We start from the raw sequence: 61,568 nt of genomic DNA, 5'->3' as shown, positions 1-61,568 counted from the left end.
TTATCTAAAAGTTTGTTTCAGGTTTAACATTTAGGTCTATGATCCATGTGAGTTAGTCTGTATAAAATGTGGGGTCAAGGGCCAATTTTTTGGCATGGAAACATCCAGTTAACTATCCTTTTAACATCAAATTGCTGTTGTACCTTTGTGGAAAATCTGTAGATCATACATGTGTGGGTCTTTTTCTGGCCTCTCTTTGGTTCCATCAATCTATATGTCTGTCATTTTGCCAATATGTAGCTTTATACACTAAGTCTTGAGATGAGATAGTATGAGTCTTCAACTCTATTCTTTTTCAGAATATTTTGGCTATTTTTTTTTAAGTTTAAATTGCCTTTTTTTTTTTTTTTTTTTTTTTTTTAGTTTATTTAATTTTGAGACAGAGAGAGAGAGAGTGTGTGTAAGCAGAGGAGAGAGGCAGAGAGAGAAGGAAAGAGAATCCCAAGTGGGCTCTGCATTGTCCGTACAGGCTTAAACTCACGAACCATGAGATCATGACCTGAGCTGAAATTAAGAGTTGGAATCTTAACCAACCGAGCCACCCTGGCACCCCCTATTTTGGCTATTTTGTCTGCTTTTCCATAATTTTTAGAATAAGCTTTGTGACTAAGCTTTGTGAAATTAAGCTCATTACGGGGCATTTCAATTTTATTGAAATTGCATTGAATATATATAGGTGAGTTTAGGGAGACTTAGCATCTTATCAATATTGGATATTCTCTCTCTTTTTTTTTTTTAGCAATATTTAATATTCTAAACCACAGGCACCACATATCTGCCTATTTGTTTAGGACTCCTTTAATTTCTTTTATCAGTAATTTGTAGTTTTCAGTACATAGATCCTGCACATATTTTATTAGATTTATACTTAAGTACTCTGGTTTTTGGTATTAAACTAAATGGTACTATTTTTCAAATTTCACCTTCCAGCTGTTCATTGCTAGTATATAGAAATGCAATTGTTCTATGTTAACCTTGTAGCCTACAATCTTGTCAAACTTGTATATTAAAGTAGCTCTTCTATATAGATTTCCTGGGATTTTCTGTAATCAGATAATGTCATCCACAAAAAGATTAATCTTTCCATGCCAGTTGATGTGCATGTTACAGCAACTTCACTGCGACGTAAGGAAGCTTCCCCACCAACATTAGGTTTGGGTCACAAAACTCATGACAGACACCCTTTGGGATGATCAAAGAGAACACTTGTCCAGGAGAAGGTCCAGAGCAGAAAGAATAGTCAATGTTCAGGTATTTTATCGAGTAGAAGTCCTCTCAAAGTTAAGTTTAAAAAATGAGTGGTGCCTGGGTGGCTCAGTTGCTTAAGTGTCCGACTTCGGCTCAGGTCATGATCTCGCGGTTCGTGAGTTTGAGCCCCGCGTCGGGCTCTGTGCTGACGGCTCGGAGCCTGGAGCCTGCTTCAGATTCTATGTCTCCCTCTCTCTCTGCCCCTCCCCCATTCATGCTCTGTCTCTCTCACTCTCAAAAATAAATAAATGTTAAAAAAATTTTTTTTTTTAATGGTTGGAGGTTGCTTGTACTATGTGAGTGAACCTTACCCCAGAACCTTACCAGAGTTGTGAAGGAGGCAGAGGACATGGGCAGGAGATGAAGCTTATAAGTTGCTGACACAAAATCAGATGTCTGTGTTTCTTTCCGATGGCCTTCACAATTGACTCCTTTTTTTGTTTGTTTGTTTGTTTATTTATTTTGAGAGAGAGAGAGAGAGAGCATGTTCGTGCACATGCGCGTGGGTAGGGGAGGGGGCAGAGAGGGGAAGAGACAGAATCCCAAGCAGGCTCCACACTGTCAGCAGGCAGCCTGGTATGGGGCTCGATTTAGTGAACCATGAGATATTTGATATGACTTCAGTATTAAAATGTTTAGACTTCTTTTGTGATATAACATATGATCTTTCTTGGAGAATGTTCTCTGTGAGCTTCAGAAGAATATTCTGGTGCTGTTGGATGGAATGTTCTATGTTGGGTCCCTTTGGTCTAATGTAGTTCATGTTCAATCTTTCCTTATTGATTTTCTTAAGTTTTTTAAATGTTTATTTATTTTTGAGAGAGAGAGACACACACACACACACACACACACACACACACACACACACAGAGTGCAAGTGGGGGAGGGTAGGGAGAGGGAGACACAGAATTCGGAAGCAGGCTCCAGGCTCCGAGCCGTCAGCACAGAATCCGCAGCAGGGCTCAAACTCATGAACTGTGAGATTGTGACCTGAGCCAAAGTCAGACAGTTAACCGACTGAGCCACCCAGATGCCCCTCCTTATTATTGATTTTCTATCTGGATGATCTATCCATTGTTAAAAGTAGGGTACTGAGGTCCCCTTCTAGTATTGCATTTTTGTTTCTCTCTTCAGATCTGTTAATATTTGCTTAATATATTTAGTTTCAATGTTGGGCACACATTTACACTCATTTTATCTCAATAAATTTACCCCTTTAACACTGTATGATTACTTTCTCTGTCTCTTGTTACGGTTTTTGACTTAAAGTCTGTTTTGTCTGATATAAGTATAGCTGCTTGTGCTTTCGTCAGTTCCCATTTGCGTGAATTATTTTGTATTCGTTTCTTCATTTTCAACCTATGTGGGTCCTTAAAGCTGAAGTGAGTCTCTTGTACGCAGCATGTAATTGGTTCTTCTTTTTTGGTCCATTCAGCCAAGACTCTGTGTCTTTTGGCTGGAGAATTCAATCCATTTGCATTTAAAGTAATACTGATAGCTAAGGACTTAATAATGCCACCTTGTTAATTATTTTCTGACTGTTCTGTAGTTCCTTTGTTCCTCTCTCCCTCTCTTGCTGTGTACTTAGGTTATCTGAGGATTTTCCATAGTGCCGTATTTTGATTCCTTTCCCTTTCTCTTTTGTGTATCTACTACAGGTTTTGTTTCGTGGTTTCCATGAGCTTGCATAAAACATAACCATTATACCTTTGATCACATATAAAACTTTGTGCTTTTCTCCTTAGACTTTATGTTTTTGATGTCACAATTTATATATTTTTATATTATGGATCCACTAATAAATTTTTGTTACTACGTATTTTTTCAAGTTTTTATTTAAATTCCAGTTAACATACCTTGTAATATTAGTTTCAGTTGTAGAATTTAGGGATTCATCACTTACTTACGACCCCTGGTGCTTTTCCCACGTACCCGCCTTAATCTCCATCACCTATTTAACCATCCCTCCCTCAACCTCCACTCTGGTGACCATCAGTTTGTTCTCTAAAGTTGAGAGTCTATTTTTTGGTTTTCCTCTCCCCATCCCTCCTCCCCACGTTCATTTGTTTTGTTTCTTGAAGCCCACATATGAGTGAAATCATTTGTCTTTGTCTGAGCGACTTATTTCACGTAATACTTGCTAGCTCTATCCATGTCATTGCAAATGACAAGACTTCATTCTTTTTATGGCTGATTTGTATTCCATGGTGTGTATATACTACATCTTCTTTATCTGTTCATCACTTGATGGACACTTGGGCTCTTTCCATAATTTGCCTATTGTTGAATCAAATGCTGCTATAAACATCTGGGTGCATATATCCCTTCCAATCTGTATTTTTGTATCCTTTGAGTAAATACCTTGTGGTGCATTTGTTGGATCGTAGCGTAGTTCTATTTTTGACTTTTTGAGGAACCTATAGTTGTTTTAAATGCTTTTCTTTTTTAACCCTAGAATTAAGGAATTGATCACAACTAGGAGAATTTGACAATATACTTCCCTTTCTTTACCAGTGAGGTTTATACTTACATGTTCATTTTACTAATTCGTATCCTTTCATTTCAGCTTGAAGAACTCCCTTTAGCAGTTTCTGTAGAGCAGGTCTAGGGATGATCAACTCCTTCGACTTTTGTTTGTCCGGAAAAGTCTTTATTTCTGCGGCACAGCTTTGCTGAGTAGCATTGGTTGCCATTTTTTTTGTTTTTTGTTTTTTTCCCTTTCGGCACTTGGAATACATCATCTCTCTCCTAGCCTACGAGGTCTTTGATGGCATATCCTGTGGTGATGAGTTTCTTTTCCTGTGCTGCTTTCAAAAGTCTCTCTTTAATTTTTTAATAGGTGTATTATAATGTGTGTCAGTGAAGTCCTCTTTCAATGGAAAATGTTCCAGGACCTATGAAGTTCATGTACCTGGGTGTGCATATCACTCCCCAGATTTGGGGATTTTTCAGCCATTAGGTAATTTTTTAAACATTTTTATTTATTTTTGAGAGACAGAGCGTGAGTGGGGGAGGGACAGAGAGAGAGGGAGACACAGAATCCAAAGCAGGCTCCAGGCTTTGAGCTGTTAGCACAGAGCCCTACAAGAGGCTTGAACCCATGAACCATGAGATCGTGACCTGAGCTGAAGTCAGACACTTTACTGACTGAGCCACCCAGGCACCCCGTCAGCCATTATATAATTTTTTTAAATAAGCTTTCTTTCCCTTTCTTCTTCTGGGACTCCCATGATGTGTATATTGTTTATCTGTATTCGATCCCATAATTCAATAGGCTTTCTTCACTCTTTTTCATTTTCTTTTCTTTTCTTTTTTTTTTTTTTTAATGTTTGTTTATTTTTGAGAGAGAGAGGGAGACACAGAATCCAAAGCAGGCTCCAGGCTCCAAGCTGTCAGCACAGAGCCCAACAGGGCGTGAACCCACGAACCGTGAGATCATGACCTGAGCCAAAGGCAGATACTTAACCGGCTGAGCCAACCAGGCACCCCTCACTCTTTTTCATTTTCTTCTCCTCTGACTGAAAATTTCTAATGACCCCTCTTTGAATTAACAGATTTTTTTATTCTGCTTGATCAACCCTTAGGTTCGTGCTCTCTGTCGTACTTTTCATTTCATTTATTGTATTTTGGGGCTCCAGACTTTAACTTTGCTTCTTTTTTTCCAACTTGTATCTCTCCATTGAACCTGCTGTTTTGTTCATGTATTCTTTTCCTAATTTTGTTGGGTTGTCTATCAGTGTTCTGTAGCTCACTGAGCTTCCTTAAAAGTTATCTTGAATTCTTTGTCAGGCAATGCGTCTCTCTCCATTTCTTTGAAGGTACTTCCTGGAAAAGGATCGTGTTCCTTTGGTAATGCCAGTTTCCTTGATTTCTTATATCCCTTGAACTGTGTTGCTGTCTTCTCGTTTGAAGAAGCAGTTACCTCCTCCAGGCTCTACCGACTGGCTTCAGGGGAGAAATGCTATCATTATCAGCTGGCTGGGGATTCTGAGTCTTTCTCAGAACTTTTCTATCGGTGTATCCACTCCACACTCGTGTTCCCTCTTGGTGGGAGAACTTATAAGATTGTATGCTTTTTCCCAGCAAAGCCAGGCTTGGTGTTGAGAGCGTCCCTTTTTCTCCCCCTTCGAGTGTTGTCCTGAAGTGCTTACATTTGTGTCCCTTTTCCCAATCCTGCAGAATTGGGATGACCGTCTGTGTGTGCCAGAGGTGTGCAAAGGCTCATGCTTATCATCTTCTGGGGTGGGTGCAGGCAGCTAGCCACAAAGTAGAGGAAATGAGGCATGTGGCGTGTTGGGGTGCTAATGGGCAGTTTGGGGAGCCTGCAGGAGAGGTATCCCCAGCACTTGTGGGCAGGCTTCCTGGCAGTCTGTGATGCACTTAGTAGAATCTGTGTACCTGTGATGAGTTCCAAGCCCTGGTTGCTGTGCTCCCAGCCTCTCCCAACCCTTCGGCCATACAGATCACCTCGGTATTGTGGGTAGAGCAGGAAAGAAGTGGGCCTTTTGAGTAGCAGCTCACACAGCTGGGGAAGCCTAGCACTTGACTCACATGATCTTACTTCCCCACCCACATGGGAGAAATTGCAGGCCAATGGGATCTGCCTTCACGGTGAGCTCTGCTGTCGTGGAGGAGAGGTGACACAGGGAAAGAGAAACTCTTCTCCCCCTTCACGGCATCTGTTCTCAGATTTGTTGCTGCTCCACCAGTGCTGGAACTTTTCTGTTGGAATATGGAATGCCTACAAATGTCCTCGTATCCAGGAGTGATTGCCCTCAACCCCCTGAATTTTGCAAAGTCGTCCTTGCTGCTAGAAGCAGCCATTCCGCTACTGCCTGAGGAAAATGACCCCTTTTGTCCCCGAAGAGCATGTAATGGCTTCCTCTGAGATAGAGACCTTGAAAGACAGGGGTGCCTGGGTGGCTCAGTCGGTTAAGCATCCGACTTCGGCTCAGGTCATGATCTCAGAGCCCGTGAGTTCAATTCCCACGTCGGGCTTTGTGCCGACAGCTCAGAGCCTGGAGCCTGCTTCAGATTCTGTGTCTCCCTCTCTCTCTCTCTGCCCCTCCCTCTGCTCGTGCTCTGTCTTTCTCTCTGTCTCTCAAGAGTAAATAAACATTAAAAAATTTAAAAAAAGAAAGACATTGCTGATTCTCCTCAGGACTGAATCCTGCCACACCTCTTTGCTTCCACAACTACACGTAGATTCAAGTCACACCTGATACCAAAGCCTTAGGTACAAATGACACTGAAGTGGTACTCTGCACATTGAAAGAATTTCATGATTTTTCAGCTTAGGTAGATAAATCTGGGAACATGTCTGGGGGTGGATCTTTGGGATATGGGGTTGTGACACAAGGAGTATAAAATTGGATGAGATGAATATATTGAAATAGGCTCATTAAACAGATTCTGAATTCAATATTTCAGCTCCATTGGTTAGAAAGGTGTGAGTTTTTTGTTTCTGTTTTTTGCTTTGTTGTTGGTGGTTGGTTGGTAGGTTGAAAAATGGATGGAAATGTAGCTTCACTAAATTGAGTTGAAATTCCAGAATTTCGGGACACCTGGGTGGCTCAGTCGGTTGAGCGTCCGACTTCGGCTCAAGTCATGATCTCGCCGTTTGTGAGCTCGAGCCCCGCGTGGGGCTCTGTGTTGACAGCTCAGAGCCTGGAGCCTGTTTCAGATTCTGTGTCTCCCTCTCTCTCTGACCCTCCCTAGTTCATGCTCTGTCTCTCTCTGTCTCAAAAATAAGTAAACATTAAGAGAAAAAAAAATTAAAAAAAAAAAAGAAATTCCAGAATTTCTTTGGTACGATGTAGAGGGAAATGTTCAGAGTCTTGCGGAGATTTGAATGTTAGAGCAGATTTATCATGTAGACATGTCACCCGCCCCTGGAGGAATAGAGAAATCATAATTCATCATGACCTTGAGAAATAATTTGAGAGGAACTTCAGCATCTTTGAAGAGCTGAAGGTTTTTTGTGCTCTGTAGAGGAGGATCTCGAAATGAAATGATGAGATCCTAGTGTGGTATTGGTCAAGTGGTGGCATTTAATCCCAAAGGCAAGTTGGATAGGGATACCATAATGGACAGCAGAGCCAACATCATACTCAGAATAGTCTGATATGTGACATTGGCTATTGACTTTGATGTCCCTGAAACATAAATAGACGTGAAGTATACGTGATACGTACAAGTGGAATTGTTCTAGGTCATGTGAACAGAAGTCTACCTTCATCCTAAAAACAGAGATTGACTACCTCTTAAACAGTATCCAGACATGAGCCAGTTTTCACACCCAGAATTTAGTGGATTAAGAAAAGGCTGGGGGCGCCTGGGTGGCTCAGTCGGTTAAGCGTCCAACTTGGGCTCAGGTCATGATCTCGCGGTTTGTGGGTTCGAGCCCTGCGTCGGGCTCTGTGCTGACAGTTCGGAGCCTGGAGCCTGCTTCCGATTCTGTGTCTCCTGTCTCTGCCCCTCTCCCACTTGTGCTCTCTCTCTATCAAAAATAAATAAACATTAAAAAAGAAAGAAAGAAAGAAAAGGCTTCATCTTCCTAAGTACCCTGCTACCCTGCCAAACATTGCAATGTTAATCTTTCTCCTGGGCTTCCCTCAAGGGGACCATTTGGCTGGGATTACTGGATCATGGCTCTGAACTGGCCCATTGATTGATGCTGATTGGCCCTGGCGAGTGGGAAGTCAAAGTTCTCCTAGGCATATTGATAAGACTATGCCAGCGGATGGGAAATAAATTCCCTAAAAATCTAGGTGCCTTCTACTTAAGTTTCTAAGGGGTCATTGGTGTTGGCATGTTGAAATGCCACTTCTTTTTTTAAAAAAAAATTTTTTTTAACATTTATTTATTTTTGAGACAGAGACAGAGCATGAACGGGGGAGGGGCAGAGAGAGAGGGAGACACAGAATTGGAAGCAGGCTCCAGGCTCTGGGCCATCAGCCCAGAGCCTGACCCGGGGCTCGAACTCACGGACCGCAAGATCGTGACCTGAGCTGAAGTCGGACGCCCAACCGACTGAGCCACCCAGGCGCCCCTAGAAATGCCACTTCTAAAGTAAAGGACGTGTTGCATCCTTCCTACAACCAAAAGAGAGTCACCATGCCTAGTGTGCTCCTTCAGATTTTTGAACACGCATATTTCTCATTGGGGTGTTCTACTATGCCCTTTTATGTGTGACCTGAAAACCTTCTGCCTGGAGCCCAGAGGAGAATAAGGCTCTCAGGTCCAGGCTTCCATGGAAGCTCTCTACCACTTGGGCCATATGACCCAGCAGATTAAAAGGTTCTTGAAATGTCAGTGGCAGACAGAAATGGTGTTTGGAATGTCTGGCTAGCTCCTAAAGATAATTCACAGCACAGACCCTTAGAATTTTGGCATCAAGCCCTGAATCCTCTATAGACACCCACCTCTCTTTAAGGAATAATTTTGGGGGGCACCTGGGTGGCTCAATCAGTGAAGCGTCCCAATTCTTGATTTCAGCTCAGTCATGATCTCAGGTTCGTGAGTTCAAGCCCTTCATCAGGCTCTGCGCTGCTAGCGTGGAGCCTGCTTGGGATTCTCTCCCTCTTTCTCTCCCCCTCCCCCACTCATGCTCTCACTCTCTCTCAAATAAATAAACTTTAAAAAAGTTATATTTATATTTATTATATTATATTATACATAAAGAAACCACTTTGGTTTTGTCATTGCACTTTACTAGACTGAAGAGTTAACCATGGGCTCCCAAATTACCACACACTCTGACTCTCCTTCATGGACTAGGTGTCAGCTCACCAATGTAGGCTTGGATTTGACAACAGAAGCACTCTGTTGTCAAATGGAAGAGATTTACATGAGGAGTAAATGGAAGTATATTTATATGAAGCATTGGAAGCATCAGTAAATGGCCCAAATGCCCACGGTCCATACTTGTATTATGTTACTTTCTCCCAGTGTGCCCCTATAGCTTCGTGGAAAGTTCCTTATGACCAGTTGGGCGAGGAAGGGAAAGTTCACTCCTGGCCAATTTGCAGATGGTTCTGCGTGGTAGGTAGACAGGCACCGACCTGAAATTGTTCAACTAAAATATAACAGCTTCTTTCTGGGATGTCCGTAAAGGGCAATTGTGAGAGGAAAACCTCTTAACGGGCAGAACTTTGACCGGTGTGCCTTCGTTGCTCATTTGGCCTAAAAGAACAAATGGCTAGAATTAAGAGTCTGTATAGTTTTTTTTTTTTATTTTTTTTATTTTTTTTTAAATTTTTTTTTTTTTAACATTTATTTATTTTTGAGACAGAGAGAGACAGAGCATGAACAGGGGAGGGGCAGAGAGAGGGAGACACAGAATCTGAAACAGGCTCCAGGCTCTGAGCTGTCAGCACAGAGCCTGATGCGGGGCTCGAACTCACAGACCGTGAGATCATGACCTGAGCCGAAGTCGGGCGCTTAACCGACCAAGCCACCCAGGCGCCCCAAGAGTCTGTATAGTTTTACAGGCTGTGGTCAAAGGTTTGGCTGGATTTTCAGGTTCTTCAAAGATACGTGATTGGAAAATTAATTGCAAGGTATCCTAAGGGAGAGGAATTTTGGATAGACCACTCTGAGTGGGGAAAGAATGTGAAGATAAGTGTGCTCCACGTAAACAACCACCGTATGGTACTTTCAGTAGAGGAGGGTTTCAATAAACAAGTAGTTTGATCCAATGTGTCTCTCTTTTAGCTTCTGTCAACAGCCACTTCTGTCATTGCCCAGTGAACTCATGAGCCAAGTGGCCATAATGGCAGGAATGGAGGTCATCCATGGTTTTAGCAATGTAAACTCCATGTACCAAGGCCATCCTCGCTATAGCTATTGCTGAGTGCCATGTGCCAGCATCAGAGACCAACATTGGTTCCTTGATATAGTCCCTTTCCCCAGGATGATTGGTTCCGTTAGACCATTTCCATCATGGAAGGGGCAGTACCTTGTTTTTAATTGAATAGGCAACTCTGGATATGGATTCACCTTCCATACCTGCAGTGCTTTTGCCAAAACTACCCACTAGGTACTCTAACAGTCCTTTTCCACTATTTTTGTGGTATTCCACGCAGCATTCGTTCTCTTTTTTTTTTAAACTTATTTTCATTTCAATTCCAGTGTAGTTAACATACGGTGTTATATTTATTCAGATGTACAATATGGTGATTCAGCAATCCCGTATATTACTCAATGCTCATCAAGATAAGAGATAAGTGTACTAGGGGCACCTGGGTGGCTCAGTGGGATGAGCATTTGACTCTTGATTTCAGCTTAGGTCGTGATCCCAGGGTTCTGGGATTGAGTCCCATGTTGGACTCTGCGCTGAGTCTGGAGCCTGCTTAAACTTTCTCTCTTTCTCTCTCTCCCTCCCTCCCTGCCCCTGTGCCCCTCTCCCCCACTTGTGCCCCCTTGCTCTCTAAAGTTAAAAAAGGGAAGAAAAAAAAAAAGACAAGTGTACTCTTAATCTCCTTTACCTATTTCAACCACCCCCCCCACCCCACCCTCCAATGGTAACCATCAGTTTGTTCTCTGTAGTTAAGAGTGTTTTTTTGCTTGTCTCCTTTTTCCCCTTTGTTCATTTGTTTCTTAACTTCCACATGTGAGTAAAATCATATGGTATTTGACTTCCTCTGAGTGGCTTATTTCATTTCGTATTGTACTCTCTAGATCCAGCCCTGTTGTTGCAAATAGCAAGATTTAACTTTTTTTAAATGGCTGAATTTAAAAAAAAAATCACATCTCCTTTATCTCTTCATCTATCAATGGACACTTGGGCTATTTCCATAATTTGGCTATTGTAAATAATGCTGCAGTATATATAGGAGTGCATATATCCCCTCGAATTAGTGTTTTCATGTTCTTAGTATAAGTACGCAGTACTGCAATTACTGGATCATATGATGGTTATATTTTTAATTTTTCGAGGAACCTGCACAAAGCATTGCTTCTGATAAGGAATTCACTTCATAGCAAATGAAGTGTGGCAGTGAGCCCATCCTTGCGGAGTGCATTGTTTCGATCCTGTTCCCCATTACCTTGAAATATTTGGATTGATAGAAAGTGGACTAGCCCTTTGAAAATTCAGTTACATTACCTGGCAGGTGGCAGTATCTTGTTGAGCTGTGGCATTGTTCTCATAGGTACTGTATATGATTTAGATCCGTGCTCAGAATATGGTGTCCATAACCAAGCTTCCCAAGATCAGGAATCCAGGGGTAGAAATTTGAGTGGCTCCACTTACTACTACTTCTAGTGTTCCAGTAGCAAATATTTTGCTTCCTGTCTCCATGAGCAGGCTCTAAAGAGATCTTAATTCCAAGGGGATGAATGATTTCATCAGAAAACACAACAATGATTCCATTGTTCATTGTTCATTCCGTTGAACTTGATATTTCAGACTGGGCACTTGATGTCTCCTACTTCTGAATGAATAGTCAAAGAAGGGGGTTATTTTACTGGTTGGGGTAATTGATTCCAATAACAAACAATTGACAGCACAGTGGAGGTAAGCAAGAGTACGTCTGGAATGCAAGAGATCACTTAGGGGTCTCTTAAAAGCACCGTGTCTAATGATCAAAAACCAGTGGAAAAATACAACACAGTTCAGGGAGGACTGTTAATGTCTCAACCTTGAAGAATGAAAATTTGGTTCATCCTGCTAGGAAAAGAACCACAGTGAACTGAGGTGTTTGCTGAGGGCAAGGGGAATATGGAATGGGTAGTGAATGATGATAGCTGTAGATCATTACATCAGTTCCAGAAATGATGACTGTAATACTTATAAATATTCATTGTTTTGTTATATTTTCACATACTCACAAAATATTTATTTTCTTTTTATCCCCATTTTTACTGAGAAATGATTGACATACATCACTGTGTAAGGTTAAGTCATACAATATGATGGTATGATTTACATATATTGTGAAATGATTACCACGGTAGGTTTGGCTAACGTCCATATTCTCATGTAAATAAAAAAGAAGGGGAGCCTGGGTGGCTCAGTTGGTTAAGCATCCGACTTTGGCTCAGGTCATGATCTCATAGCTCGTGAGTTCGAGCCCCACGTCGGGCTCTGTGCTGACAGTTCAGAGTCGAGCCTGCTTCAGATTCTGTGTCTCATCTGCCCCTCCCCCGCTTGCACTCTGTGTGTGTCTCTCTCTCTCACTCAAAAATAAACAACAGGGGCGCCTGGGTGGCGCAGTCGGTTAAGCGTCCGACTTCAGCCAGGTCACGATCTCGCGGTCCGTGAGTTCGAGCCCCGCGTCAGGCTCTGGGCTGATGGCTCGGAGCCTGGAGCCTGTTTCCGATTCTGTGTCTCCCTCTCTCTCTGCCCCTCCCCCGTTCATGCTCTGTCTCTCTCTGTCCCAAAAATAAATAAAAAAAACGTTGAAAAAAAAATTTAAAAATAAACAACAAAAAAAAGAAAACATTTTCATCTTGTGATGAGAACTCTTAGGATTTACTCTCACGAAGTTTCCTATATATTATATGACAGTGTTCGCTGTAGTCATCACGTTGTACATTACATCCCTAGTATTTACTTATCTTATAGCTGGAAGTTTGTACCTTTTGACCACTTTCCCCCAATTCCCCTTCCCCCCCCCCCTGCCTTTGGTAACCACAGTCTATGAGTTTGTTTCTTCTGTGAGTTTGTTTTTTTGTTTGTGTTTTAGATTCCACATATAAGTGAACTTATGCAGTATTTGTCTTTCTCTGACTTTTCATTTAGCATAATGTCTTCAAGTTCTATCCATATTGTTGCAAATGGCAGGATTTCATCATTTCTTTTTATGGCTGAATAATATTCCATCGTAAATATATACAAAAGCTTCTTTATCCATTCACTCATTGATGCAAACTGAGGTTGTTTCCGTGTGTTGGCTATTGTGAATGCTGCTGCTGCTGCTGCTACAAACATGGGGGTGCCCATATCTTTTCAAATCAGTGTTTTCATTCCTTTAGATATATTCCCAGAAGTGGAATTGCTGAATCCTACAATAGTTCTATTTTTAGTTTTCTGAGGATCCTCTATACTGTTTCCCACAGTAGCTGTATCAATTTACAGTCGAACCAGCAGTGCACAAGTGTTCTCTTTTCTCCACATCCATAACATCATTTGTTATCCCTTGTCTTTTTGATGATGGCTGTTCTAACAGGGATGAAATGATACCTCCGTTGTGGTTTTAAGTTGCATTTCACTAATGACTAGTGAAGTGGAGCATTTTTTCATGTACCTGTTGGTCTTTTGCATATCTTCTTTGGAGAAGTGTCTACTTAGGTCCTCTGCCCATTTTAACTAGATTATTTGTGAGAGGGGTTGTTTTGCTGTTGAGTTGTGAGTTCTTATATATTTTGGATATTAGCCTCTTATCAGATACATGGTTTGCAAATATTTTTCCTCATCCCATAGGTTGTAATTTCCCTTTGTGGATGATTTCTTTTGCTCTGCAGAAGCTTCTAAGTTTGATGTAGTCTCACTTGTTTACTTTTTATTTTGTTTCTTGTGCTTTAGGTGTCATATCCAATAAATCATTACTAAGGGCCATGTTGAGATTTATTCCTGTTTTCTTTTAGGAATTTCTTACATTTAAGTCTTTCAATTCATTTTTAGTTAATCTTTGTGAATGGTATAAGATTTGGGTCCAGTTTCATTCTTTTGAATGTAAATATCGAATTATCCCAGCACCATTTATTGAAAAGAGAGTCTTCTCCATTGAGTGTTCTTGACTCCCTTTTCAAATATTCGTTGACTGTATATGCTTGGATTTATTTCTGGGCTATCAATTCTGTCTTATTGGTATTAGTTTTTGTGCCAGTACCATACTGTTTTGATGACTATAACTTTATAGTATAGTTTGAAATCAGGATGTGTGATGCCTCCTGCTTTGTTCTTTCTCAGGATTTATTTGGCTATTGGGGGTCTTTTGTGGTGCTATGTAAATTTTTGGACTGTTTTTCCTACTTCTGTAAAAAAAAAAAAAAAGCTGCCATTGGAATCTTGATGGGGATCTCATTGAATCTATAGATGCTTTTGGTAGTCTTGATATTTTAACAGTATCAATTCTTCTAGTCTATGAACATGGATACTTTTCCATTTATTTGTAACCTATCAGAATAGGGCCCCACTCTAATGACCTATTTAATTGCCTTCTTAAAGAGCCTATCTCCAAATACAGTCATATTGGGGTTTAAGCCATCAGTATGCATGGGCAGGGGGCACAAACCAGTCCATAGTATCTTGAGAGTGGGAAATAGTTTCAAACAGACCAACCTCTCTTTTTGATTGAGATATAATTCACATACCTGAATATTCACACTTGTAACATGTATAATTGCATGATTTTTGGTATATTCACAAAGATATAAACTATCTCCACTGTCTCATTCCAGAGCTTTTTCATCAGCCCACCAACCCCTCCACCACCCCCCCATCCATTAGCATTCATTCTCCACTCCCAATGAACACGTCCCTGGTAATAACTAATCAAATTTCTTCCTCTATGGATTGATGTATTATGCACATTTCATATAAATGGGATCATAAAACACATTGTTTATTGTGTCTAGCTTCTTCCACTAAGCATGTTTTCAAGGTCAATCCTTGACTGAATCAGTATTTCATTTTTTAATTGCAGAGTAAGATCCCATTGTATAAATATATCACATTTTATTTACCTAGTCATCAGTTGCTGGATATTTGGATTGTTTCTACAATTTGGCTATTATCAATAATGCTGCTATAAACATTTTTGTACAACTGTGAGCATATGATTCATTTCTCTTGGGTATATACCTGGGAGCGGAATTTCTGTGTCATAGACCCAATCTTTTTGAAGGTCAGTTTTGCTGATATCCGGCTAGGGCTGACATCATAGATAAATAAAGATACTCATGGCTGTTCAGCTTATAAGACTATGTGTGCTTAAAGAGGTGAGAACATCAGTTAGAATAAAGGAGACTGTATCACTCTTAGGTCCAAGTAGGTGGGGTCAGGCCCTGTGCCTCAGGAGGGCCTACAGTATGCAGTGCCCAAATTTTTCATGTTGCCCTCTGCTGCCTGAGTCTGGTTATGAGTGGTAGTGTTATCCAGTTAGGGTGTCTAGAGCCTGGATCTGAACCTGTGTGTGTCCAATCTGGTTTCTCCTTCTGGGGTTGTCTCTGGTCTTTATCCCATTTGAGTGGTCTATCAGATACCCCAGGAAACTTCCAAGACTGGTGCCCATGCGGTTGTGTGGAGGTGCCTTGGTGCTTGCTTCCCTGTGGCACAATATTTTAAGCCATCACACGATTAGTGTACTGCCAGAATGGAGGTGACTCATGGATTCTGGCACTCATGATTCAGACTCATCTGGAAGAGTAATAAAGAATCAGTCAAATTACCATAACTGTCTTGGGCCCATGAATTTTGCAGTACAGTTTTAAAGTATTTTTATCAACAGTTCTGCTGTGTAGATTTCCAAACGCTCAGCTTCTTAAGCCTTCACCTTGTGCATTCTTCAGAGTATCTGAAGTTCACCACTGCAACTGAACTGAACTTTCCAATGATATATTAGGGATATATATCATTTATATATTCCTATATCATATATATATATACATATATATATGTATATATGTGTGTGTGTATATATATATATATATATATATATATATATATATATATATATATGATATGTTTGGATAACAGCTAGGTTTAGTGTTATAGTAGAGACAAAACTAACAGCAGCTTAAATAACCTAGAATATTTTCTGCTGCCGGATTTCGGAGAGGTTAATTCTTGCCCCCACTGTGGGAACCCACGTTACTACTGCCCTCGAAGTCGACAGTATGAACTCCGCCCCCATGACCACTGTGGGAACTATGCTACCGAATCTCTCAGGAGGCGCAAGCACTTCCGGCCAAAGAGGGTGGGAATGGCTTTCTGGGAAGTGTAGTCCGGAAGTCCCGTAGACAGTCGTACGCTTCCCCAAGGCCGTCTGGAAACGTGAATTCTGGGTAGTTGATCCTCCCGCAGCCTGGGGCGGGGCGGTCTCAGGCACTTCCGCTCGGGTGGCCAGGTTGCTACAGGCTGTTCCGTCGCTGTGGTGAGTGGTTTCTGGTTTCGAGACCCTTCTGAACTTCCCTGGGTGCCAGTACCACCGGCCATTGATTTGGGGAAAAGAGCTGCGTCAGACAGCGGTGGTTTGAGGACTGGAGTGGTGTTTCCCTCCCCAGGGACCCTCTTGGCGTTTGGGGATCTTGTGCTGTGCATGGCCCGGTGGGGGGGGGGGGGGTCTCCCGAGCTCTCTTCCTACGGTCCTGCCCCCCACCCCAGGGCAGCCCACCTTTCCCTCGCTCCGCCTTTTCACTCGGTTGAACATTGAGGGACTTAACATCTGTGTCCAATTTTTTTTTTTTTTTTTTTTTGGTAACATTGGGATGACTTTTCTACCTTGCTTATAATACAGCGGTTTGAGAATTAAACAAGATGGGTTAGGTAAAGCCTTAAAGACAGTTCCTGCCACGTGGTGAATGGTGATCTCTTGGTATTAGACTTTAATTTTTTTAAGTGCTCAGTATCCTGAAAGCCATGAATATCGGATGGAGTGAGAGCTTCAGCTGCAGTGACTCCTGTCATTTCTCTTTGATCCCAATCGGAAGCTTCATAGTCCCCAACCGCTTCTGAAGAGTTACTCCTGTGAAAATTAGTGAGAAAACCTCCTTTAGGATGGCGTCCGAGGCTGGCAGGGAGAGCCCTCACACCCTGTCGCTCTTGTCAATTGTAAGAGACCCAGTTGGGAGGCCCAATTGGAAGAGACCACCTTGCAGGCTGATAACTACCGTAGCTCTTCGTTGCTATCCTAGAGGGAACCAGAATGGCTTTCCTCCCCCAGCGCCGCATCAGCCCAACCAATGAAAGATTGTCAAAACTCAGCCAATGAAAAGCCACCATATTTCCAAGTCCCGGTTAATCCAATGGGCTTTTTGTTTATGACAGCTTGCCCAGTTTCTCCCTTTCCTCGGTGAAAGAGTGGGTTTCCCCTTTGTTCTGCGGACTTGCCTGTGGTTTTGCCATATCCTGCTCGTCCTGGATTGCAGTTCTCTACTATTCCAGTAAAATAACTGGCAGTTTTATTTTTAAGGTTAACATTCCCAAACCGTTTCTGGCTGAAAGTAGGGGGTCTGGAGGAGGGCAGAATATCTCATGATTTCTCAGGGACAGAGACATAATTGTGGCATTTCAGAGCCTCCTCTCTTTCCTTGGTTTTTGTCGAAAAAAAAAAATTGTGTTTCTCGCTGCACCATTGTGGTTATGTCTAAAAATTGCTGATACTTTTGGAGTTACTTATGATGAGTTGAAGACACCAAGACCTAGCTGCTGCCAGCTGTCAACTGTCCTTGCCCTTTTTTTTTTTTTTTTTTTATTTCACGCATCTCTTTTTTTCAAGAATTTGGGATTATGCTGTAGAAAATACTTCTTCGTCCCTAAATATTTGTATTGTTAGCAAAAATTCAACTGAGTAAACGTGAAGACTTCATTGGCTTTATTAAGCGGTTCATAAATTGGGTGGCATCCCATAAAACAAGTAGGAGGGATCTCCCAGGAGTTGTACAGAATGGAAGGTTTTTACGGAAGGAGGGTGGGGCAAGGAAGTTATTAGCAAGTGGAAAGAAAGGATTGTTCTGGGCACGGTCACTTTCCCTTAGAGAGAAGAGCAGGGGATCTTAGGCATCTTGTGGGGATGGAGAGGGTCTGTGTGACAGATTACTGTAGCTGGTGCTTATCGGAGAATTTCTCAGTTTCTGGGGGAGTCTGAAACTGCAGTTAGGTTAGGCATTAAGCCCCAGTTTGGTCACTTGGCCTAAGTGACCGCGTTATAGGGCTGTGTTTTTCTTTTAAACAGTGTCTATTTTCTACGAACAAGGATATTCTCTTCTATACTCACAGGGTCAAAATCAGAAAATGACATTGTTAATATGCTGTTATCTAACCCACAGTCCATATTTAAATTTGTGCTGTTGTTTTTTTTTTTAATTTTTAAAATATTTTTTGAGAGCAAGAGTGCAGGCTGGGGAGGGGCAGAGAGAGAGAGAGAGAGGGAAACACTCTTTAATTGACTCCTTTAATCTGGAATGATTCCTTCATTTTGATCATGATGTTTTTGTTCACGACGTGGAAGCACACTGTATTGGAGAAAGTCCATCTTGTGAAGTTTGTGTGATAGATTTCATGGTTTGATTCAAGTTTTTATTTCAATTACAGCTACTTAACATACAGTATAATATTAGTTTCAGGAATAGAATTCAGTGATTCATCACTTACATACGGCACCCAATGCTCATCGCAAAAAGTGCCCTCCCTGGGGCGCCTGCGTGGCTCCGTCGGTTAAGCATCCGACTTCGGCTCAGGTCATGATCTCGCAGTTTGTGGGTTCGAGCCCCTTGTCAGGCTCTGTGCTGACAGCTCGGAGCCTGGAGCCTGCTTCGGATTCTGTGTCTCTCCATCTCCCGGCCCCTCCCCTGCTCATGCTCTGTGTCTCTGTCTCTCAATAATAAGTAAATGTTAAAAAAAATTTTTTTAAAGAAAAGTGCCCTCCCTAATACTCATCACCCACTTAACACATCCTGCCATTCACCTCCCCTCCAGCAACCCTCAGTTTGTTTTCCAGTTAAGAGTCTCTTTTATAATTTGCCTCTCTCTCTTTTTCCCCCCTACATTCATCTGTTTTGTTTCTTAAATTCCACACTGAGTGAAATCATATGGTATTTGTCTTGCCCTGAGTGGCTTAATTCACTTGGCGTAATACACTCTAGCTCTACCCATGTCATTGCAAATGGCAAGATTTCATTCTTTTTGATGGCTGATTGTACATTTGGGCTCTTTCTATACTTCGGCTATTGTTGATAATGCTGCTATAAACATCGGGGTGGAGTAAATACCTAGTAGTGCAATTGCTGGGTCATAGGGTAATTCTTTTTTTTCTTTAATTTTTTTAATGTTTATTTATTTTTGAGAGAGAGACAGAGACCGAGCATGAGCAGGGGAGGGGCAGAGGGAGATGGAGACACAGAATCTGAAACAGGCTCCAGGCTCTGAGCTGTTATCACAGAGCCTGACATGGGGCTCAAATTCACAAGCTGTGAGATCGTGACTTGAGCTGAAGTCGGACGCTTAACTGACTGAGCCATCTAGTCACCCCAGTTCTATTTTTTCATGTTTATTTATTTTTGAGAAAGTGAGAGAGAGCGAGAAAGCACAAGCGGGGGAAGTGCAGAGAGAGAGGGAGTCAGAGGATCTGAAGCAGGCTCTTTGCTGGCAACAGAGGGCCGAATGTGGGGCTCAAACTCAAGAACCATGAGATCACAGCCTGAGCCGAAGTCAGACGCTTGAACAACTGAGCCACCTGGGCACCCCAATAGTTCTATTTTTAACTTTTGAGGAATCTTTATACTGTTTTCCAGAGTGGCTGCACCAGTTTGCAGTCCCACCGACCATGTAAGAGGGTTCCCCTTTCTCCGCATCCTCTCCAACACCCGTTATTTCCTGTGTTGTTCATTTTAGCCATCGGACAGATGTTAGGTGGTATCTCATTGTAGTTTTGACTTGTATTTTTCCTAATGATGAGTGACATTGAGAATCTTTTCATGTGTCTGTTAGCCATCTATAGGTCTTTTTTTGAAAAATGTCTGTTCATGTCTTTTGACCATTTTTTAACTGGATTATCTGTTAAGTCCATCTGGTCAGTGTTTCATTCAAAACCATTGCTTCCTTGTTGATTTTCTGCCTAAATGATTTGTCCATTGATGGAAGGGGAGTATTCAAGTCCCCCACCATTATTGTATTATTATCAATGAATTCCTTTATGTTTGTTATTAATTGGTTTATATATTTGGGTGCTTCCATGTTGCGGGGGAAAACAGTTGTCCGCAACAATTTAAAAATTATTGTTCAGCTAACACAATATTAGGGAAGACAATGAAGCAGAGTTAACCGATTTTTCAAAGGTTATGAGTGACCTCAGAATAGTCAATGTCAGATTCGGATATCATACAGTGTCTTTTGGTAGAAAATCACATTTATAAGAGAAATTTCACATTACAGAATGTCATCTTTTTTAATATTGGCTACAAAAATAAGAAACTCTGAGTGTATTCAAAGTGTTCTCCAGCTCTCAACAGCTCTAGGATTTGGAAATATTATTCTCCCATTTGTACAGATGACAAAATTGAGGGAAAGAGATGTTATTAAATTACCCAAGATGATACAACTAGTGAGAAGCTGAGGTAGAATTTGAACCCAGATACGATTGCCCCAGAGATGATTCTTAAGTGTTTTTTTTTTTAACATTTATTTATTTTTGAGCAATAGGGATAGAGCATGAGCAGGAGAGAGGCAGAGAGAGAGGGAGACACAGAATCCAAAGCAGACTCTAGACTCTGAGCTGTCAGCACAGAGCCCAGCACAGGGCTCGAACCCATGAACCGCGAGATCATGACCTGAGCCAAAGTCAGACGCTTAACCCACTGAGCCACCCAGGTGTTCTGCCCCAGAGTTGATTCTTGTTGGGTGCATTATGTTGTCTCAATTTCCATCATATCAGAATCTCAGCTGCCACCTTGGAAGCCACAAGACGGCACAAGTCAACACACCAAGTCAACACACAACAGTGAATGTGCGTGAGGGGCAGGAATGGAGTATCCGTGCCCTGATCTGCTCTTCAAGTTGTGTATGGCAGGAGCCACCCCAAGGAAGGGGCTCCTGGGTAATTCACAATAAGCATTCATGTGGGTGAGCATCGTCCCTGGTCACCCATTCATGTCCTTTTCTGCCTTTTCCAGACACTACCAGGCACAGATCTGCCTCAGCAGGACTCTATTCCCAGAATCTGTACATCTCCAGAAGTAGCAAGAGAAAATGACCACATTCAAGGTGCATATGGCTTCCCTTTCTTGCTGGTAAAATTCCATTTCACTCCTCAAAGTGTTACACATTTGTGTCTTTTCCTCGGTGACTCAAGGAGAGCACCAGGCTAAATGACCTGTTTGGTTTTTGGTTTTTGGTTTTTGGTTTTTTGGGGTTTTTTTTAGCATTTGTTTTATTTTGCCATTATTCATTTTTTTTGAAAACAAGTGTGGACAAATTAGTAGGAATGCTTGCTTCACTGCTGACACATTAACTATTTTTATTTCCCCCTACTCTTTCTTGTGCACATTCATAGATTTATTCGCATTCATGATATACACCTAATGTTGACTTGTGTCTTTTTCATTTAGCATTATATAACAGCCCTTATTTATAGTTGCTCCTAGACATTAAGGTGGCTTAGGAGTTTGTTGTAAGGCACACCGCATTGATCATTTTCCTGCCTGTAGCTTTTTCTCCAAAAAATCAATTCTCCGAACACGCTGCCTATTTTTTATCCTCAGCGTACTAAGAACTCAGTAACGAAAGAGTACACATGGTACGTGCCGTGTTAGGATTTTGTAGACAGATATTCAAATACAGCAGAGTGCAACAGGCTCTAACCACTGCTTTATGCAAATATTGTTGGAGATTTTCACACAGGAGGAGCTAGATTCTGTCTTTCCTGTGTCTGAGTCATACCCTGCATGTCTCTTATTACTTACTGGTGTACTTAAAAAAATTTTTTTGGGTGGGGGGCACCTGTGTGGCTCTGTCGGTTAAGCATCCGACTTCAGCTCGGGTCATGATCTCATGGTTTGTGAGTTCAAGCCCCGCCTTGGGCTCTGTGCTGACAGCTCAGAGCCTGGAGCCTGCTTCAGAGTCTGTGTCTCCCTCTCTCTCTGCCCCTCCCCTGTTCATGCTGTCTCTCTCTCAAAAAAAAAATAAACATTAAAAAAAAAAGAAACTTAAAAAAAATTTTTTGTTTTATTATTTTTATTTATTGTTATTATTTAATTATTTTGAGAGAAGGAGAGGGAGGGGCAGAGAAAGGGGGAGAGAGAGAGAATCCCAAGCAAGTTCTGCACTGTCAGCGCAGAGCCCGATGTAGGGCTTGAACTCATGAATGGTTAAGATCATGACCTGAGCCGAAACCAAGAGTCAGGCACTTAACCAACTGAGCCCTCCAGGCACCCCTGGTCTACTTTTATTCCTTCACGTATTGATGAGTTTTTTCAAAATAACATATAACCTTAGGTTTGTATGTGTGTTTTTCAATAATAGATTTTATTTTTTTAGGGCAGTTGAGCATTGACAGTAAAATCCAGCAGAAAGTACAGAGATTGCCCGTGTACCCCCTGCCTCCACACACCCACAGTCCCTCCCATTGTCAACATCCCCCACCAGAGTGGTGCACTGTTACAGTCGATGAACCTGTATTGGGACATCATTATCACCCAGAGTCCCTAGATTACATTAAGATTCACTCTTGATGTTGTTCTTTCTGTCGGTTTGGACTTTATAATGATATGGCCCCACCATTATAGTATCATACAGAGTAGTTTCACTGCTCTAAAAAATCCTGTGTTGCACCTATTTACCCCTCCCTTTCCCTAACCCCTGGCAACCACTGATCTCTTTACAGTCTCCACAGTTGTACCTTTTCCAGAATGTTATATGATTGGAATTGTACAGTATATAACCTTTAAGATTGGCTGCTTATAAATTTAAGGTAAAAACATATCTTTTTTTTGTGGCTTGATAGTTGTTTTTTTCCCCCTTAAATTATATTCTGGTGTTGGGCACCTGGGTGGCTCAGTCAGTTGGTTGAGCATCTGACTTTGGCTCAGGTCACGATCTCACGGTTCATGGGTTCAGGCCCTGCATCGGGCTCTGTGCTGACAGCTTGGAGCCTGGAGCCCTTTTTGGATTCTGTGTCTCCCTCTCTCTCTGCCTCTATCTCTCAAAAATGAATAAATATTAAAAAAAATTTTTTTAATTATATTCTGGTATGGATGTGCATAGTTTATCCATTCACCACCTAAGGGACATCTTGCTTGCTTCCAGCTATAAACTAAGGTATAACTTTAGTTTAAAATATCCAGTCTTGCTGGATTTGCCAGGCACTTAGTTCTGTCTCTGCATTTACTCCTCAGAGCTGTTGTATAAGGAGGTTCTTGATTGCATCTTCCACTTACATATGTAAAATATAGGAAACCTGCTCAGGTTCACACAGGAAACCAACGGTCAAGAACATTAGCCATTCCGTTGAGTAAAAGTGACAGATAAGAAGATAGTATCTCGGCGCTGTCCCTCACAGTGAAGGTTGGTTGTAAGATTGAGGTTATATGTGCTTGGTGTTGTAGGAGGCAGTGACGTTCAAGGACGTGGCTGTGGTCTTCACGGAGGAGGAGCTGGGGCTGCTGGACCCCACCCAGAGGAAGCTGTACCGAGAAGTGATGCTGGAGAACTTCGGGAACCTGGTCTCTGTGGGTGAGGACATGAGCTCTCTGTAACTGAATGTTAGTCTCCAGGAGTAGCTTTGTATCCGTGGGTTTTTGAGGCTTTGGGGCCCTTGAAATGGTTCTCTGAGTTTGGGGATATGACTTTCCTAATATATTTGGGACACACAGCATTGTTTTGTTTTGTTTTGTTTTGATCAATGGGCAAGTTTTTGTTTTGTTGAAGAACTAAATGAACGGTATACAGCTCTACTTTTTGTATTTCTGACCCTATCATGAGTTATAAAACCAGTACAGGGAGCCCTATTATCAACTTTTAATGAAATAAACAAATGAGATACTAGCAAGCTTTTCCCACTCTTCCAAAACATTGAAGAAGAGTAAGTATTTCCTAACATATGTGTAGGAGACTTGGCAAATGATATTTCTTCAAATGGGTCATGAAAAAAGAAAGTTTGAAAAACACTGCTTCTGAATGCTTGAAGAATATGTAGTGGGAACCTAATTCTCCAGTGAATTTTACCTACAACACGTATGACTTTGTGTGCTCGCAGGGCATCAACCATTCGAACGAGATATGGTCCACTTGGTAAGGGAAGGAAAGTTTTGGATGATGAAGTTAGCAACCCAAGGAAAAGGCAATTCGGGTAAGATCCAAGTAACTGTGAGTCGTGGAGGCAACTCACCCGTCTCTTTCACATTTTTCCATGCTCATTTCCATCGCCTTGTTCTAAACTGCCAAACCTCTTTCCTGGATTATTACAACAGCCTTTTTATGGGTTGTCCTGCTTCCACACTTCCCATCCTACATGTGTTATCCACGGGAGCAGCCAAAGTGATCCTTAGGAAGTGTACACGAGATTGCCATTCCTCTGTTCAAAATCCATTATGGCTTCTTTTTTCCCCCTTAAAGTTAAAACCACTTAAAGTGGCTCTTTTTTTTTTTTTTTTTAATTAAAAAAAAATTTTTTTAATGTTTATTTTTTTTTTGAGAGAGAGAGAAAGACAGAGCTTGAGGTGGGGAGGGGCAGAGAGAGAGGGAGACACAGAATCCGAAGCAGGCTCCAGGCTCCGAGCTGTCCGCACAGAGCCCGATGCGGGGCACGAACCCACAAACCGTGAGATCATGACCTGAAGTGACATCAGGTGCTCAACCGACTAATCCACCCACGTGCCCCTAAAGTGGCTCTTAGAGTCCTCCCTGGCCTGTTCTGCATCCCCACTCCCTCTCCTTTGAATACATCTCCTGTTCTCTCTCCATTTTTCTTTCTTTCTCAAGATTTTAAAAAATTTTTTAGATTTTTAAATTTTTTTAACGTTTATTTACTTTTGAGAGAGAGAGGGACAGAGCACGAGCAGGGGAGGGGCAGACAGAAAGGAAGACACAGAATCTAAAACAGGCTCCAGGCTGTGAGCTGTCAGCACAGAGCCCAATGCGGGGCATGAACCCACGAACCGTGAGATCATGACCTGAAGTGACATCAGATGCTCAACCGACTAATCCACCCACGTGCCCCTAAAGTGGCTCTTAGAGTCCTCCCTGGCCTGTTCTGCATCCCCACTCCCTCTCCTTTGAATACATCTCCTGTTCTCTTTCCGTTTTTCTTTCTTTCTCAAGATTTAAAAAAATTTTTTAAATTTGTTTTTTAATTTTTTTAATGTTTATTTTTGAGAGAGAGAGAGAGAGAGAGAGAGAGAGAGAGAGAGGGACAGAGCACGAGCAGGGGAGGGGCAGAGAGAAAGGGAGACACAGAATCTGAAACAGGCTCCAGGCTGTGAGCTGTCAGCACAGAGCCCGACGTAGGGCTCAAACCCACAAGCTGTGAGATCATGACCTGAGCTAAAGTCAGACGCTTAACCGACTGAGCCACCCAGGCACCTCAAGTTTTTTTTTATTTTTAAGTTGTCTCTACACCCAACATGGGGCTTAAACTCACAACCGAGATCAAGAGTCACATGCTCTTATCGATGGAGCCGACCAGGTGCTCCTCTCGCTCCATTTCTCCACCCACATCGCCCTCCCTGCTGTTACGCGGACCTGCCAAGCATACTGTACTCGGCTTATTGCTGACTTTCCAAATTACTAGGAGTGTAGTAGACTAAACGACAACATTTTAAGGTGTGTTTGTCTTGAGGTGTGAACTTTGACACATCTCACTGGGATAATAGCAAGGTGCCTACGGAGCCGTGTTCCTCTTTGGATGCTCGAGGGGAGAGATTTTTCCCTCGGGCTACCAGCATGTGCGGCCTGCCCAGTTCTCGACTCTCATTCTCCCCGCTCCGTCTTCGAAACCAGCGACACTGCATCTCCCTGACCGTTCTTGGGTACTCTCCCTCTGCCCCTCTTCTGCCTCTTGTGTCTGCTGCCTTTCAGGACCCTTCTGATTACATTCCTCCCGGATAATCCAGGACGATCTTCCTCTTTTTCTGATCAGCTGATCAGCAGCCTGCATCGCATCTGCAACCCAGTTAACACAACATAACAAAAGTTCACGGGTTCTGGGGATGGGACACGGACATCTTTCAGGAACCATTATTAAGTCTGTTACAGAAGCTTCTCCCTCAGGGTCCTTTACTTCTTTGCTCTGCCTGGAACAGTCTTTCCCCAAAACTTCCTGCCGGCTCTTCCCTTCTTCCTTCTGGTCTCTGCAGAGTTTTACTACCATGACACAGGCCTTCTGACCATTCTGTTGAAAATACAATGCTGTCTTTACTCTTCCTGCCTTATATTGTGTCTCATATGTCTTTGCCTCTTACCCCTCTCTCTCCAGTGGATATAATCTTCAGGAGGAGAATTTTGATTGATTTGATTATTGATGTGTCCTCAGTGCCTAGACTAGTCCTGGGATATGGCAGATACCTGTAAATGTTTATTGACTTAGTGAATGACTTAATGGATACGAGAAATGGACTGTATTTCTTGCTTGTGGTGATGCAGGATAGTTTATTTTTCTGAACGCTTATTACAGGCTTTTAAATTTATTTTACAGTGCACTAAAAGGTCTTTCATTTGCAATTTGGAAAAAACTGCTGAAGACCAATTTATCTATGTCCAAAGTTTTTCCACCCCATTTTCAACGAAACAGCCCAAAGAAACATCCAGACCTTCTCTAAGAAACCAGTGCATAGGCTTCCTTTTCACCCAGTCACTCATGGAAACCGCTAATAAGTGATCCATAAAGCAGAGTGAATTGAAGATACTGCAGAACATGTCTTGTCCTCAAATGGCCGGCTATCCAGTTTCTACTTATTTAGATGTAATCACACTTAAGTTTGATTCTTTATGTACCCTTGACTTGTATCACAAGGAAATTTCTTTTTTGATGTTAAAATATTTATTTATTTACTTTTTATGTATTTTTAATTTATATCCAAGTTAGTTAACATACAGTGTAATAATGATTTCAGGAATAGAATTTAGTGATTCATCACTTACTTTGAACAGTCAGTGCTCATCCCAACAAATGTCCTCCTTAATGCCCCTCACCCATTTAGCCCATCCCCACCACCCAACACCCCGCCAGCAACCCTCAGTTTGTTCTCTGTATGTAAGAGTCTCTGATGGTTTGTCCCCCTCCCTGTTTTTATATTATTGTTGCTTCCCTTCCCTTATGTTCATCTGTTTTCACAAGGAAACTTCTAAGCACTGTGCTTGTGACCATATAGGCAGGCAAACATGCTTTCCCTATGGCTTTCCTTTTATAGGGGGCATAGTCATTTCTGGAAAGAAATACTTCTTTTTTTAAAGGTTTTTATTGTAATTCCAGTTAATGTGCCATGTTACATCAGTTTCAGGTGTACAATATAGTGATTCAGCAATTGCATACATCACCTCATGCTCATCACAACAGATGCACTCCTTGATCGCCATCAGCCATTTCACCCCCCCCCCCCCCCCCCCCCCCACATCTCCCTTCTGGTAACTACCGGTTTTTTCTCTGTAGTTTCTTGGTTGGTCTCTGGTTTCTTTCCCCCCTTTGTTCATTTGTCTTCTTTCTTAAATTCCACGGATGAGTGAAATCACATGGTATTTGTCTTTCTTTGACTTATTTTACTTAGTATTGTACCCTCTAGATCCATCCATGTCATTGCCCATAGCAAGATTTCGTTCTTTCTTCTAGCCAGATAATGTTCCATTGTGTGTATATACCACATCTTTATCCATTTATCGGTTGATGGACACTTGGGCTGCTTCCGTAATTTGGCTATTGTTAATAACACTGCTATAAACATAGGGATGCATGCACGTATCCCTTTGAATTAGTTTTTTAATATTCTTTGGGTGAATAGCTGGTAGTGCAGTTGCTGGATGGTAGGTTAGCTCTGTTTTTAACTTTCTGAGGAGCCCCCATACTGTTTCCACAGTGGCTGAACCAGTTTGCATTCCCACCAACAGTACACAACTCCTCACCAACACTTGCTGTCTTCTGTGTTTTTGATTTTAGCCATTCTGACAGGTCTTTTGATAGGGATTGTGTCAAGTATGTAGATTGCTTTGGGTAGTACAGACATTTTAACAGTTACTTGCTCTTTCAGTCTCAGAGCATGGGATGTCTTTCCATTTCTTTGTGTCATCTTCAGTTTCTTTCATCAGTGTTTTATAGTTTTCAGAGTATAGGTCTTTCACTTCTTTGGTTAGCATAATTCCTACGTATCTCATTATTTTTAGTGCATGTGTAAATGGGATTGATTCCTTAGTTTCTCTTTCTGCTGCTTCATTACTGGTGTGTAGAAACGCAACAGATTTCTGTACATTGAATTTGTATCCTGTGACTCCACTGAATTCATTTATCAGTTCTGGCAGTTTTTTGGTGGAATCTTTCAGGTTTCCTATATAGGGTATTATGGCTTCTGCAAATAGTGAAAGTTTGACTTCTCCTTTACTGATGTGTATGCTTTTTATTTCTTTCATTTATTTATTTATTTTTAATGTTTATTCATTTTTGAGAGAGAGAGAGACAGAGACAGACAGACAGAGCACGAGCAGGGGAGGGGCAAAGAGAGGGAGACACAGAATCCGAAGCAGGCTCCAACCTCTGAGCTGTCAGCACAGAGCCCGACGTGGGGCTCGAACCCGCAAACCATGAGATCATGACCTGAACTGAAGTCGGACACTTAACCGACTAAGCCACTCAGGTGCCCCCCAGGTGCTCTTCAGATCTCCCGTTTCCATGCTCTATGTCCGTGGGCTGTTTGTCCTGCTTTCCTTCCTTTTAATTTATATCCAGGTTAGTTAACATACAGTGTAATAATGATTTCAGGAATAGAATTTAGTGATTCATCACTTACAGAGCAGCCCCAAAGACTTCAGGCTGTCCCCGAGCCAAGCCTGCTGACTTACAGCTCCAGGCTTTAAGCACCGCTGGTTGCAAGAACTCATGAAATTTGGCCCCTCTTGCTTTCCAAGCCAATTGCCGTGGGGATTCATTTTCCCCGTGCGCTCCCGTGTGCTCGTCTGTCTCACCCCCTCTCCACAACTACAGCTCCCTCTTCACCACAGCAGCCATGATCCGTTTCTCTCCCAAACTGTGGCCCCACACTTCCTGACTCCTCTGCGGCTTCTTCTCTACCTTTAGTTACAGAGTTTGTGCTGCCATTGTTCAGGTTGATTTCTGGGGTATTTAGGATGTCTCATAGTTATCTACTTGTATTCATGGGACAGTTCATGGGTACTCTTATTCCATTGCCATCTTCCTTCTTCCCCCCAAATACTTCTCTTTTAAAAAAATATTTTTTTAAGTAATTTCTACACCCGACATGGGGCTTGAACTTACAACACCAAGATCCAGAGTCATGTGCTTTACTGACTGACCCAACCAAGCACCCCTAGAACATCTTTTTTTTTTTTTTAATATTTTAAAAGTTTATTTATTTTTAAAGAGACAGAGGCAGCATGAGCAGGGGAGGGGCAGAGACAGAGAGAGAGAGAGAGAATCCCAAATAGGCTCTGCACTGTCAGCACAGAGCCCAACACGGGGCTCAAACTCCCGAACTGTGAGATCATGACCTGAGCCAAAACCAAGAATCGTATGCTTAACCGACTGAGCCACCCAGGCGCCCCAAGAAAATCTTTTTTAAAAATGAGGATTCTGATGTCTTTTCCTAGATAGCTGCCCAACAAGTGGAGAAGAAAAAAAAAATCTCAACTTCCTGATCTCTCAAGATAGTAATCAGCTTGAAAGGTTTTGTTTTGCACAGTTTGCCCATCTACAGCGCATTGGCATCTTCCAAAGCCTACATCCACCCCACTGTTGCCAAGTTTCCTCTCCATTTGCCAGAAGGGGAGGAGATGAAAGTAACCCCAGTCACACAGCTGAATGTTGTCTATACCTGATCGTTTTGGTCAAAAATTAAGGTATCTATTTCTGCACCTTTATTTTCTACAAATTTAGCCATTAAAGAATAATCATTTCACATGATTTCCATGCATTTATCATGAAGCCTATTGTTTCATCTGCAGTTGATGAACATTATAACCTGGAAAGTATCAGGAAACAGCCCACTCAAAATTGTCACCTCCTTGGAGAGACTTCTTATATCCCCCGCCCAAAGAAAACTATTTTAATGTTTATTTATTTTTGAGAGAGAGACACACACACACACACACACACACACACACACACAAAGTGTGAGCAGGGGAGGGGCAGAGAGAGAGGGAGACACAAAAGCTGAAGCAGGCTCTAGGCTCTGAGCTGAGGGCACAGATCCTGATGCAGGGCTTGAACCCACGAACCATGAGATCATGACCTGAGCTGAAGTCGGATGCTTAACCGACTGAGTCGCCCTGATGCCCCAAAGAAAACTATTTTAAAGGGACAGTTTATTAAATATAACCATAAACTAGCATGTACCAAGAGGTGCATACACACCTATTAATATTTTTCCAAGTTTTTGCCCTTAGGACTTTCCATTTGAACGCTTTGTTTAATTATAGACTTGCTGAGTTCCTGAACTAAGTTTTCAAACTTTTTAGAGCACAAGCCCTACTAGGAAATGCATCTTTCAGTGTATCCAAAAGAAACATTTCATTTGTGTGTAGATTTATGTGTACGACTTTATAAGAATTCTTGCAATCACCCCATTCCTATGAATAATGATACTCTGATGATTTCTGTCCCTTTTTTTCTAAATGCTTATTGAATGATTTTAAATTTATTTTACAGCCAACTAAAAGGCTATAGTTTTCAGTCAGAAAAACTCATGTGAAAGCCCAATATTCTACATCCAAAGATTTTCCACACTCTGTTTAGTATGAGACAGTCCAGAAGCCTCAGAAGAAACCGGTGCATAAGCCTTTATGTATCCTTTCCACCCCTCGCGGTTCTTGCCATCTTCCAGTTCTTTCGTTAGGAACACCACCCTCCTTGTGGATATTCCTGTGGGGTACAAATTTCTGACCTCACAGTAAAACTGCAGTTTCCTGTCCCTTTTTAATTTCAGGTATCTTAATTAAGTTACTACATATATTAGCACAAAAATAAGATGAGCTACACATATTGTGTAGAATTTGCGGGAATACTTAGAACATATAGATATAATCAGTTTCGGGTGCTTGATATATAGGATTGCAAAGAGTCTAAGCAACTGTAAGGTTTCGAGGGACAGTTCACACAGACCTCCTGTACTTGACACCGACTAAAAGTTTGAGGGGTTCCCAAAATTGCCTTCAGATTGAATAATTTTCTAAAAGGGCTGGTAGAATTCACTGAAAGCTGTTATGCTTAGTTTATTGCAGGAAAGGCATGAGAAAAAGCATAGGAGAGAGAGTTTAGAGAAGTATCATACGCAGTTTCCATTGTCTTGTCTCCATAGAATCAGGGACGTGTTATTGTGTTACTTTCCAAAATGAAAGTGTACGGTTATACACAGGATATTGGCAATTAGGGAAACTCATGTGATGCTCAGTGTCCAGAGTAATTATTGGAGCTCTGTCACATGACCATTCAGTGTAGACTGAATGGTTTCATATGGTTATTCTCAGTCTCTTGGTCCATGCCACCAGGTGATTGAAAGCCCCACCCAACATCATGTTCTTAGTTTTTCTGCTGTGGTCAGTGTCATCCCTAAATCATACTGTTAAAGTAATCTAATGTGACCGAAGTCCCTATTGCGCTCATTTCAGGCATGACATTCCAGGGGCATAGAACTGTCTCTTTGATGTTGAGGACAGGCCTCGTTGTTTATATAACTTATTTGCTGCATATTTTACTATTTAAGAATTGACACCGATTTATGAAATTGAGTGGAAATCACAAAATTAATATGTATCATTATCATTTTTGTTAATTCTTTGATTTCTAACTTGTCCATTACATATGAGGCTTAGCATGATTCTAAATTTGTTTCATTGGTGCTTAGTGGATAGGACCCTACTGGATTACCTCTTGGTTTCTGTAGGCATTTAAACCAGAGACCATGGTACACACTAGAAGGATGTAGGGAATAGTCCCTGGGTTCATTAAACTCTCATGCTCTTTCCTAACTGTTAAATCTTGAGGACACCGAACAAAGCCTTCATTTGCCCACATCTCTGCATTCTTTGTCTTTTAGGAGACAAAATCCAACACAAGATGGAGACTATTCCTAAAGTGGAACCACATGAAGAACTTTCCTGCTGGCAAATCTGGCAGCATATTGCAGATGACTTAACCTGGTGTCACGACTCCATGATAAAGAGTTCTCAATTCCACAGACAATGGGATTCACTCAGCCACGTTGAGGCAGCACGGTCTATAACCCACACAGGCCAGAAGACTTCCCTGGGAAATGAGTGCAAAAAGATCTTTAGTGAGACCTCCCACTGTGATCTTCAACACATAAACTCAGGGGAGAAGTCTCACACATGTCGCGAGTGTGGGAAATGCTTCTTTTATAGCTCAGCGCTTCGTATTCATCAGAGAGTTCACCTGGGAGAGAAACGGTATAGGTGTGATGAGTGTGGGAAGGAATTCAGTCAGAGCTCATGCCTGCAAACTCATCAGAAAATCCACACCATAGGGAAGCCATTCAAATGTGGGGAATGTGGGAAAGGCTTCAGTCGTAGATCAGAACTTAGTAATCATTGCAGGTTACACTCGGGAGAGAAACTTTATAAGTGTGAGGGATGTGGAAAGGCCTTCATTAATGCTTGCCATCTTCAGGACCATCAGAGAGTCCATACCGGGGAGAAGCCATTCAAGTGTGATATCTGTGGTAAGAACTTCCGTCGTAGATCAGCACTTAATAGTCATTGTGTGGTCCACACGGGAGAAAAACCATACAAGTGTGAGGAGTGTGGGAAGTCCTACACTTGGCGTTCACGTCTTCGTATCCATAAGAAGGTCCACATGGGACAGAAACCATACAAATGTGAAGAATGTGGAAAGAGCTTCTTTTCTAGGACACATCTTTATTATCATCGGAGGTTCCACACAGAGGAGAAACCTTATAATTGTAAGGAATGTGGGAAGAGCTTCAGGTGGGTCTCACCTCTTTTGACACATCAGCGAGTCCACAGTGGAGAAAAACCATTCAAATGTGAAGAATGTGGGAAGGGATTTGGTCAGAAATCGTGCCTGCAAGCTCATCAGAAAGTCCACACCAGAGAAAAGCCATACAAATGTGAGGAATGTGGGAAGGGCTACAAGACGAGCTTGGATCTTGATGTGCACCAGAGTGTCCATTTGGGAGAGAACCCATACACCTGTAGGACATGTGGTAAGCACTTCACTAGGACCTCAAATCTTAAAGTTCATCAGAGAGTCCACACTGGAGAGAAACCGTACAAATGTAATGCGTGTGGTAAGGTCTTCAGTCAATCTGGACATCTAAAATCTCATCAGAGAGTTCACACAGGGGAGAAACCTTACAAGTGTGAGATATGCAGTAAGCAGTTCAGTTCCAGTTCGTATGTTAAAATTCATCACAGAATCCACGTTGAGGATAAATCTCATTCTGTCTCATAGGAGAGAAAACATTTGTTTCATTAAAGTGAATGTTTCAGCCGTAGCTGAATGCATCCTGGTGATCCCAAGGTCACATAAGTGGTGCAGTGTACAAGGTACAAGAACCTTGGCAGTTGTAGCTATCACTCAAGACAAAGGCCTAAATATAATAATTTCTTTAGGCCTTTATCAGATTCTAATGGTGGACGTTAAAATCGATGTCCCCTGAAATAGAAGCTTCATGAGGGCAGGGAGTTTGTTTGCTGCTGAGTCTATACAATCAGCATTGAATAGCACTCTGTGTATGCACTTAGTACACATTTGTTAAATGAATCAAAAGGAAGAGAGAATTAGGGAAGATTGTGGAGTAGGAGGACGCTAAGCTCCTCTCCTCTCATCGATGCAACTAGACAACACTCACATCAGCGTAAATAACCCAGAAATTGACCCCGACACTGGCAGAACAAAGTCAACATCTAAAGGTAGAGAAGAGGCCATATCAGAGAAGGTAGGAAGGGCAAAGATGCAGTTCGGGAGGGAGCCAGACTGGCCGTCTGTGGAGGGGAAGGAACCAGTGGTGTAGAGAAGACAAAAAACAGACTGTCACACTGGGGAGCCCACATGGGGAAGATGAATCCCTGTAACACTTGGCTTTGAAAGCGAGAGGGGCCAAATGGCATGAGTTCTTAGCAGCCAGCTGGACTTAAAGCCTGGATTTCCAGTGTCTGTGGGCTGGGCTCTGGGAGAGCACGATGAACAGCTGGTGGAGACACAAACAGGAATCAACAGTTTGGCAAATGCCAGGGGCAGACAGGAGGGAGAGCAATTTACTGAGTGTGGCCTGGAGAGGCAGGGATCATGGGGACACTCCTTTGGGAACAAAGGAGGGAACCATTTCCCTCCCTGCCCCCCCCCCCCCAGCATAAGCACATGGGTACCTGCTGGAGCCAGCACGGCGCCCACACTCCTTACCTAACTTGGTTACACCAGCCCCTGCCCCCCTGTGCTCTGGTGGGTCTGCCTTTCTCAATCACACCTGCTTCAGTCCCGGCACTGTGAAGACCAGAGCAAACCTACCTTGTCTCCTGACCTGTGTGTTTTGCAGAATATCAGTTCCAGAGGTGGCAGCTTCAACAGGTCTCATTTCACAAGCAGACCAGCACATACCATTAAAATGGGCTCTACCCAGCTGGGACCAAACACTGCCCACAATAGGCAAAGAGAGTCTCTGCAGGTGACCAGACTGAATAAAAAGAGCCCAGGACACAGCACTGGGGCACAGGCAACACACATAGGAGACCCTGCCCCTGAAGCGACAGGTCCCAGGAAACAGGAGACCATGCACTGCGGGGCACTACAGGACTTGTTCTTCATAAGGGCATTACCTTCGAGAGCAAGAGACACAGCTGACTTTCCTAATATGCAGAAATAGACATGGAGACAAAATGAGATGGGAATATCTCCCAAATGAAAGTACAGGACCACACCACAGCAAGAGACCTAAGCGAAATGAATATAAGTAATATTCCAGACAGAGAATTTAAAGTAATGATCACAGATACTCACTGGGTTTGAGAAGAGTGGAGGACATCACTGAGACCCTTAATAGATTAAAAAGAACCAAGCAGAGATGAACACAATAAATTAAAAATGCACTTGATGGGATAAGAAGAAGGTGAGATGAAACAGGAATGAATGAATGTCCTGGAAGACAGAGTAATGGAAAGTAAGCCACACAAATGAGAGGAAGAAAATCATGGAGATTGAGGATAGGGAACTCAATGACTCCATCAAGCATAATAGCATAATAACATTTGCATTAAAGGGACCCCAAAAGAAGAGAAAAGGGGGCAGAAATGTTACCTGAAGAAATAATAGCTGAAAACTCACCTAATGTGAGGAAGGAAACAGATAACCAGATCCAGGAGGCACAGAGATCCACCCAAAAAGTCAGCCCAAGGATGTCCACACCAAGATACGTGTTTGTTAAAATGGCAAAAAGTGATAAAATATTTTAAATGAACCAAAGAGGCAAAAAATGTGCAATGTTTACAAATTGTATCTGGAAAAGGAAACCAGCAAAAAACTAATAAATAATTCTGAGGAACAAATAGTTGAAATGCAGAAATACACTGAGTACTGTGTTCCACATCACTATTTTGGTAGTTTCCTATTATGGTTGGCTCTGGCTATCAGCCTGTGTTCTGAGGTTGAATTCTTATTTTTCATGTCTTGATCTCATAGCCCATGGTTTACACAGTAGCAGTTGAACTCTTGTGATTTTTCTCACATTGCAGACTGAAACAATTTAACTTCACAATAATTGGCCACTGCACATATCTTAATTGAATTTTCTCAACAAAGTTAAGGCAAGGGCTCAAAGAAACACTAAAAACATCAGATTTATATAGTAGTGATAAAAAATTTTTCTTAATTTTGAATTTATCATTGAGTTTTAAATTTCTGCATTTCCATGTAGTCTTTGATATGATTGCCTTCTAATTGTTGTAGGATTTTTTTTAAATCAAACTTCTGTGGTAGAAATTTATGCCAATTTGAAGGACATTTAATTTGTCAGCTTCCCATATTTTCCCCTCATCCCCATGAAAATAAATACTAGAAAAATTGGGGATTTGGTGATTGCATCAAATACATTAATTACAGGGTGCAGAAATGACAGTTATATGTTTTTCTTGGTGACAATAAACATTTTTTTGAAAAGCAGTATATTTCAGAATGTGTAACATGCAACTTCGATCTGGAAATCATACTATAGGAACATACTATGAGATTCAAACAATGAAAAAATGAATACCACATCAATAACGTCACAGAGTTTTAACAATGGAAATAACAAGTGTTCAATAAGAATTTGTTTAAATTTCATATATTCCCGTAATAACATGGGGCCATTAAATTAATGTCAAGGACATGTAATAGCAGGAGAAGAACATAATAAAAGCTTTGTGAAATCAGACCATAGCCTTCCTAGTGTAATAAATTCATAATTCTGTGTATTATGTGTTTATATACATACATAACACAGAAATGGATACTCTAAATGATATTCTTTGGCAAGGAGTATTTGGTGGTGTTTTCCATTCTGTAATTCTGTTGTGTTTTTATTTCTCAGTGAACATCGATTTGATCAAACTGGCAAATTCCAATAGAATTTGAAAGATGATTAGGAGTCCCTTATAGTTGGGTCACCTACTAAGATTGTTCTGCATTATCATATGGCGGATAAGATGAAAACTAAGGAATAAGACATAATTTGTATTCACAGATAAACTAATGAGTATGGTCAACCATGTTTGTTTTTGACGCACAAGATTCATCTTGAGGCATAAGCCAGGGAGCAGGCAAATACTGGAGATAGTAAAGTGGTTATGTTGTGGAGGTTAAGAAAAATGCTTTGAAGAAAAAATGTGCCTGGGTAGGGATCTTACAGAGCATTATAGCGTTGGAGCCTCTAAGGAGAAAGAAGCTTTGGATGCCATTCCACACTCCGTGGATGCCATGGTGATATTTTAAGTGTATTGACTGAGGGGTTTACTTACAAAGTGTATCTAATAGATTCATTTTCATAATCAATTTTCTGGGCTCTATCTCCACAGAATACTAGATCCTGCGATCCATGCTATCTCAATTTGCATAGTGGCTTGAGGGTCCCTTCTACCACCTTCAGGTTCTGTGACTTGCTGAGAGGACACAGAATATAGTTGGATTTAGGACTATATTTCAGTGAAAGAATACATGTGTGAAATGTCTACAACAGGACTACAAAAGAAAGGGGTTTTGAAAGGGGTTCTTTAAAAAAAATATTCATTTTTGATAGCACGAGTGGGGGAGGCACAGGGACAGAGGGGGACAGAGGATCCGAAGTGGACTCTGCACTGACAGGAGCAAGCCCAATGTGGGGTTTGAACTCACAAACTGAGCTCATGACCTGAGCCAAAGTCAGATGCTCAACCCACTGAGCTACCCAGGCACCCCTGAGAACCTAGGGTTCTTGTTTTTTTTTTTTTTTTCTTTTTTTAATGTTTATTCATTTTTGAGAGACACAGACCGTGTGAGTGAGTGGAGGAGGGGCAGAGAGAGAGGGAGTCACAGAAGCTGACGCAGGCTCCCGGCTCTGAGCTGTCCTCACAGAGCCCAACGCGGGGCTTGATCCCACGAGCCGTGAAATCATGACCTGAGCCGAAGTCGGACGCCTAACCGACTGAGCCACCCAGGCGCCCCTGAGAACCTAGGGTTCTTAATGAGGGCTGGTCATGTAGGCCCTCTACTTAGCATGCCATCTACTTAGCATGTGACAAAACTCAAACCTTCAACAGAGAAAGCAGATGTTCAAAAGAAACCTTGTGCAGTTGAGACACAGTGAACAGCTCTGACCAGTGATGGACGGAGTAAGTCTTCCCAAATTCATGTTCCCCCGACACCAGCCAAAATCCAGCGTTGCAAGCAAGCCTAAGGACCATATATAATAGCAAACCTGCTACTCCTCAGGGGATGTGCCAAAACGCTTAATTCATCCAGAAACACACCAGTAGTTGGACACGTTGGGCTTATTATTTGTTGCAGTGGAGTACACCCACCAGGGAAAACCATGAAGCGTCCCGAGAGAAAGAGGGTGTCAGAAAGAATCTACTCTAGGATTTGAGCTTTGTTCGGGTGGTTTAGGGAAGGCCTAAAGAAGCAGGGTTCCTGGAGATGAACTACTGTCGGAAAGCAGGAGGGATTCTAAGAGTGAGTATTTCAATAAGTGTTACCTTTTGGGAAGGCAGCCTGGAACAAGAATAAAGGTCCAAGTGACAAAGAAGTAGCAGTCACTCATCTAGCAAAAAAGGGATGCTTGGCATCGTGTGATGGCACAGCGACCTCGTTTTTGTGTGCACCTCGACAAAATTAAGAAGGGGACTTGTTTCGTCTCACTTTACCATGGTCTCAGAGAACGCTCATTTGAGGATGGTGTTCTGTGATTCATTTATGTCCCAAAGGAGACTAACATGGCCTAGCTTCGAGGGCTACACCAGCTTCCAGATGTCGGGCCGTTTCGTTTTTAGTTCTCAATCCATCCAGTGTAACGTTCTACAGCCATCATTTGGAAGGAGTTAGACTTTTTGCAAAATTTTTTTTAAATGTTTCTATTTATTTTTGAGACAGAGAGAGAGACAGAGCATGAGCAGGGGAGGGGCAGAGAGAGAGGGAGACACAGAATCCGAAGCAGGTTCCAGGCTCCGAGCTGTCGGCACAGAGCCGGACGCGGGGCTCAAACTCACAGACGGCGAGATCATGACCTGAGCTGAAGTCGGATGCTTAACCGACTGAGCCACCCAAGCGCCCCTAGACTTTCAAAACTGGTATTACAAAATGATCAGCTTATATGGATATAGAACGTGAGACTTCATTTTATTTTTCAATTACTTTTTTTTTTAGAGAGAGAGAGAGATTGTGTGTTTGTGGGGGGTGGTCAGAGGGGCAAAAGGAGAAAGAGAATCTTAAGTAGGCTCCACACCCAGCACAGACCCTGACAAAGGGCTTGATCTCACCACGGTGAGATCATGCCCTGAGCCAAAATCAAGAGTGAGACACTCAACCAACTGAACCACCCATGCACCCTGAGACTTCATTTTATTTTATTTTTTTTTAACTTTTTTTTATTTTTGAGACAGAGAGAGACAGAGCATGAACGGGGGAGGGGCAGAGAGAGAGGGAGACACAGAATCCAAAACAGGCTCCAGGCTCTGAGCCATCAGCCCAGAGCCTGACGCGGGGCTCGAACTCACAGACCGCGAGATCGTGACCTGGGCCGAAGTCGGCCGCTTAACCAACTGAGCCACCCAGGCGCCCCGAGACTTCATTTTAAAAATTAAATATATATGTTGATAGCTAGCTAGCTAGATATGGATAGATATAGATATATATTGATATATGTTTATGGGGAGACAATTTTTATCTTCAGGAGGAAGGATTCTAGGTGCATTTTTCTTATTTTGCTTCATACTATTTTTAGTTTTTAGTAACATACATCTCTTAAAATTAACTATATGCAATAAAATAACTATAAAATATATTTTTATCAGAAAGTATAAAGGAAAAAACTCTTAATACTAAAATATGCTCTCCCACCTACAGAATCCTCCTCCGTGATTTGCCTTTAAATCATGGGCTTTGGGTGTCAGAATAAGTCCAATATCAAGTTCTGCAGCTATTACCCTTGCTTTGAGATACTGGACAATTTTGTAACTTCACAGAAGCTTGACATGTTCACCTCCAAAGTAGGGATAATAATTTTTTAAAAAAATTTATTTTAGAGAGAGAGTGAGCGAGAGCGCGCGCGCGCGCGCACACACACACACACACACACACACACACACACACACGGGAGGGGCAAAAGGAGAGAATCCCAAGCAGGCTCCCTGATCAGCGCAGAGGCCAATGTGGGGCCGGATCCCACCACCCTGAGATCATGACCCGAGCCAAAATCAAGAACCACATGCTCAACCTGCTGAGCCCCCCAGGCACCCCGGGATAATAATTTTAATATACAGTTTAAATAAGGGAAGCGTGCTTTTCCATGAGGACAAGCTTCCACTTGGGCCCTAAATTCCTCCCAAGTCTGTGGTGTGGAGTAGAAGCGGGTAACTTCCTCGCTTCTCGCCGCCCCTCCCGCATAATTCTCCCTCACCCATTCTTTGAACTCTGTTTTGGCCTCATATCGTCAGATTACATTAAACATCCTCCCCCTCTCAGTCATCTAGTGTCCCTTAAGCAATCATTCCCCGTTAATTTCTTGAAGATTGTACCTCCTCACCTAATCCCTTTCCAACAACACTCCTGTCACAACTGGAGGCATTTCGAATTCGGAAGTCGTGTCCATGGAATAATTTCGCTGAGGACTCAGGCAGAGGTAACGCAGACTCTTAACAAGGAAACCCGTATTACCACCTAGGAAGTCGGGACTGCGTGACCCCTTCCATTCTGGCATTTGGGGAAGCGTAGACAAGGAGCTTCCAGCAGCCGCAACTTGCTTAGGAGCGCGAGCCTAAGAGCGTTTTGCCTTTAGCATTCTGGGAGATGTAGTCCCCGCGCTCCGTGTAGTCGCGTTCACTTCCGCTCAGGAAGGCGGGTCTGGTGCATCCTGGGAGATGTAGTCCAGAAGCTCCAGGTTCTCGCGGGCACTTCCGCTGGGGGAGTGGGAGGTTGCTCCTGAATTTTCTATGGAAGCGGTGCGTCAGTTCCGTCTCTCCCAGCGCTTCCAAACTTCCTGAATCTGTGCTTGGAACCTGCAGCGACAGGGCGACTTAGGGGGGAAAAAAGCCTGAGCGGAGCACGCAGGTATTAGCCGGGGGGAAGGCAGTGGTGTGCGTCTCTGGGGGAGTCTCTGCGTTCGTGGTGGGTCCCGAGGCCCGGGGTGGGGCGTGGGGTGGGGTCACCTATCGCCTGGCTTGAGTTTCTGCTTGTCTCAGCTCGCCCCGTCCGCCTCCCTACACCCACGCGTGCCTGTGCTTCCTGGTGTTCCAGGATTGTAAGAGGTGGTGAAAGAGGACTTCAGCTGCCTCCATTTTGACCTCAAACTTTCTGGCTGGCTTCTTTCCAGCTTGTCTCTTGGCGCAGGTGGCACAGCCTTGGGGGCAAAGCAGCCCCTGGTGCGAACCTAAACTAACCCCTCAAGCCGTAAGGGCTGCCCTGCGCCAGCAAGACCCCGTTTGTGATTGACCCCAAGATAGTAATCCATTTGACCTTCGCTGCCCACCTGCAGAACCCGCCCGCCTTCACCCCACCTTTTGCTTACATAAACTTGGACGTATGTTCAGGCACTTTGAAGACAGTCTTGGAGCCGTTAGTCTGCAGTCTTTTGGCGTTCGCCTTACTGAGATAAATTCTTTTCTTATTCCCCTGGACTAGATTCTCTGCCTTCGGATTTTGTCAGCAGCGAGGGACCAAGTGGGGTCTGTTTGGGACCTCCCCAAAGCCAGATGCTCTTGCCCCCTCCTCCCCACCCCGCCCCCGCTCGCCAGCTAGGGTTAGGGTCCCCCAGGTTAGGGTCACATATCCAACTGCGGTGATCTTTGCTCTTCTCTGATTCCTGCTGGATCAGGTTGCTGGATCATCCTGGGCCCCTTCTTTTAAAAAAAATTTTTTTTTAATGTTTTTATTTATTTTTGGGAGAGAGACAGAGCATGAGTGGGGGAGGGGCAGAGAGAGGGAGACACAGAATTCGAAGCAGGCTCCAGGCTCTAAGCCATCAGGACAGAGCCTAATGTGGGGCTCAAACCTACAAACTGTGAGATCATGACCTGAGCCGAAGCTAGACGCTCAACTGACTGAGCCACTCGGGCGCCCCATCCTGGGCCCCTTCTAATCTCTCTTTTCAGAAGGTGCCGGTAGTAATGGAACTAAGGTTGAGTTCCCACCTTGGTGACTCAGAAACCTTACCAGATTGAGTTGTTGCATAAAACTTTGATTTGCAAGCAAAGAAGGAAATCACAGGGGAATAGCTTCCGCAGCCGGGAATCCCCAAAAGAGGGTGGATGGGTTCCTTTTGTTTAGGGTTAGGATGGATATTTAGATAGGGAAGGCTTGTCATGGTAGGTAGAGGCAGGCATAGGGATGAGCATGCGCCCTAAGGAAACATGCCTATATGTTGTGTGTTATGTACATGAGGCTGAGGCTCCTCCTTGGGCAGAAATTTTAGGATTATAATGAGGTAAAGGTAATTGTAGGTCAGTCCAGAAGCCACTCTGTGCAGGCACGAGTTGGGGGTCTAGCTCAGAAGTTCTGGGTGGTCTGGGTCTGCGGCAGGTCTTGTCAGGGCAGTTGTCATCACCTGAGGTGGTTTCCGGTTTCATTCGCCTGAGTTAAGAGGTAAGGTAGAAAAGAGAGTTTAAGGGGAAATGTAAGACATAGGTGGGTGAGTACAAGCAGGTGGGCGTTAGATGTCAGGTCTTGGGGTCTAGTTGGTGATGAGGGTTGCTTCCAGATTGCATTTTTATTATTATAATTATTATTTTAGAGAGAGAGCATGCATGCATGAGTTGGGGAGAGGGGTACAGGGAGAGAGAGAATCTTAACAGGCTCCACAACCCTGGGATCACGACCGGAGGCGAAATCAAGAGTCTCTTGCACAACCAACCAGCTGAGTCACCCCAGGCGGGGCGCCTAGATTGCACTGTTATTGAGGACAGTGACATGGTCATGGCATTTCATGACATTATTTTTTTTCTTCCCCAGCCTGATTTCTCAGAAAGGGCTGCACAGAGGTGGAAAGAGTGACTCCCCTGGCTACTGACAGCAAAGTTCCACGTGAGTGGGATTTGGCTTCTTTCTTTCTTTCTTTCTTTCTTTCTTTCTTTCTTTCTTTCTCTCTTTCTCTCTTTCTCTCTTTCTCTCTCTTTCTTTCTTTCTCTCTTTCTCTCTTTTTCTTTCTTTCTTTCTTTCTCTCTCTCTTTCTCTCTTTCTCTCTCTTTCTTTCTTTCTCTCTTTTTCTTTCTTTCTTTCTTTCTTTCTTTCTTTCTTTCTTTCTTTCTTTCTTTCTTATGTTTATTTATTTTGAGAGAAAGCGTGTGTGGGTGAGTTGGGGAGGGGGAGAGAGAGAGAGAATCCCAAGCAGGCCCTCTGCTGTCAGCACAGAGCCTGTCCTGGCCTGGGAAAAGGAAGGGGGTTGCTCATTCTCCCTACCTGAGATCATGACCTGAGCAGAAATCAGGAGACAGACGCTTAATGGACTGAGCCACCCAGGGGCCCCTGGGCATTTTTCTTTTACAACGATAGTCACGTCAATTAGATAATGTATAGGTTGTGTAATTGGGCATGGGTATTAGTAATAATCCTTAATTGCCAACCTCAACCATGACGGTTTTATACAAATAAATATATTGGGCCACACCACAGCTATGCGAAGAAATTCTGCCTTTTTTTTTTTTCCTAGTCAATAATATGAGATTGAGACCCAGGGAGCATAAGTGATTTGCCCACAGTCCCCACCTAGTAAGAGGCTGAACTGGGGTTGGAATGAAGGCAGCCTGAGTCCAGAGCTCAGGTTGCTAATCTCTTGAGCATGTTCTGCAGCTGTAGGAACCAGCAGGCACCAGACCCTGGGGTAGTTAGTACTTGGGTCTGGAGGACCTTAAAAGCAAGGCTAACGGGCTTTGACTTTTCTGAGTTTTTAAAAACATTGTCAACTATTTTATTCTTACTAGTAATATGCTTTATTCTTTTTTTTGAAGTTTATGTATTTTGAGAGAGACAGAGGCATTGTGAGTGGGGGAGGGGCAGAAAGAGAGAATCCCAAGTAGGCTGAGCAGTGCCAGCACATAGCCCAATATAGGGGCCCGGACCCATGAAACCATGAGACATGACCTGAGCTGAAACTAAGAGTCGGACACCTAACCGACTGAGCCACCCAGGTGCCTCCTTAAAGAACTGTATCATTATGGAACAATCAAAAAATACAGAAATATGAGGGAAAAATTATTTTATTTTTTAAGAAATTTTTTAAATGTTTACTTTTTGAGAGAGACAGAGTGTGAGTGCGGGAGAGACAGAGAGGGAGACACAATCCTAAGCAGGCTCCAGGCTCCAAGCTGTCAGCACAGAGCCCTACGCGGGGTTTGAACTCGGGAACCACGAGATCATGACCTGGGCCGAAGTTGGACACTTAACCGACTGAGCCACCCAGGCACGCTGGAAAAAATTTTTTTAATTACCCGGTAATCGAGGATGTAAAGATAATAACTGTGAAACTTTTAATGCATTTCTGTTTGGTGGTTGTTTGTGTATATTTGTATGTTTGTTTATGAACATTTTGCACATTGATCATATTTTTCGGTGTTTAGCCTCTGATGTATTTTAACTATGGAAATTTTGTTTACGATTTAAAAAAAATTTTTTTTAATGTTTATTTATTTTTGAGAGAGAGAGAGAGAGAGAGAGACAGAGCACAAGCAGGGGTGGGGCAGAGAGGGAGAGAGAATCCAAAGCAAGCTTCAGGCTCTGAACTGACAGCACAGAGCCTGACGCGGGGCTCGAGTTCATGAACTGTGACTTCCTGACCTGAGCTGAAGTCAGAGGCTTAACCGACTGAGCCACCCTTTTTTTTTTTTTTTACGATTTTTAAGTAACCTCTACACCCGTTGTGGGGCTCATATGATCAAGAGTTGAGCCAGGCAGGTGCCACAGAGCTATGGCCAATTTTTAAACATTGCCAAGAAAAGTGAATTTCCATTTAATTTCACGATTGTCTTTATTATCCCCGTTATTATTGTTGTTCCTGTGAGTGTTTCCTGACAGTATAAGACTTTATTTTTGCATAATTTAAAATTAAAAATTTTTCCATTGAAAAGTTGCAAAAATAGTGTAAGGAGTTCTCATATACTTTTTTTTTAAGTTGTTTTCTTTTTTCTAATTTATGTGTTTTGAGAGAGAGCGAGTTGAAGAGGGGCAGAGAGAGAGGGAGAGAGAAAATCCCAAGCAGGCTCCTTGCTATCTTGTGCAGAGCCTGATGCAGGGCTCAATCCCACGAACCTTGAAGTCACTACCTGAGCTGAGACCAAGAGCCAGATGCTTACCTGATTGAGCCATCTAGGTGCCCCCTCAAATACTCTTTACACAAATTCCCCAGTTGTTTACATTTTGTCTGTCTTGTGGCTCCGTCAGCCACGAAACACCAGGAATATACCTGCAATTCAATGACAGCTTCTTTTAGCTTTCTGAAGGAAGGAAGCCCCACATATGGGTAATCAGGTATCTTGGTAAAAAGGATTCAGGGGAGGCTGATTATAGAATTTTAACATCCCGTGCTTGGTAATATTGGATGTTATACTATATGATAGAGTTATCTATCAGATGTTAGATGTTTAGTAAGTAATTACAAATAGTAGTTAATGGTGTTGTTACTTATTAAATAATGCTAGATAACATATAACATCCTGGTTTGTAATCTGCAGTCTTCTATTTAATTTTGTTCTGTGTTTCATGTAAACGCCTTATAACCAGTCTCCCCTCCCCCATCTCATTTCAAAGTCCAATTTTATGTACTGCCTTAAACTGTATATTTGTTGATAGACATTGTACAAAACTTTTATCATAAACTTGATGTTCTTTAATGTGGAATGCATTCCATAATCTTTGTCTTTTTTGTTGATGGTGCTTCTTTTTTTTTTTTTTTTTTTTTTTTACTTTTTGTTTTTCACGTAAGCTCTACACCCAACGTGGGGCCCGAACTCACAACCCGGAGAGCAAGAGTCACACGTGCCATCGACTGAGCCAGGTGCCCCTGTTCTTGATGCTTTTGAAGAGTGTAGAGGCAAGTTAGTTTGGAGAAGTTCTTCATTTGGGGTTTATCATATGTACTTACTACGTGTTTAGGTTCAGTAATGCGTCATTAGCAGGGATCCCATAGAACATTGAGGCGTCCTTGACATTGCAGCATAACAGGAGCCAAAGGACGTCGGTCTGTCCGTATATCGGTGAACTCAACGTTCTTACCTAAGCTAAGGTGATTTCTATTAGGTTTCTCCACTGCGAAGTCACTAATTTTTATTTATTATATTTTTTTAAAGATTGTATTTTTTAAGTAATCTCTATACCCAGCGTGGGGCTGGAACTCACAACCCCCAGATCTAGAGTCCCACGCTTTACCGACTGAACCAGCCAGACTTCCCTAAAGTTACTATTTTTTAAATCAAAATGAGTAAAGTTTATGGGGAGATACACTTACTGGTTGGCATTCTGCTGTGAGGCCAGGCTTCCCCATGTTCCCTGCTTATTCACTCAAATATAAATATCTTTATCAAGATGCACTCAGAATCTGTCAGTTAGTTTTGTGATTTAAATGACACGTAGATGAACAAACATTTATTAATATCAACTTGATGTGTATTGTACATATCATAGAATCTGCCCATTTTAGTTGCACAAATCAGTGATTTTTAGTAACTTCGTTGAGTGGTGCAGCCATTGCTGTAATTCAGTTTAGAACATGTTCATTCCCCCAGTTGGATTCCTCAGGCCCATTTTCAGTTCACCTCCATTTTCTCCCCTAATACCCAGGTGACCACCAACCTGCTTTCTTTCTCCTTAGATTTGCCTCTTCTGGACATTTTCTAGAAATGGAATCATAAAATATCTGGCCTTTTGTGACTGGCTTCTTTGACTTTCAGCAGCGTTTACCAGGTTCATCCATGTTGCGGCGTGATCCTTACTTCATTCCTTTTAATTACAGTAAAAGCATCTGAAAAACATTCCACTGTACAGATTTGTCACAATTTGTTTATTTGTGCATAAGTCATAGGTCAACATTTCGGTGGTTTCCGGTTGGAGGGTTATCAGGAATAATGGTGCTGTGAACACTCATGTTCGGATTTCCAGTAATCATCCCGGGACGGGAGGGGAGTGACATCCCGGGCTACCTTTAATGTCTTTTTTCCGCCTCCCTAGGCCCCCCACCAGGTGCGGTTCTGCCTTCCTGGGATCTGTGCAACTCTGTGCTCTGCACACTGCCAGAAGTAGGAGGACCCGTGACCATGTTCAAGGTGAGTAGGGCTTGCCTTTCTCACTTTCCAAATTCCATCTCATTATTCAGTTGGTCACACCTTTTTCTGGGGATGACTCGAGCAGAGCTCCAGGCGTTGGAGGACCTGTTTTGTGCCAGGGTCTTCCCTTGTCCCTTTTGAATTTACTTTGCATGTATTTTTAGTTTTTGTTTTATTATTATTTTTCTTACGGAGTAGAAAAATTACTAGAAATGAGCAATTCTTCCAATTCATTACTTCCTTTCTGACAAGTGAGCTATTTTTATTTTCTCCCTCTCTTATCCTTGTCAATATCCATAACTGAATTTGTATTCGTGATATACATCTAATTTTAATTCTGATGTTTTTCCTTTAATGTTTTGTAATGTTCGTTTTTCACAGTTGCATCCTGTCCCCATTGAATCGATGTACTTTTTATCTTTACTTCCTGTTCAAAGACATGTATGTGGTTTAGGGATTTTACTGTTTTTTATTTTTTTATTTTTGAGAGAGAGCGTGAGCAGGGGTGGAGAGGAGAGAGAGAGAGAGAGAGAGAGAGAGAGAGAGAGAGAATAAAAGCAGGCTCCATGCTGTCAACACAGAGTCCAGTGCAGGGCTTGAACCCACAAACCATGAGATCGTGACCTGAGCTGAAACCAAGAATCAGACGTTTAACCAACCGAGCCACCCAGGCACCCCTCGAGAGATGATTTCCACAGCTGGCCTGCTCCCTGACCCCCTTCTCAGAGTCACCCCGCCACACTGACCTGCTCAGCACTGCAGGCATGTTGATAGCAGTTAGCACAGTCATTTATAAAATTTAAATTTTAAATGTAAAATCTTTAAATTTCTCTGTGGCCAGAGATACCTGATACGGAATTACCAGGAGCAACAACCTGAGGCAAAAATACTTGCGGGATGCCAAAATAAAAAGGCAGAGCCCATAAGAGGAATCTTATGCATATGGTAAAGGGCAAAAATCCAGTGAAATACAAACAAGGATGAGAGTAAGCATGTGAAAAATGAGAAACACAAATAAACATCTCAAAGGGAGTTATGTTAATTTACAGTCAAATAAGTGGCAATAATAATACAAGTTGTTCTTGTAAACCAGATTAGCAAAACCATGGAAAAATGTATAGCCTGCTCTTGGCTGTCATTTGGAGACCCAGGACTGTTGTATTCTTCTTTTTTTTTTTTTTAATTTTTTTTTTAACGTTTATTTATTTTTGAGACAGAGAGAGACAGAGCATGAACGGGAGAGGGTCAAAGAGAGAGGGAGACACAGAATCTGAAGCAGGCTCCAGGCTCTGAGCTGTCAGCACAGAGCCCGATGCAGGGCTCGAACTCACGGACCGCGAGATCGTGACCTGAGCCAAAGTCGGACGCTTAACCGACTGAGCCACCCAGGCACCCCAGGGCTGTTGTATTCTTTTGAAAGATTAGCGGTGTAGGAAAAAGAGGGGGAAGAAAATCTGCCATCATATGATCACAATTTTAAACGTGCTCATTTTTGACGTTTTAATTTTCCTTTGCGATCATTTTCAAGTGGTCAGGGAAACAAGGTCTATGTAAAATGATGTTCTTTGCAGGATACGTTGTAATGAGAAAAATACGTAAAATTAAATACTGTTTAATCGGTATCGTTAAGTATATAGTTTTCTGTTCTCTGGGATAACAGCCACAAAATGAGATGAAATATTTTTTTAATTTATTTATTTTAGAGAGCCAGAGCAAGTGGGGGAGGGGCAGAGAGAGAAGAGAGAGAATCCCAAGTGGGTTCTGCACTGCCAGCACAGAGCCTGATGTGGGGCTTGAACTCTCTAACCATGAGATCATGACCTGAGCTGAAATGAAGAGTTGGACACTTAACCAATGAGCCACCCAGTCACCCTGAGAGGAAATATTTTTATTTTTTATTTTTTTAGAGAGCTTGGGAGCAAGTGTATGCAGGTGGGGGAAGGGCAGAGGGAGAGAGAGAATCCCAAGCAGGCTCCACGCCTGGTGCGGACCCCACCCTGGGGCTCGAGTTCACAACCGTGAGATCTGAGATCATGACCTGAGCCAAAATCAAGATTGGACGCTAACCAGCTGAACCACCCGGGTGCCCTGATGAGATAGTTGTTGATAATGGCAACGTGAAGAAATGATATGAATAATAACAAAGGTCTGTTAGGCACTTATTCTGTGCCATGCACTGTTCCAAGTGCTAGGGATATTCCCTGGTTTAATCCTTGAAGGAACTCTGTCACAGAAGGACCACATACGGAGAAGAAACTCAGGCACATGGACAGACTTGTCCAAAGTCACACAGCTAGTAAGGCACAGGCCCTTGGGAATCGCACAGAGGCCTGCTGGTTCCGGAACATGATGCCGAACATTACATGGGAGAACCACGGAGCTGTCCCACAAGGTTAGCAAAAGCTCGTTAGTGGCACATGTGAAAGCAAAGTGATAGGGTTCGTGCGTGTGTGAGAGGAGGAAGGTGGGTGTTGTCAAACGTTTGAACTAAATTGCTGAATGCTTCTGGGGCAGTCAGCACCACGCGTCGCGAAGTAAAACGTGTGTTGTCCAGGATGCGTGTTTAGAGTTTTTGGCGGTTACTTGTAAGTAGACTCCACGAGGACACAAAAACACAAGGACGTTGTCATTGCCACACATTTTGGTGAGGCTGACGAAACTCACCGTGGCATTGGCAGGGTAGAAGGAGAAGCGCCTGGAAGCCTACAGATGGACTTGAGCCCCTCACACTCTGGAACTACGTCCCACCATCCTCTCCAGCTTTTCCGTGCTGCCCCGCTCCCAGTGGCCATTGGGTGCGAGATTGAGGTTATGTGTGCTTGGTGTTGTAGGAGGCAGTGACGTTCAAGGACGTGGCTGTGGTCTTCACGGAGGAGGAGCTGGGGCTGCTTGACCCCGCCCAGAAGAAGCTGTATGGAGACGTGATGCTGGAGAACTTCCGGAACCTGCTCTCTCTGGGTGAGGACAGGTGCTCTGTGACTCAGTGTCAGCTTCCTGGATTGGCTTTGTGTGTTTGTGTGTTCAAAGCTTTGGGGGTCTTGAAATGGTCCCTTGTATTTATGGTGTACTAACAATTTTTAATAACATAAAGTGGGAAATCTCAGTTCATTAGAACAGAATATATTGCAGCAAGATCTCCCGCCAATTTTGTCAGTGGTGTAGGAGCCTGGTGGGAGATTTAGTGAAAATAGACATTGGTTAGAAATAGGTGTTTGTAATGCACGTTTCTGCATGTATGTCTGGGTCTTGAAATACGGGCCATGTTTGTTTGTTTTTTTTAATTTTTTTTAGTGTTTATTTATTTTTGAGAGAGAGACACAGAGTGTGAGCAGGGGAGGTGCAGAGAAAGAGGGAGACACAGAATCCAAAGCAGGCTCCAGGCTCTGAGCGGTCGGCACAGAGCCCGACGCGGGGCTCAAACCCACAAACCGCGAGATCATGGGCTGAGCCGAAGTCGGAGGCTTAACCGACTGAGCCACCCAGGTGCCCCAATATGGGCCACGTTTTTAAAAATGTTTGAAAAATGCTGGTTTTGATTAATTGATCAGTATGTGCGGGAATCCAAATGTTCAGTCGATTGTACCTTTAGTGTGTGCGTTCTATTTATTTCTAAATGTCTTTCTAGTTTGGAGAGAGGGAGCATGTGTGCTCAAGCACGTGAGTGGGCGAGGGGCGGAGAGAAGGAGAGAGGGGATCTGAAGTGGGTTCGAGCTCACAAACCATGACATCATGCGCTGAGCCAAAGTTAGATCCTTAACCACCTGAGCCACCCAAGCGCCCGTAATGTGTTCGTTATAAATACGGACTTTGCATGTTCACAAAGCACCGCCTCTTCAAACATGATACATTCCGCTTAGAGAAGGTAAAAACGCTTTGGATGATGCTAGCAAGCCACAGACGAGAGAAATCAGGTAAGAGCCAAGCAGGTGGGAGTCCTCGTAGGTGTTCTCCTGTGTGTCTTCGCTTCTTTCCGCCCCCTTTGCTGTCACCTGGTCCAAACTGCTAAACTGTTTCTTGAATCCTTTCAGCCGCTTGCCTGTTTCCACGCTTCCTCTTGTTTGTCTGTTCTCCGCGTGGCAGCCCGTGTGATCCGTAGGAACTGGAAGTCAGAGCCCCGTTCCTCTGCTCAAGACCCTTTGGGGCTTATTTTTCCCGGAGTTGAAACCTCTCGAAGTGGCTTCTTGAGTCCCCCACTTCCTCTCTGAATACCTCGCCCGTCCCCTTCCTCTCGCTCCGCCTCGCCCACCCACACCATGCCCCTCGGGGCTCCCAGACCTGCCAGGGACGCTCTAGCGCCTGCTGCCGGAACAAACTGCCACGCACTTCATGGCCTAGAGCAACACGGTTGATTACGCTTCTCTGGGTCAGAAGTGTGGCATGGTTCTTAACCAGGCCACAGTCGAGGTGTCTGCACGGTTGCATTTCTTTCTGGAGGCTCTAGGGGAGGATCTGTGTCGTGGCTTTTTCAGCTTCTAGAGGTTGCCCCCCGTTTTTGAACTTACGGCCCCTTTCTTTCGTCTTCACCGCCACACCCTGCTTCTCCCTGCCCGTTCTCTTGTGGTCACATTGCCTTCCTCCGCCCTTCTTCCGTAGCTGTCTTGCACTGTGAAAGGATCCTCTTGATTGCCTTGAGTCCAGCTGGGCAATAGAAGATAGTCTTCCATTTTAAGGTCAGCTGATTAGCAGCCTTCATTTCCATCTGCAGCCTTAATTCCTCTTTGCCATATACTTAACGTATTTTAGGCTCCAAAAATCAGGACGTGGATTCTTCCGGAGCCAATTAATCTGCCTACTACACATACTTCCGCCTCAGAGCCCTTCCTTACTCTCTGTGGCTCTCTCTGACATATTTTTTTGCCTGAAATCCTTTTGTCCCTTCACTCCTTCCCTCCCTCCTTCCTTCCTCCCTTTCTGTGTCTGCTCAGTTTTAATGTCACAGGAACGGCCTTCTCTGACCAACTTAAGTAAAACATCACCCTCTTTACTTTTCTTGTTCTGCCTTAGGTTGTGCCTCATACGTTTTTGTTTGCTTGTTCATCTCCTCTCTGTCCCCGCTGGAGTTTGATCCCCTCCCCCCCCACCCCGGCGAGGGATTTTGCCTCTTTCGTTCATTGCTCTATTCTCAGTGCCTAGAATCGTCTGGTATGTGGCAGGTGTTCTGGAAACATGTATTGGCTTCGTGAATGTGCTAATGGAAAGGAGACCTCCACGTGTCCATGGGTCCTGGAGATAGCTATAGGTCGTGTGCAAACCAGAGCGAAGGAAGGATGTTGCAGAACATTGTTTGTTTTCTGATGAATGCCTATCCAGTTTCTTTCTGTGTTACTTTCTTGGGTGCCCTTGGCATGAAAGTGTGTTTGGGTATGTGCACTTGACCCGTGTCCCAGGGCAACTGGTAAGCATTGTGCTTGTGGTCATACTGAGTAACATGCTTTGTCTCTGTGCTCTGTGGCTTTCTTGGAACCTTCTGTTGGGGAGCATTTTCTTTTTTTTTTTTCTTTTTTAATTTTTTTTTAATGTTTGTTTATTTTTGAGAGAGAGACAGAGTATGAGCAGGGGAGGAACAGAGAAAGGGGGAGACACGGAATCCGAAGCAGGCTCCAGGTTCTCGGCTGTCAGCACAGAGCCTGACACGGGGCCCAAACTGACAGACAGTGAGATCATGACCTGAGCAGAAGTCAGAAGCTTAACTGACTGAGCCCCCCAGGCGCCTCAGGGGAGCATTTTCATTTCTGGGAAGAATACTTTTGGAATGACAATTTTTTTTTTTTTTTTTTTTTTGAGAGCATGTGTGTCCTGGGGAGAGGGGCGGGAGGATGGAGAGAATCTCATGCAGGCGCCACACCCAGTGCTGAGCCTGATGCAGGGCTTGATCTCATGACTATGAGATAACGACGTGAGCTGAAATCAAGAGCCAGATGCTTGGGGCACCTGGGTGGCTCAGTCGGTTAAACATCTCTTTTTTTGGTTTTGTTTTTGTGTTTAAATTTATTTTTATTTATTTTGAGACAGAGAGCAAGCCAGGGAGGGGCAGAGAGAGGGAGACAGAATCCCAAGAAGGCCCCGCACTGTCAGCACAGAGCCTGATGCAGGGCTCACACTCATGAACCATGAGATTGAGACCTGAGCCGAAATCAAGAGTCGGACGCTTAACCGACTGAGCCACCCAGGCGCCCCTGGAATGAGGATTCTGATGTCCTGTTCTCAGATCCCCCAACAGAAGGAAGAAAGATATGTTTCCTCTTTCTTCTTCTATGTTTCTTCTACTGTATCAGGCAGTATCAGCCAGGTTGCAAGCTGCCTTCCTTTTGAAGAGTTGCCATCTGCAGCCCATTTGCCTCTTTCAAAGCACCCACCCACGTTACTGCCTCCAGGTTTCCCCTTCCCTGTCCTCGGAGGGGAAGATTTAAGGTGAGAGCGATAGGAGACACATACCCGAATGCTGCCTGCATCTGGTTCAAAACTAGATCATGCTTTTTATTTTCTACAAAGTTAGCCATTAAGCAAATGTGAAAGAATATAGATTTCATACAATTTTTCCTTGATTTTTTATTCTTTTTTTAATTTTTTTTTTTTTAATATTTATTTATTTTTGAGACAGAGAGAGAGAGAGCATGAACAGGGAAGGGTCAGAGGAAGAGGGAGACATAGAATCTGAAACAGGCTCCAGGCTCTGAGCTGTCAGCATAGAGCCCGACGCGGGGCTCGAACCCACAGACCGCGAGATCATGACCTGAGCCGAAGCCGGATGCCCAACCGACTGAGCCACCCAGGCGCCCCATTTCCTTGATTTTTTAAATGAAGATTTGGTGCTTTTCAATTAGTAAACATTCATTGTGTTTTAATTAGAACTTGTTTTTTTTAATTTTAGACCGAGAGAGAGCAAGTAGGGGAGAGGGGCAGAGAGGAGAGAGAGAGAATCTTACATAGGCTCCATGCTTAGCACAGAGCTAGACACGGGGCTCGATCCCGTGACCCTGGGATCATGACCTGAGCCAAAATCAAAAGTCGGACATTCAACCAACTGAGCTACCCAGGTGCCCTTCAACTAGTGAACATTCTGACGTAGAAAGAATCAGGAAATTTCCTGCTTAAAATTGTCAACATCCTCAGAGAGACTCCCTGTTCCCCTCACACAACTCCTCCTTTTAGGGGTCAGTTTGTTAAATATAACCATAAACGGAATTACTCACCAAAAAGTACATACTCACCTATTAGCGTTTTCCCAAGATTCTAGTAACTTATCTTTCCATTTGAACAATTTAATTAGGGACTGGGTAACTTGTGGAAGCAAAGTTTCCAAGTCTTTTTGAGCATGAGCCATAGTAAGAAACACATCTTTCATTGTAACCAGAACATTTTGCATGTTGTAGATTTATATGTGACTTTCACAGGCATCTCACATAATGACACCTGTCCTGTTGGCAGTGATGCTCTGAGAGTTTCTGTCCTGGTTCTTTTTTCTGAGAGCTTATTACAAGCTTTTAAATCTTTCCAGCTTACTAGAGTCTCGAAAGTTTTTGAGTTTGAAAAACTGTTGTGGTGGGTTATGTTATCCACACATCCATACATCCACAGTTCTTCCACATCCTATTATCACAGAGATAGTCCTAAAGCTTCAGAAGGAACCAGCAATAGGCCTTCCTTTCTTTTCACCCTAGAGACGCTTGCCACCTTTTATTGTTTTTGTTAGCATCCTGGTTGAGGTACCCCCGTCTCTCGATGTCCCCTGTGCAGCTTTTCAGCTTCCCAGCAAAACTGCAATATTCTTTCCCTTTCCTGTATCAAATAACTTACCTGGAAAAGATATTTTCTTTCTAGGATGTGGCTTCAACTCTCACCAGAATAGTTGAACCAGGATTCATTTATTTCATTTAACATGCACTTGTGGAGTACTTGCCACACTCCAGGCAGAGTTCTGGACATTGGTTATAAAGTCAGAAAGTGTAAAATGTGTTCACCGTACAAGGTATAACGTGCTTCCCTCCTTGGTGCTGCATTGTGGTGGGAAAGACATATGGTGCCCGACAGATGACCTAGCAAGTCACATGGTGAGAGGGGTGCATGGAACATAAGGAAGGATGGGAGTTGCCGGAGGTGAACTGGGGGCGGACAGGGCTGATTATTTTACGCTGGGCCGTAAAGTGGCTTGTTGCTGGACTGACTTTGAGCAGAGACCTACAGGTCATGAGGAATCATCCATGTGTCTGTCCAGGAAGTGTTCCTGGCAAGACCAGACTCCCACAGTTGGGCTGGTTTTCAGAGGTTACACCATAACCTCATCTTTTCCTTTTCCCAGGCTCTGTCTCTATTGTTTTTACTTTTTTTTCTAGACCTCTGAATTACCATCAGGTTTTAGAACCATGTATGTTTTCTGTTCAACTTTATTTCCCTTTTGTCCTCACGAAGGAAACTTGCCCGTAGAAGATAAAGTTCTGCTGTCTGCTTTATGCTACGTTTTAGTCAGTGTGCCATTAGGTATTTGCTCCCAGACCTGCAAGTCATTCTAGATATTCCAGGTCACCTGGACGCTGAAGTAACTTTCCAATAAAGTGACCCAAAGCAGGGCTCTGTAGAGGCTGTTTCCCACACGTCTAGTGGATCGAAACGGGGACAGCTTTTAATTGACTATTCATACGGGGAGGCGAGTGAATTTCCCTTTTAAACATTTCTTCAGCAGTGTTTTCAAAGACTATCTTTCTAGAGCAGTTTTAGGTTCGCAGCAAAATTGAGCGAAAGAGACAGAGATATCCCATATATCCCCTACCCCCACACACTCACCTCTTACATGATCAGTATCCCCACCAGATACAATTGATGAACCTATATTGACACATCATTGTCACTGAGTCTATAGTATACATTAGGGTTTACTCATGGTATCATACATTATATAGACTTGGACAAATGGATAAAGCCACATATCCATCTTTATAGTATTATATAGAGTAGTTACACTGCCCTAAAAAATCCTCTGTCCTCTGCCCGTTCATCCCTCCCCTCTAACCCTTAGCCACCATTGATCTTTTTACTGTCTCCATACTTTTACCTTTTCAATAATGTCATATAGTTGGACTCATACTTTTCAGTTTGGCTTTTTTCACTTAGTAATACGCATTTACATTTCCTCCATATCTTTTCATGGATTAGTAGCTCATTTCTTTTTAGCACCAAATAATATTCCATTGTGTGTATGTACCACAGTGAATTTTTATCTGTCCGCCTACTGAAGGACATCTTGGTTCATTCAAAGTTTGGTCCTTGGGGCACCTGGGTGGCTCAGTTGGTTCAGCGTCCGGCTTCTGCTTAGGTCACGATCTCACGGTTTGTGAGTTCAAGCCCCGCGTCGAGCTCTGTGCTGACAGCTCGGAGTCTGGAGCCTGCTTCGAATTCTGTGTCTCCCTCTCTCTCTGCTCCTCCCCGCTCGTGCTCTGTCTCTCTCTCTCCTTCAAAAATAAATAAAAACACTAAATAAATAAATAAACTCCTGAAATCTTTAAAAAAAAAAACAAAAAACAAAGTTTGGTCCTTGTGAATAAACCTTGTCCAGGTTTTGTCTGTGTATAGATTTCTGTGTGGGCGTACATTTTCAGCTCCCTTTGGTTAATAGCAAACTGTGCAGTAGTGGGAGAGTATGGTAAGGGTATGTTTAGTTTTGTAAGAAACCACCAAACTGTCTTCCAAAGTGTCTATACTATTTTGTATTCCTACCAGCGATGAATGAGTTCCTGGTGCTCCACGTCATGGCCAGCACTGGTGGTGTTGGTGTTCTAGATTTTGGCCATCCTAATACATGTGTAATGGTATCTTGGTGTTTGGATTTGCATAAAATAACATGGGGAGCATCTTGTCATACACTTATTGCCATCTGTAGATCCTCTTCAATGTTTTGTTTTTTTTTTAATGTTTATTTCTGAGAGAGAGAGAGAGACAGAGCATGAGCGGGGGAGGGGCAGAGAGAGAGACACACACAGAATCTGAAGCAGGCTCCAAGCTCTGAGCCATCAGCACAGAGCCTGATGCAGGCCTCGAACCCACGAGCCATGAGATCATGACCTGAGCCAAAGTCAGACGCTTAACCAACTGAGCCACCCAGGCGCCCCGATCCCCTTCGATGTTAAGAAGGTCTTTGGTCCATTTTTTAATCAGGTTCTTTTTCCTTATTGTTGAGTTTTAAGAAAAGTACTTTTTGAAAAGTTTATTGAAAAAATAATCTTCAAATGTTTAGATAATCTTTATGTAAATACAGAGACTTGGGACTATGAATAGGGTAAATGTTTTAGAAAACACATTTCTGAACTTAAGTTATTAGAGGTGGTCAAAAGTTTGTAATAGTAGCCAATCCATTTAATGTCTGTCAACACAGAAAGATAAGGTTAGGTGAACATGTGCAGAATTTCCAGGAATACTTTGAATACAGAAATATAAATATTTCAAGGTATTTGGTATTAGGACATATAATAAATCCAAAATTTGGTTATGTTACTGCTTTTCTTGAAGTTCTAATTGATTGATATTATCTATATAACTTTTCTAACTACATAACTTATTAACTACATGATTTTCTATTCAATATTCTACACTGACTTTCAAATTCAATAGAAATGGCCATAGAGGCAAACCATAAGAGACTCTTAAATACAGAGAACAAACTGAGGGTTGATGGGGGGAGGGGGGAGGGAATATGGGCTTAGTGATTAGGAGCCCACTAGCCCCCCTCCGGTGTTCCCTACACCTGCAAATTAGAGACTGTGATACATGGTGGAAAAGACCGACTGGACATTCTCTGGGTTCAGTAAAGTCTTACGGTCTCTCCTAAATGCGAAATCTTGAAAATACTGAACAAAGCCTTCAGTTGTCCACATCTCTGCATTCTCTGTCTTTACAGGAGGAAAGATCCAAAATAAAATGAAGACTGTTTTAGAAACAGAACCACACAAAGAGCTTTCCTGCTGGCAGATCTGGCAACAGATTGCAAGTGACTTAACCCAGTGTGAAGGCTCCATGATAAAGAGTTCTCAGTTCCCCAGACAAGGTGATTCACCTGGACAGGTTGGGGCCGGACTGTCTGAAACTCACACAGGTCAGAAACCTGATCAGTGCAGTGAATTTAAGAAATATTTCAGTGATGTCTCCAACTTTGATCTTCATCAACAAGCACACTCAGGAGTGAAGTCTCACACATGTCGTGAGTGTGGAAAAAGCTTCTGTTACAGTTCAGCACTTCATATTCATCAGAGAGTTCACCTGGGAGAGAAACGCTATAAGTGTGATGAGTGTGGGAAGGAATTCAGTCAGAGCTCATGCCTGCAAACTCATCAGAAAGTCCACACCGTAGAGAAGCCATTCAAATGTGAGCAGTGTGGGAACGGCTTCTGTCGTAGGTCAGCACTTAATGTTCATTATAAATTGCACATGGAAGAGAAACCTTATCATTGTGACCAATGTGGAAGGGCCTTCATTCATGCTTCCCATCTTCAGGAACATCAGCGAATCCACACCGGGGAGAAGCCCTTCAAATGTGATAAATGCGGTAAGAATTTTCGTCGTAGATCGTCACTTAATAGTCATTGTATGGTCCACACGGGAGAAAAACTGTACAAATGTGAGGAGTGCGGGAAGTGTTTCTTCTGTAGCACAAATCTTCACATCCATCAGAAGGGCCACACGCGAGAGAAACCTTATAAATGTGAGGAGTGTGGGAAGGGCTTCATTCAGCCTTCTCATTTTCGGGCCCATCAGAGAATCCATACTGGTGAGAAACCATATGTATGCAAAGTGTGTGGTAAAGGCTTCACTATGAGTTCAAATCTTCAGGCACATCAGAGAGTCCACACAGGAGAGAAACCATACAGATGCAACGAGTGTGGAAAGAACTTCGGGACGAAAACCCGTTACCAGGTTCATCTGGTGGTACACACGGGAGAGAGACCCTATAAATGTGAAGTATGTGGGAAGGACTTCAGTCAGAGAGCGTATCTGCAGTCCCATCTGAAGACGCACAGCGTGGAGAAACCTTACAAGTGTGAGGAATGCGGGCAGGGCTTCAATCAGAGTTCCCGACTTCAGATTCACCAGCTGATCCACACCGGAGAGAAGCCACACAAATGTGAAGAGTGTGGGAAGGGATTCAATCGTAGAGCAGATCTCAAAATTCACTGCAGAATCCACACTGGAGAGAAACCATTTAATTGTGAGGAGTGTGGGAAAGTATTCAGGCAGGCCGCGAATCTTCTGGCACACCAGAGAATCCACAGCGGAGAGAAACCTTTCAAGTGTGCGGAGTGCGGGAAGAGCTTTGGTCGCAGTTCACACCTGCAAGCCCACCAAAAAGTGCACACTGGAGAAAAGCCGTACAAGTGTGAGGAGTGTGGGAAGGGCTTCAAGTGGAGCTTGAATCTGGACATGCATCAGAGGGTCCACACAGGAGAGAAACCCTACAAGTGTGGGGAGTGTGGGAAGCACTTCAGTCAGGCCTCGAGTCTTAAGGTTCATCAGAGTGTCCACAGTGAGGAGAAACCGTACAAATGTGATGTGTGCGGCAAGGTCTTCCGCCACTCTTCACAGCTACAGTCTCATCAGAGAGTTCACACGGGGGAGACCCCTTACAAGTGTGAGACCTGTGGTCAGAGCTTCCGTTGGCGATCCAAACTTTCACATCATCGCAAAACTCATGGTGGCAGTACGGTTTATGAAGGTAACAAGAGTGGTAAGAACATGAAGGAATTGTGTGTGGAAAGAAGTTCTCCAAAATGACGTTGTGTGAAACCCTGAATTCTTACCATCATCGAGTCTCATAAGAGAGAAAATACTTGTTTGGTTTAGTTGGTATTGAAGCAATAATTGAACCTGTCTCGGTTTTCACCAGATCACACAGTGGAGAACCCTTAAGTGGTGTGATACGTCTTTGTTCAGAAGCACTTAGATAGTACTTAGGAATAGAGTTTGGTCTGGCCTTTAACACAAGCATAATGGTGTGCATGCCAGAATTCATATGCACTAGAATGTAAGCTGCATGAGGACAGGGACTTTGCTGCTAAATATACGTAGCCCTCAAAGCTGGAGGCGTCATAATTCTGGACTTCAAGTTATATTACAAAACTGTAACAAACAAAATAGTATTGTACTGGCACAAAAATAGACACATAGGTCACTACAACAGAATAGAAAACCCAGAAATGAACCCACAAATACATGGTCAGTTAATCTACAACAAAGCAGGAAAGAATATCCAATGGGAAAAATAGCGTTGGGAAGACTGGACAGCAACATGCAAGAGAGTGAAATTGGACTGCATTGTTACCCCATACACAAAAATAAATCCAAAATAGATTAAAGACCTAAGTGTGAGACCTGAAACCATAAAAGTCCTTGAAGAAAGCATAGGCAGTAATTTCTCTGATATCAGCTGTAGCAACTTTTTTTTCTAGATAGATCTCCTGAGGTAAGAGAAACAAAAGCAAAAATAAACTATTGGAACTACATCAAAAGAAAAAGGTGCACGGCAAAGGAAACCACAAAACTAAAAGGCAGCCTACTGAATAGGATATTTGCAAATGGTGCATTCGATGAGGAGTTACTATCCAAAATATATGAAGAAATTGTAAAGCTCAACACCCCCTCCCCCAAAAATCCAATTACAAAATGGGCAGAAGACCTGATTAGACATTTCTCCAAAAAGACATCTAGATGGCCAGCAGACACATGAAAAGATGCTCAACGTCTCTTCTCAGAGAAATGCAAATCAAAATTACAATGAGCTATCACCTCACACCTGTCAGCATGGCTAAACTCAAGAACAAAAACAACAGGTGTTGGCAAGGATGTGGAGAAAGGGGAACCCTCCTGCACTGTTGACAAGAATGCAAACTGGTGCAGCCACTGTTAAAAACAGTATGGAGGTACCTCAGAAAATTAAAAATAGAACTGCCCTATGGTCCAACAATTGCACTATTAGGAATTTACCCAAAGAATACGAAAACACTAAAGGGATACATGCTCTCCGATGTTTATAGCAGCATTGTTTACAATAGCCAAAATATGGAAAGAACCCAAGTATTCATAAGTTGATAACTGGGTAAGGAAGATGTGGTATGTGTATATATATACGATGGAATATTACTCAGCCATAGAAAAGAATGAAATCTTGACATTGGCAGTGATGTAGATGGATCTAAAGGGTATATTGCTAAGTGAAATAAGTCAAAGACAAATATGTAATTACACTCCTATGCGGAATTGAAGAAACAAGAAACCAGCAAAGGGCAAAGGAGAGGCAAACCTTTGCCTCTATAGTTAAGAAACACTCTTAACTATAGAGAACAAACTGATGGTTATCAGAAGGGAGGTGGGTGGGGGGATGGTTTAAATAGTTGATGGTGATTAAGGAGTGCACTTGTGATGAGCATCGGGTGATATGTGGAATTTCTGAAGCACTATATTGTACACCTGAAACTAATACACTGTATGTTAACTAACTGGAATTTAAATAAAAACT

At 42.9% G+C, this 61,568-nt stretch overlaps 2 protein-coding genes across 8 annotated transcripts; both read left to right on the top strand.

Annotated features, from left to right (window-relative positions):
• Window positions 1-16,224: 16,224 nt before the first annotated feature.
• Window positions 16,225-36,510, top strand: LOC132690646 (uncharacterized). Of its 5 annotated transcripts, none has more exons than XM_078438349.2 (5): window positions 16,225-16,349; window positions 21,085-21,175; window positions 23,515-23,641; window positions 24,165-24,257; window positions 32,161-36,510. In XM_078438349.2, exons 2-5 carry the CDS (start codon window positions 21,161-21,163, stop codon window positions 33,552-33,554), a joined length of 1,629 nt encoding a protein of 542 aa, XP_078294475.1. In that variant the 5' UTR covers window positions 16,225-16,349; window positions 21,085-21,160; the 3' UTR covers window positions 33,555-36,510. The 5 variants fall into 5 exon arrangements, with proteins under 5 accessions (XP_078294475.1, XP_078294476.1, XP_078294478.1 ...); XM_078438352.2 differs by having other exon boundaries at window positions 16,323-16,349; window positions 21,085-21,201; XM_060651347.3 differs by lacking the exon at window positions 16,225-16,349 and adding an exon at window positions 20,393-20,972 and having other exon boundaries at window positions 21,085-21,201.
• A 4,203-nt stretch (window positions 36,511-40,713) lies between these two features.
• On the top strand, window positions 40,714-61,353 carry LOC132675979 (uncharacterized). 3 transcript variants are annotated; one of them, XM_078438344.2, is made up of 6 exons: window positions 40,714-40,874; window positions 42,771-42,842; window positions 45,736-46,035; window positions 46,977-47,071; window positions 49,903-50,029; window positions 57,960-61,353. In XM_078438344.2, the coding sequence occupies exons 4-6, from the start codon at window positions 47,063-47,065 to the stop codon at window positions 59,825-59,827; spliced, it is 2,004 nt and encodes a 667-aa protein (XP_078294470.2). In that variant the 5' UTR covers window positions 40,714-40,874; window positions 42,771-42,842; window positions 45,736-46,035; window positions 46,977-47,062; the 3' UTR covers window positions 59,828-61,353. The 3 variants fall into 3 exon arrangements, with proteins under 3 accessions (XP_078294470.2, XP_078294471.2, XP_078294472.2); XM_078438345.2 differs by lacking the exon at window positions 45,736-46,035; XM_078438346.2 differs by lacking the exon at window positions 40,714-40,874 and having other exon boundaries at window positions 42,777-42,842; window positions 45,736-45,807.
• Window positions 61,354-61,568: the final 215 nt, after the last annotated feature.

Source organism: Panthera onca, chromosome E2 (genome assembly GCF_046562875.1).
Source record: "Panthera onca isolate mPanOnc1 chromosome E2, mPanOnc1 haplotype 2, whole genome shotgun sequence".
Taxonomy (NCBI): domain Eukaryota; kingdom Metazoa; phylum Chordata; class Mammalia; order Carnivora; family Felidae; genus Panthera; species Panthera onca.
The sequence above is the reverse complement of the archived record's forward strand: the minus strand, read 5'-3'. Positions and strand labels throughout refer to the sequence as shown.

Excerpts from the sequence above, each read along its gene's own strand:
- LOC132690646 (XM_060651347.3), top strand. The coding sequence starts at position 20,820 with ATGTTGTCTCAATTTCCATCATATCAGAATCTCAGCTGCCACCTTGGA. Across the intron at positions 20,973-21,084 it reads TGATCTGCTCTTCAAGTTGT|ACACTACCAGGCACAGATCT; the intron begins GTATGGCAGGAG and ends TGCCTTTTCCAG. Across the intron at positions 24,258-32,160 it reads CCAAGGAAAAGGCAATTCGG|GAGACAAAATCCAACACAAG; the intron begins GTAAGATCCAAG and ends TTTGTCTTTTAG.
- LOC132675979 (XM_078438345.2), top strand. Across the intron at positions 50,030-57,959 it reads CCGGAACCTGCTCTCTCTGG|GAGGAAAGATCCAAAATAAA; the intron begins GTGAGGACAGGT and ends CTGTCTTTACAG.